Consider the following 72,089-nt stretch of genomic DNA (forward strand, 5'->3'; position numbering starts at 1 on the left):
CACGGTGTTTGATACTTTTAATGTGCTGTTGAACTCAATTTATAGTTTTTTGACAATATTTGGGTGTATATTCATCAGGGATATTGGCCTGTAATTTTCTTATAGTGTCCATCTCTGGCTTTGGTATAAGTCTGATGCTGGCCTCATAAATGAGTTTGGAAGTTTTCCTTCCTCTTCAAATTTTTGGAAGAGCTTGAGAAGGATTGGCATTTTCTCTTTGAATATTTGTCAGCACTCTTCAGTGAAACCATCTGGTCCTGGACTTTTATTGTTGACAAGTTTTGATTGCTGATTCAATCTCCTTATTTGTTATATGTCTGTTCCCATTTTTTTTTTAAATCTCTTCAGCAATTTCGTCTTGGTAGTATGATAGGGAAAGATAGTGCTAAATAGGGAAGGTAAGGACCTGAGGTCCCTGGGTGGGAAAAACACATATTTTAAAACAATGCTGGAAACACCTGACCAGGAGCAAACTCCCACAGGTTTAAGGTTCCTTTTAAGAATGTAACAAACACCATCTACTCCCTGTAAGATTCCCCTGAGAAATTTGACAAAATACCTGACTAAAATAAATAAACCATAAAACTTATGTTATATGAGAGATAAGGGAAGGTAAGACCATAGTCTGACTCCTAACATGATGAAATTGAGCCCATCAGGAATAAACAACCCAGCACATTGAGTTATCAAGCCAATAAGGTTAAAACCTGTGAAGAAAAAAGGGGGAATAGAAGTGTGCCAACAAAAACCCTGAATGTCCCCTCTCTGCAAAGAGAGCTTTTGTACTTTCTGACTCTATACAATAAAACTCTTCCTTGCTGCTCATTTCACTCTGTGTCCACCTCTTCATTCTTCAAAGGGGTGATAAAATGAACTCTGGGTATTGAGGTAAAGAATCCTGTAACAGTAGGTTCTATTGTTGGGTAAATGAATAAAGTCTTACACCATAAGATGGCCAATGGGACTAAAAGAAACTCTGGTCTCTAGCTTAGACAGGTTCTTCCTGATTCTTCTTGCCCTGTTAGCCAGGCATGCAAAAAACCTGCCACAGATATGGAAGCTGACAACTATAAATTACCCTTCCCCCCTTCATTCGGGGCTCAGATATTTGGAGAAATAGTCTCCTTTGAGCCCACAGATGTTAAATAAATCTCTGATACACCAAGATCTCCCAGTGCCACTTGGTTTTTCCACCAGCATTCCAGCCTGGTTCCATAACATATTTGGTTCCGTGACTGGGAAACCCAACCAGGCTGGTCCATTGTTGCCACCGGTTTGGAAGAACATCGAGACAGTGACTGAACAAGGAATAGCAAGGGAGAAGGTGCCCCCTGACTGAATTTCAGCAGTCTCCCACTTGGTTGCCTCAGGCAGTATCTGCTCCACCATTCCCGTCAGACTCCAGAAGACTTGGCAGGTGGGGAGCTGGGCCCGACCTTGGAACCGGTAAGGCTGGGACCCAATCTAATCAGGACCACTTGCTAGAGTGGAAGGGGGACCTGATCACTCACCAGAGACCTCAGAGGTCTCACAGGTAGGAATTCTTTGGGAGGGAATGTAATAACCTCTGGTATATATGTGAGTGTGAATGTGCGACTCATTCTAGCTTGCCTGCCAAGTTCGATTCTGTGGCTCCATGGGCGGGTACCCTTAAGGTCCCCAAAAGTCCATGGAGTCTGAGTGGGTCTGTCTGCCATTCCATGGTGAATGGCACACAGTCTGTGGTGGCATTGGAATAGTTTCCAATTGTAAGTCACAAAGTTGAGACCGCTATGGCTAAGCATCACCTAAGTTCCTTCAGGACATGGCCAGATGGGCATATGACTGGTCTCCTCATTAGACGAGGCACCCCTTTCATTCTGTCTGTCTTTGTGACTCCACCTCAGGGGAACATTATGGGGTTGGGACAGAGCAAAGAAGGTTTTTTTGGGAGACTATGGAATGAAGATAACTCCCGGCACATTAAGTACCCTATGTGAGTTAGAATGGCCCACTTTTGGTGTAGGAGGACCCTCTGAGGGAACTTTGGATGCCCCAATGGTCCACTACATCTGGCATGTTGTCTCCAGAGACCAGGTCACCCTGATAAATTTCCATGCATCAACTCCTGGCTTGAAATTGCCTGAGATCCTCCACTTGGGTATGATTAATCCATAGCAAACAGGGCCAGGCAAAGGTTTTAGCTGCCTTATCTGGAGACTCACCCAGGGAACCTAAGAAGAAACCTACCGCTCCCCTAATATTTGCAGGAGACCTGGAGGAAGATCCCATCTTTCTGCCACCTTATGACTCACCAGGATCCCTCTCCCCTGCCCCTGAGCTTGAAACTCCTCCCCCGTCTGTCTCTCCTCCAGCCCGGGATGTGCTGCCCATCTCTCCTCCCCTCAAGGACCAAGAGAACCCTCCCCCACAAGGACCAGTGGCCAGATTGTGCCCTTGTCCTGGCGCAGATGCTCTCCAAATGCCTGTCCACATCTGCTGGTACCAAGAGGCTCTCCTCCAGGGGATCAGAGCAGGGGCTGAAAAGCCCATGAATATGCCCAGCAGCAAGGGGATTCCCCCAGGGATTATTATGAGGAACTATGCAAGGCTTACACCCTGTTTGCTCCCGAGGCACAAGAGAGCCATGACAAAAGGATGGGGAAGGTCTAGCTGCCAAAAGGAGGGAGGTCCGGGAACTCCTTAGCAAAGGGTCAAAGAACCTACTGCAAGGAGAAAAAACATTAAAAGAATAAATGTCTCAACCAGGGAAAGTCCCAGAAACCCAGCCTATATCAGGAGGAACCTCGAGAAGGGGATCTTATTGGTCTGCCTGAGATAGAATCAGAATGAAGGGGACACTGACTCTCTCTCTCCCTGTTCCTCTGCCTAATAGATGTGAGGGATTTTCCCTCATTTCCCAGGTTAACAGCTATAATTGGAACCAACTTTGGTTAGTCTACCTCAGGATGGGGACTTTAACGAATGTTCCCAAGCAGTTGCTGAAAGTCCATTTGTTCCGGGGAAATTCCTGGTCTTCTCTGGCCTGATGTGGACTCCATATTTCCACTTTCATGGAAAAAAAAAAAAACATGGTGTCTGCTCCTCTGTCTGAGTTAAGGTTTTGATATAGGTTTTCCTTCTCTGCCTTCTATTGGCACCTTTCCTCTTCTGCCTTCCCCTCCCCCTGCTGTTTCTGCACCAACTTGAGAGTAGTCTGCATAACTGGTTCCTATACCCTCCTCAGTGCCTCAGGTACCATTGGCTCCTCCTTCCATCCTCAAGGTCAAGGAGTAAAGTGTACCCTCTTGGACATCTAAGTCTTTTCCAAATAGAATGAATTGCTAAAGTTTTGATTACTGAATATAGGTTTGTGTTTTTAACTTCTTATTGCAGAGAAATTAAGGCTATTTGGACCTATTGTAAAACATGCTTTGTACTTAATTGGTTCATAAATCTACTAAGAAAATTCTGGTGTAAACACCTCTCAGTTGGTTACTCAGTCCTCAATTGGAGACTAAGGTTTCCTAAGAGTTAAAATTCTGCTAAATGTACTTAAGACTGATGGAAATAAGAAAAGCAACCTTGTATGTAGGAAAGTAATAGGTATGTAAAAAAGATATAAAAAATGAAAATACATGGGGCGCCTGGATGGCTCAGTTGGTTAAGCATTCAACTTTGACTCAGGTCATGATCTCGTGGTTTGTGGGTTCGAGCCCCACATTGGGCTTTGTGGTGACAGCTCAGAGCCTAGAGCCTGCTCCGGATTCTGTGGCTCCTCCTCTCTCTGCCCCTCCCATGCTCATGCTCTGTCACTCTCTGTCTCCCAATAATAAGTAAATGTTATTTTTTTTAATGAAAATACATTTTTGTTGAGGATAGAAGAAAGCAATTTTGTCCTAAATGATACTGGTTATTTGGAGAGAAATGGCTTTGGGACAAAGTTCAAAGGCAAAGAAAAGTTGTCGAAAGTTCATGAAGGGAAATCTTTGGAAAGAAATTTTATGTGTGCTCAGGATGGACTAAGGTTGAGATGAATGGAATTTTAAAAGTACACTGGTATCTGTTTGAGATTCTGCTTTTCTCTCTGCTAAAATGACAAAGTTTTCTTGGACTGTTGATCTGCTCTTGATAAGACAATGCAAACAAAGGCTTGTCTTCCAGGAAAACCAAAGTTTTAGGTTTCATCTTTATCAGGACTTTGATTACTTAGTTAAAACTTCTCAATGTTAAAGGAGATAGGTTTTGGTAACAACTATATAATGCTATACATTCACCTTTAGGATCTTTTATTGCCACCTTGGTTGAATAAATAAAATTTTAAGATTTGTAATTGTTGGAGAAGTGAACAAAGTACGTCAAAGATGGCCAACAGGGCTAAAACAGACTGGTCTCTAGCTTAGAGACGCCTCCTCCGGGTTCTTCTTCCTTTGTTTGCTGCACACGTGAAAACCCCCACGAATATGGAAGCTGATGACTATAAATTACCCTCTCCACTTGCATTCAGTGATCAGAACTTTGGAGAAACAGTCTCCTCTGAGCCTGCTGGTGTTAAATAAATCTCTCATACACCAAGTGTCCCACCAAGTGTCACCAAGTGACTGATCTCCCAGTGTCCCTTGGTTTTTCCACCAGCATTCCAACCTGGTTCCCTAACATATTTGGTTCCCTGACCTGGAAAACCAACCACACTGGCTTATTGTTGCCACAGGTTTGGGAGAACGGCAAGGTGGTGAAGGAGTGAGGGATCACAAGGGAGAAGGCACACACCCTGCCTGAATTTCCATAGTCTCCTTCTCAGTTGCCTCAGGCAGGCCCCGCTCCGTTGTTCCTGCCAGACTCAAAGAGACCTGGTAGATGAGGACCTGGACCCAATGTCGGAACTGGTAAGGCTGGGGCCCCAAAGAAGGCCCACCCAAAAGCGTGGAAGGGGGACCTGATCAATCCCTGGAGGCCTTAATAGGTCTCACAGGTAGAAAATTTTGTGGGAGGGAATGTAATAGACTCTGGTGTGTGTGTGTGTGTGTGTGTGTGTGTGTGTGTGTGTGTGTGTGAATGTGCAGCTCGGTCAGGCTTGCCAGCCGAGTTTGAATTTGTGGCTTCACGGATGGGCACCCTTAAGGTCCCCAAAAGGCTATGAAGTCTGAATGGGCTCTCTTATGTTCTGGTGAGAGTATAAGGGCTAGGGCAGTATCAGATCAGATTCCAATCACAAGTCACAAAGCTGAGTCCACTACGGCCACACCTCACCTAAAGTTTCCCTCGGGAATGTGACCAGAGGAGTATCTGATTGGTCCTCTCATCTGAGAGGATACCCTCCCTTTGTCTGTCTTTGCGACACTGAACACAAGAAAGAAATTAATAATGGGATCAAAACAGAGTAAGCCTACGATTTTAGAAGTCATGCTCAAAAATTTAAAAAGGAATTTTCAGGCGATTATGGGGTGAAAATGACACCCAGGAAGTTAAGGACCTTTTGTGAACTAGAATGGCCCATATTCAATGTAGGATGGCCCCCAGAAGGGACATTAGATGCTCAAATAGTGCACTGGGTTTGGCTAATAGTCACTGGGAACCCGGGCCACCCTGATCAATTTCCATACATCGACTCCTGGCTTGAAATTGCCTGAAATCCCCCATCTTGGGTGTGATTCATCATTAGCAAACAGAGGCAGGCAAAGGTTTTAGCCACTTTATCCGGAGGCTCACCCAGGGAGTCAAAGAAGCAACGCACTGCTCCTCTAATATTTAAAGGAGACATGGAGAAAAATATTGTCTTTCCACCTCCTTATGACTCGTCATGCTCCCTCCTCCATCGCCCTGAGCTTGAAACTCCTCCCCCATCTCTCTTTCCGCCTCCATGGCTGCAATTGGAGCCACCACTGCCACCGCAGTCCCCTTGGCAGTCAGTGCCGCCCATCTCCCCTCCCCTCTTGGATGCAGAGAACCCTCCCCCACAGGGGCCAGCAACCAGACTGTGCCCCAGACCCAGACCTAACGCTCTCCAAATGTCTATAAGGGAGACGAGAGAGCCTGAAAGACAGAATGAGGATGGAACAGTCCAGCCAGCCTTTCCATGATGTATTATCAACCTTTCTTTACAACCAACCTCTTCAATTGGAAACACAACACTTCATCATACTCTGAAAAGCCACAAGCAATGGTTGACTTGATGGAGTCCCTCTTCCAGACCCACCGACCAACTTAGGAAGATTGTCAACAGTTACTCTGTTTAATACAGAAGAAAGAAGAAGAATGAGAGAAACACAACAATACCTAGAAGATCACACACCTCTGGGGATCAATGACCCTGCTGTATGGGCTCAAGCTGCCGGGCCTCAAGAATCCCCAACATGGGATTTCACCACAGAAGAAGGACAGACCCACATCTGAAGATACCAGAAAGCCCTCCTTTGGGGAGTTCAAGCTGGAGCCAAAAAGCCCATGAACATGACCAAAATATCATCAGTCACACAGCATCCTGGGGAGTCTCCCGGAGACTACTGTAAAAAATTATGTGAAGCATACTGTGTATACACCACATTTGACCCCGAGGCACCAGAAAGTCAACAGATGGTAAATACCTCTTTTGTGGCACAGGCTGCCCCCGATATCAGAAGAAAACTCCAGAAGCTGGAGGGCTTTCTGGGATGAATATCACTCAGCTGATAGAGGTCGCCCATAAAGTTTTCATGAACTGAGAAGTCGCAGCTGAAAGATAAGTGGAGAGAAGACTACAAAATAAGGCCACCCTTCTCTCACCAGCACTAAAAGAAACAGACACTGCAAAGATGGCAAGACCCCAACCACCAAAAGGGGGGAAGCCCAGAGCCCCCTTAGCAAGAGACCAATGTGCATACTGCAAAGAGAAGGGATACTGGAAGAATGAATGTCCAAATTGGAAGGGGCCCTCAAAACCCAGCTGATATCAGGAGGAACCTCGAGGCAAGAACCTCATTGGTCTGGCTGGGGTAGAATCAGACTGAGGAGGACCAGGCTCTTTCTCTCTTGGCCCCCATGAACCCACAGTCAAAACGAAGGCAGGGGGCCAAACAATAACTTTCATGGTTGACACTGGGGCTGAATACTCCCTTGTTACTTCCCCAGTGGTGCCATTAAGCCAAAAGATGGCAAACATATTTTGGGATACTGAGACACGGGTGATGCAGCAACCCTTCTGTCAAGCTCAACAATGTGAACTTGGGGGTCACAAGGTCCAGCATGAGTTCCTCTACTTACCTGACTGCCCGATTCCTCTCCTGGGCAAAGATCTCTTCAAACTTGGGGCACAGATAACTTTTGAACCCACTGGACACACTGGCCTCCAATTAAACCCAAGGCAGAAGGAAAACCTGATCTTGGCCATTACCCTACCAAGGGAAGAAGAATGGAGACTATTCTGTGCCCAGACCTTACCCTGTAGCCCTTCAGAATTTAGGCTTACATTCCCCTCCATATGGGCTGAAGATAACCCATCTGGACTAGCTTGGAATCGGGCCCCCCCGTCATTGTTGACCTGATCCTTGGAGCCCAACCTCAGAGACAAAGGCAGTACCCCCTTCCACTCGAGGCTAGAATGGGTATACAAGAGCACCTGACCAAGCTCAGAGAAGCAGGTATTCTAATTGAGTGCCAATTGGCTTGTAATACCCTGTTCTTGCCAGTCAAGAAGCCAGGAGGAGGATACTGACCAGTACAGGATTTGAGGGCCATTAACAAAGTGACTGTTTCCTTACATCTAGTGGTTCTAAACCCGTATACTCTCCTCAGCCAAATTCTGGGGTCAGCCAGATGGTTTACATGCCTCGACCTAAAGGATGCTTTCTTCTGCCAATGCCTGACTCCTCAAAATCAACCATTGTTTGCCTTTGACTGGATTGAGCCTGTTACACGGTGCCACATGCAGCTGACCTGGGCACAACTTCCCCAAGGTTTCAAAAACTCGCCCACTCTTTTTGGGGAAACACTAGCTGCAGACCTCACCGACTTTCTGAGGAAAACCACAGGGTGTATCCTCCTCCAATATGTAGACAACCTCTTCTTTGCCAGAGACACCCAAGAAGACTGTATGAAAGGTACCAAGGCCCTCCTGCAGCTCTTATCCTACTCTGGGTACCGGCCTTTTGGAAAAAGGCACAAATTTGTCAGCAGCAAGTCTGATACTTAGGCTTCCTGCTCACAAAAGGAAAAATAACTAGGACCAGAAAGGAAGAAAGTTATCACCACACTGCCACAGCTGCAAAGAAAACGAGGCTTGCATGAATTTTTAGGGGCCACAGGGTTCTGTCGCATTTGGATTCCCAGATTCTCAGCCATACCAAGGCCACTGTATGACCTGTAGGGAGGGCCAGACTGGGAGCCCTTAGCATGGACTGAGGAGGCAAGGGCTGCTTTCACAGAAATAAAGTTGGCTCTGGGACGAGCCCCAGCCCTGGGTTTGCCTGGAATAGAAAGGCCTTTAACTTCTTCATACATGAAAAGGACAAAATAGCCCTTGGAGTGCTCAATCAAAGCATGAGGCCTTGGCAATGGCCAGTGGCCTACCTGTCAAAAACAGTTGATCCTGTGGCTTCAGGATGACCACCGTGCCTCAGAGTGCTGGCAGCCACAGTCCTGTTCATCAAGGAGGCAGACAAACTCACACTGGGACAAACATTTAATGTTAAGGTCCCACACGCAGTTATGTCCCTCATGAGCACCCAAGGATATTGTTTTCTCTCCAATTCTCGGCTGACACAATACCAAGGCCTTCTCTATGAAAACCCAATGGTCACTCTCGAAACAGTAAGAACACTAAACCCGGCCACCTTCCTTCCCATAGAAGAGGCAGAACCCGACCATGACTGTTCCAAAGTAGTGGATGAAGTCCATGCCAGCCTCCCAGACCTCCAAGACCAGGCTATAACAAGTCCAGAGATCACCCTGTTCAGCGATGGGAGCATCTATTTATAAGAGGGCAGCTGAAGAGCAGGATATGCGGTAACCACAACCACTGAGGTTCTGTAAGCCAAGGCATTACCGGAAGGATGGTTGGCAGAACGAGGTGAACTGTACACCTTAACCTGAACCCTCATCCTTAGCAAAGGTAAACGAGTTAACATCTATACTGATTCTCTGTATGCTTTCACTACTGTGCATGTACACAGGGCCATCTATAAAGAAAGATGCCTCCTTACTGCTGCAGGGAAAACTATCAAAAACAAAGAAGAAATACTAAAGCTTCTTGAAGCCGTATGGCTGCCAGACAAGGTAGCTATCCTACACTGTAAGGAACATCAGAAAGGAGACGACCCCATAACTCAAGGAAATCACCTGGCCTACAAAACAGCCAGAGCGGCCACCCGTGGTGACCCAGGTGAAGCTCCTACCTACACTATGACTCTTGTGCCCCAGAAGGAAGCCTCCCCACCCCTGTACACAAACAGAGAAAGAAGATGGGTCCTCCACCGGAAGGGGCATACTAAGCAAAGAGGGAAGGTGGGTCATGCCAAATGGACACATCTGTGTCCCGTCGTCTATGGGGAACACTTAGTGAAGGAATATCACCAACTCACCCACCTAGGAAAAACTGCACTAGAGGCCCTCCTCAAAAAGAACTATTATATCAGCCAGCTGCCAACATTATGCCAAGCTGTCAGTGAACAATGTGTAACGTGTGCCAAAAACAATGCTTGGTCTGCTCCACGGCCCCTGCCTGGCACACAAAGGATGCAGGCTGCCCCTTTCGAAGACTTAGAGGTGGACTTTACCAATACAACCAAATAAAGGGTTCAGGTACCTTCTTGTAATAATCTGCACATATTTGGGATGGGTCGAAGCATTCCCGACCAGAATAGAACAAAGTCGCAAGGTGGTCAAAGCTCTTCTATGGGAGATTTTGCCTAAGTTTGGTCTACCCTTAACCATACACAGTGATAATGGACCTGCATTTGTGGCAGACTTATACAAACCCTAACAAAATCCTTCAACATTACCTAGAAACTGCACACTGCTTAACAACCCCAGAGCTTAGGGAAAGTAGAGCAAATGAATTGCGCCCTCAAGGAAACCCTGGCTAAGTTCCACCAAGAGACTAATCTCCCATGGCCAGATTTATTACTGCTGGTCCTCCTGCATGCCCGATGCATGCCTGGGGCACTGGGATTCTCCCCTTTTGAGTTATTATATGGGCGACCCCCCCCCCATGTTTAGGAAAACTCTCAGGAGACCTACACCAGATTGGAGAGAAGGGAATAAGAGAACAGCTCCAGACCTTGGAGGCAGTCCTAAACAAGTTACAGAGATACACCATAGAGAGAGCCCCAATTTCCTTAGAGACCCAAGTTCACCCCTTTTAGCCAGGAGACTCTGTGTGGGTCAAAGATTGGAAGAGGGAACTTCTTAGACCACGGTGGTCTGGGCCTCATACTGTTATTCTAACAACTCCTACAGCCCTTAAAGTTTCAGGTATTACCCCCATGGGTCTATCACTCCAGAGTTAAGAAGGCCATCACAGAAGAACCCACAACCTGGCGAAGTGATTCAGATCCAGTCAACCCACTTAAACTGACCCTCAAAAGGGAAACTGGCTCCTGAGACCTCCAGCCCTGCTCCAGCCACACCCGGGAAGCTGGCTGACCTGTGCATGGCAGAAGCTTGAGGAATCAATGCTTGAACCTAGCCCAAGGGTTTGGATGCAACTCTGCCAGCCCTTACCCCTTACTGGTGTCACAGCCCTGATCTTCCTTCTTACTGTTGGGCTATTAAAGACTGCACCAACAAGCTGGACATGAGACAAAAGATACGTGCCGGGTCTCACATACCTCCTCTTTATGGGAGGATTATTAAGTATTGCCTGTATACTATGATAACCTCTCTCACCCTCACAACTGCTGCTTACACACTTTGCCCCCAGAATTGTTATATGACAATAAGGGGGTCAAGGGCGTTCAGCGCCTTCACCTCCTTCCACAAAGATTGCCATAAGGGAGAAACACCCACTGTCAGTCACCCGGTGCTCCAAGGACTAAGTATTAGACCATAGAGATAACCCAAAATGTCAGGAACCCATGTCACAACAAAGGCCTTCAGAGAGGGAAACAAGCTTGCTACACATACCTTCCTCAATGGGGGATCTCCAACGAGGGAGGGGTGCAAGACAGGACCCTTCAAAAAGTTATAAAGGATACCCAGGATAGGGTAATACAAGCCATAAAGGTGACCACTCCCTTGGCAGCCTACCAAGGTTTGAAACTTTCAGCCCTCAATCAGATGCTTACCAATTCCTGACTCTAACGTTGGGCCAACACTACAAGTCCTCCATAAAATAGATAATCACAGCCAAACCTGCTGGATGTGTTTGCCCCTTAGCCGAAGGGCTTACTTAGCTACTCCCATCCCTTTGACCTGGGAATATCCTGAAAATCTCAAAACCAACACCTCTGTCTTAATTGGACTCCTGGCCACTGGGGTCCATCTCACAAATGCTGACAATCTAATCTGTACAGTCCCTGAAGGTATGAATGGTACCTCTCTATGTGGAAGAAATATAACCTTAAAGATAAATACAACTGTATGTTCAACCCCAGGGCTGTTCTATCTGTGTTTTAATTTGTCCTATGGATGCTTAGAGGCCAAGTGGACTCAGATATGTTATTCTGTCTTCCTAAACGCAGAGATATCTGTATACGCTGAAGATCAGCTCCTACCAGCCTTTAGCCCCAAGTCCTGGGCTAAACAGGCAGTCCTTCTACCCGTTCTGATAGGCACAGGAATTGGGACAGGAATAGGAACTGGAATGGGGGCATAGGTTCATCTATAGGACTATACCCTAGACTATCTCAAGAGATAAATGAAGACATGGAACAGGTGGCAGATTCTCTGGTAACCTTACAAAAGCAAATAAACTCTCTGGAGGCAGTGACCCTACAAAATAGGCAAGCATTTGACCTCCTCACTTCAAAAAAAAAAAAAAAAAAGGAGGGACTTGCATCTTTATGGGGGAGGAATGTTGCTATTTAATAAACCAGTCAGGAATAGTTACAACTAAGGTTAAGAAACTCAAGGAAAGAATTCAAGGTAGACAACAGGAAAGTATCAATCAATGGAAAGGATGGGATCTCATGGATTGGGCATCCTGGCTTCCTGCCCTGGTCGGGCCCCTCCTCTTTTCCATAATTTTACTTGTATCCATTGGCCACTGTATACTGAATGCTGTGGTACGCTTTATTGAAAACACTGGTGCTCACCAAACTACTGCAGGTATCAGCCTTCCAAGAGTACCAACTTGTAAAACCTAAAGGTGATGCCTACTAAAAGTTTTTTTTTTAAGGCATCAAAGAGGGGAATGTTGGAGAAGTGAGTAAAGTACGCCAAAGATGGCCAAAGGGGCTAAAACATACTCTGGTCTCTAACTTAGAGACCCCTCTTCTGGGTTCTTCTTCCTTTGTTTGCTGTGCACGCAAAAATCCCCAAAGATATGGAAGCTGATGAGTATAAATTACCTTCCCCACTTGAATTTAGCACTTAGACCTATGGAGAAACAGTCTTCTCTGAGCTCACAGGTGTTAAATAAATCTCTGATCCACCAAGATCTCTGAGTGTCCCTTTGTTTTTCCACCAGAGTTCCAGCCTGGTTCCATAACATACAGATCTGTAATCCTATTTAGGATGTACTTATAACTTCCTAAGATTTTAACAAACTCTCCAGGATTTAAGTGGTCAATGAAGTCTTCTTGAGCAATTAGGCCCTTTTATTTGGGATGCTGTTACTTGGAAAAGCACTGTAGTACAATGGTAAACCTTAGGTAGTATTGCACAGGTAAATGCTGTAACTGCCCAAATATATATGCAATTCCTAGAGTTTTAATGTTTTGGTATAAGGTCATCACTTAATATTCTGATTACTTGAAGTATTATGTGTCACAGAAATAACCAAATTTCTTTGTCAATTGCATCATAATGAACTCTCATCAGATCTTTAATAATGACTATTTCTGAGATTTTGTCATTTATAATTGTTCTTATTCTCTCATAAAACGTGTTTCTTCTTCAAGGAGATTTATAAAAAGGATTTTGGGGATAAATACAGGTATTCAACATCTTTACGATTAATACTAAAATGAGTAAGAATTTCCAGAACTAAAAAGCTGCATTCAAATTTAACAAGAATTAGAAACATGGGATTAAATGAACTGACGAAGATTATAGTTTTGTGATTCTTGTTGAAAATATTGCTGGTTTTCTAATGTTTGTCCTTCCAGATTAAGGAAATTTTCTCTTAAGATATCTATGATATACAGAAATGGCATAAAGTATTCATTTATACACTGAAGCATTTATCTTTTCTCTCTGCATAACTCCCCTGAAATGCAAAACCTCTCAGTGAGTATTCTTTCTTTGATGGCAATTACAATTGTTTGCATAAGTTCAATAAGAATCTGTTCATCTTGTAACAGGTCACCATTGGAAATACTGGTTATTTTACCAAGGCTTTGACTGGAATGTCATATTTGAGAGTGACATTCATAGGCTCAGGTATGACCAGACAGCTTTGAGGAACTAAGGTCGGCTTTATGAAACATGGAGTCATAAAGCCCCTTGGAAATATTAACCTGATACCTTGCTTACAGATTTCCCAGCAGCCTCACCAGGTGAGTAAAGAAGATCACTTCCTGGCAGGTGCAGGAACCTCAGGATATCTTGGGGACCTCATGAAGAGGAATTTGCCCAATTCTACAGGTATTGCAGGCCTGTCTGATGGCAAGTATTTGGCTTGGCTTCTGGCTTGGAGAGGCTACTAAAAAAAAGTTCAACCCAGAGATTCCTTATAAAAGTTTTCAGGAAAGCAAACTTTAAAAGATCCTCATGATCAACCGCTATTCTTGCTGAGCTTATGTAAATAATTAGGCCAGGTTTGTTAAGACTCGACTTGTTCTACAGCTGCATTGGTCTCAATTTGGCTACCTCTGGAAAGTGGGGTTTTTAGAAAGAAAAACTATGTTTCAACAATGTACTGTTATGGATGTTAAATTCTAGCTCTGATTGTCTTTAAATGTTTGTTGTTTGCCTAAACTAAACAACTTGAGGCAAACTTCAGAAAAATTGTCACAGTATTTCATGTATAGACAATCTTCTATGCTTGTTATTTTGTGGAGATAATTAAGACCCCGTGGGCATATGATTATTTCAACAACTGGAAAACAGGATGGATGTCAAAATATGCAAACCATATCTTCCCTAAACCTGATCTGACAGTTACCAGAAACCCGCCCCTTTTGAAAACTTGGAGGTGGACTTTACAGATATACAACCAAATAGAGGATTCAGTTTCAGGTATCACCCCATGGGTCCATCACTCCAGAGTTAAGAAGGCCAACTCAGAGGACCTCGCAACCTGGTGAAATGATCCAGATCCAGTCAACTTGCTTAAACTGACCTTCAAAAAGACACTGGCCCCTGAGATCTCCCACCCTGCTCCAGCCACACCCCAGAAGTTGGCTGGCTTGCTCATGGCAGAATCTTGAGGAATCAATATGTGGACTGAGCCCAGGGGTTTGGATGCAACTCTGCCAGCCCTTGCCCCTTACTGGTGTCATAACCTTGATCTTGCTTCTTGCTCTTGGGCTAATAGAGACTGCACCAACAAACTGGACATGGAATGGATGGCAGACTCCCTGTTAACCTTACAAAGCCAAATAAACTCCCTGGAAGCAGTGTCCCTCCAAAATAGGTGAGCCCTCGACCTCCCCACTTCAGAAAAAAGAGGGACTTGTATCTTTCTAGGGGAGGAATATTGCTATTTTGTAAACCAATTAGGAAGAGTCAGGACTAATTAAGGACTTCAAGAAAAATAATTCAACATAGATAACAGGAAAATATCAGTCAATAGAGAGGATGGAATCTCATAGATTGGGCATCCTGGCTCCCTGCCCTGGCAGGGCCCCTCCGTTCTATAATTATACTTGTGACCATTGACTCCTGTATACTAAATACCCTGGCATGTTTTATTGAAAAAACTGTTGCTCACCAAACTGCAGCACGTATCTTAGCCATCCAAGGGTACCAACCCCTAGAGCTAAAAAGTGATGCCTAATAAAATATTTTTAAAAAGGCATCAAGGGGGCAATGTTGGGAAAATGAACAAAGTTTTACACCATAAGATGGTCAATGGGACTAAAAGAAGCTATGGTCTCTAGCTTAGAGACCCCACTTCCAGGTTCTTTTTGCTTTGTTTGCCACACGCTTGAAAACCTGCCACAGATATGGAAGCTGACAACTATAAATTACCCTTCCCCCTTCGTTCAGGGCTCAGATCTTTGGAGAAATAGTCTCCTCTGAGCCTGCCAATGTTAAATAAATCTCCAATCCACCAAGATCTCCAAGTGCCGCTTGGTTTTTCTGCCAGTGTTCCAGCCTGGTTCCATAACACTATGTTTCTAGTAATTTATCCATTTATTCTAGGTTATCCAATTTATTGGCATATAATATTCAATAATAGTGCCTTTTAATCCTTTTTATATCTGTGACATAAGTTGTAATGTTTCCTCTTTCATTTCTGATTTTAATTATTTGAGTATTCTCTCTTTTTTTCTCGGTCTATCTAAGGGTTTGTCTATTTTATAAATGTTTTCAAAAATACAAGCTCTTCTTTTTTTATTGTTTTAATTAACATATTATTCTAGTTGCAGGTGTGCAACATAATTACTTTATATTTATTTGAACATATTGTGAAATAATGGCCACAATAAGCCTAGTTAACATCCATCAACTGTGTAACTGTACACAGTTACAATTTTTTTCTTCTGATAAGATTTTTTAAAGATCCATTGACTTAGCAACTCCTCAATGTGAAATACAGTATTGTTGACTATAGTCACTATGCTGGATATTATATTTCCATTACTTATTCACATTACAACTGGAAATTTGTACCTTTTGACACCTTTCACCCATTTTTCCTACTCCTCCCCACCAGCCCCTGAAAACCACCAACATGTTTTCTGGACCTATGAACTTATTTCTTTTTAAATTTCACATATAAGTGTTCTCACACACTATGTTTCCTTTTCTAGCTGAGTTATTTCACTTAGCATAAACAAACTTGAGGTTTATCCATGTTGTTGCAAATGGCAGAATTTTATATCTTAAGGCTGAATATATACAAAATCAGTTTCCTTATCAACTCATCTACCCAATAGATATTTATGTTGCTACTACATCTTATCTATTGTAAATAATGATGCAGGAATCATGAGGATGTATATATCTTTTCAAATTGTATTTTTGTTTACCTTAGATAAAAACTCTGAAGTAGAATCGCTGGATCATATAGTAGTTCTATTTTTAATTTTTCAAAGAACCTCCTTTCTTTGTATGAAGGAAATTGAAGAAGATACAAAGAAATGGAAAAATATTCCATGCTCATGGATTGGAACAATAAATATTGTTAAAATGTCAATACTACCCAAAGCTATCTACACATTCAATGTGATCCCAATCAAAACTGCACCAGCATTCTTCTCAAAGCTAGAACAAGCAATCCTAAAATTTGTATGGAACTACAAAAGACCTCAAATAGCCGAAATAATATTGAAGAAGAAGACAAAAGCTGGGGGCATCACAATCCCAGACTTTAACCTCTACTCCAAAGCTGAAATCATCAAGACAGCATGGTATTGGCACAAAAACAGACACATAGATCAATGGAATAGAATAGAAACCCCAGAACTATACCCACAAAAGTATGGACAACTAATCTTTGACAAAGCAGGAAAGAATATCCAATGGAAAAAAGACCATCTCTTTAACAAATGGTGCTGGGAGAACTGGACAGCAACATGCAGAAGAATGAAACTAGACCACTTTCTTACACCATTCACAAAAATAAACTCAAAATGGATACAGGACTTGAATGTGAGACAGGAAACCATCAAAACCCTAGAGGAGAAAGCAGGAAAAAAACCTGTCTGACCTCAGCCGCAGCAATTTCTTACTTGACACATCTCCAAAGGCAAGGGAATTAAAAGCAAAAATGAACTATGGGGACCTCATCAAGATGAAAACTTCTGCACTGCAAAGGAAACAATCAACAAAACTAAAAGGTAACCGACAGAATGGGAAAAGATATTTGCAAATGACATATCAGACAAAGGGCTAATATCCAAAATCTATAAAGAACTCACCAAACTCCACACCTGAAATGCAAATAATCCAGTGAAGAAATGGGCAGAAAACATGAAAAGACATTTTTCTAAAGAAGACATCCAGATGGCAACAGGCACATGAAAGGATGCTAAACATCACTCCTTATCAGGGAAATACAAATCAAAACCACACTGAGATACCACCTCACACCAGTCAGAGTGGCTAAAATGAACAAATCAGGAGACTATAGATGCTGGAGAGGATGTGGAGAAACGGGAACCCTCTTGCACTTTTTGTGGGTTTGCAAACTGGTGCAGCCACTCTGGAAAACAGTGTGGAGGTTCCTCAAAAAATTAAAAACAGATCTACCCTATTAACCAGCAAAAACACTGCTAGGAATTTACCCAAGGGATACAGGAGTGTTGATGCATAGGGGCACTTGTACCCCAATGTTTATAGCAGCACTTTGAACAATAGCCAAATTATGGAAAGAGACTAAATGTCCATCAACTGATGAATGGATAAAGAAATTGTGGTTTATATACACAGTGGAATACTACTTGGCAATGAGAAAGAATGAAATATGGCCTTTTGTAACAACGGGGACGGAACTGGAGAGTGTGATGCTAAGTGAAATGAGTCCTACAGAGAAAGACAGATACCATATGTTTTCATTCTTATGTGGATCCTGAGAAACTTAACAGAAGACCATGGGGGAGGGGAAGGAAAAAAAAAAGTTAGAGAGGGAGGGAGCCAAACCATAAGAGACTCTTAAAAACTGAGAATAAACTGAGGGTTGATGGGGGGTGGTAGGGAGGGGAAAGTGGGTGATGGGCATTGAGGAGGGCACCTTTTGGGATGAGCACTGGGTGTTTTATGGAAACCAATTTGACAATAAATTTCATATTTAAAAAAAAAAGAAGAACCTCCATACAGTCTTCTATAGTGGCTGCATCAGTTTACATTTTCTATTCCCATAAAATGGTGTACACATGTTCCCTCTTCTCCGCCTTCTCACCACCACTTGTTATTTCTTGTTCTTTGACAATAGCCCTTCTAATAAGTGTGAGGTGATGTCTCATTGTGGTTTTGTTTTGCATTTCCCTGACAAATACCTTAAAGGGAAAACGTCATTTAAATTGAGGCTGACTGGAAGCCAGACCCTCCGGCAGCAGCTTTTAAAAGTATGCAAATATAGGGTGCCTGGGTAGCTCAGTTCATTCTGCATCCCATTATTTATTTCAGCTCAGGTCACGATATCTTGGTTTCTGAGTTCCCCACTTTGGGCTCGGCACTGAAGGCTCAGAGTCTGCTTGGGATTCTCTCACTCCCTCTCTGCCCCTCCCCTGCTCTCTCTCTCAAAATAAACAAATAAACTCTTTTAAAAATATATGCATTATATACAGTCCTGAGGGGCCAGAAGCATAAACCCCATTGGCCACCAAATCCAGATAATCTGACAGTGTTCCCTGGGCAACGATCACAAAAATTGCGGCTCCAGATGAGTGTATGGCATCATACTGGGAAATACTGATGAACCAGAGTAAGGCGGAGGTAGAGCACCAAGACAATATCCACAGCCAGCATTCTTGACAGTGGCTCTATGGGGAACTAAATGTGCACAAAATGTGTAGCCTACCCCTCAGTCTGAAACTCCAGGACAAGTTAGGTGGCTTACTTCACAGAGAGACTAAGGGATATGCTTTAGTGTGTTGTCTATGCTGGACTCTGGGGGTTGGTAAGCTGCCAAGAATCATCCCTCTGGTTGCCACAGACCCTTAGGACCCAAAAATGCAAGCTCCTTTGTCCACTGAAACCAAGTGATTGAGGAGCATCCCCTGGGTGTCAGCCACAAAAGCCAGGCATGAGATGTGTAAAGCTCTCCTTCATGAGACAAAGATGCTCTGGAACACAGAAAAGGGGGAGTGGGAAGATAATACCTGCTTCCTGAAGTCTCTGGAAAGGATTACAGTTAGTCCCTAGATGTATGTTTAATTAAATCTTTCCCTGTGGCCACAGCAATGATAATTAACTACTAGCCTTCCTTCAAAGAAATACTGAGCTTTTAGGTCTGTTGATTTTTGCCGTGCCTGCGGACTGGTAGTTGTTTAAGAACTTTTTCTCCATTGGTTAACAGTCTTGTATGACCCATGTGCATAAGTTCTACAGGCTATCAGAGCCAGGCAATATAGAGGTGTCCGCTGGCAGCAGTCACCAAAATTGGAGTGCCAGAGAAGGGGGTGAGCTTTTCTCTGGGTGACACTGATAATTATAATCCTGTGTGACCAGGAATGCAAGCTCCTCCTGGCCTCCAAAGCCAAGTGATCAAGAAGCATTATCTATGCAGTAGCCACAAAAATCAGGGCACCAGATGCATGTAAAGACTCCCTTCTGGAATGTACTCATGCTCTGGAGCACACAGCCAAGGGAGAACACAAAAAAAAGCATTCATCAGTCCCTATACTCGGAGAGTGTTCCAACGGGCTCTTAGGTGTATGTGTTGAATTGGATGACTGCCATTCAGGCTGAGGTTCTAATATAAGCAGGTAAGCCTCTTTCATTTTAAGTCTGTGTGTAATTGTCTACCTTTGAGCTGGGCCCCGGAGCAGGTAAGTACAATGACATGAATGGATTATAGGCATTTCTGAGATCATTACAGTCTGTGATCTCAGGATGTGAGCCCCATTGGTTTTCAAAATTAAATTTGGGGGATCTCATCTCTCAAGTGCATGTCTTAAACGTTGGGGTAACCAATATGAAGTTTTAACCATTTGACCCTCAGAGAGAAGCTTCAGGTTTTGAGTTTCCTCCTGATTATGGGTTGCTAGACCAAGGATGTGGTTTATGGCAAGATTGTGTCCCTACTTCTCCTACTCACTTTGATGTGGTTTTCTTCCTGTTTGCTCTATGTATAGTCATCACTCAACTGGACTTAAGGTTTTCTTTTTTCAGAGGACATTATTCCATATGTAGCTGCAGACCCAGTGTGTTCATGGGAGGAAACAAATTGAGTTCAGTAACTTTCTCTATCACTATCGTGAACTATAACCAATTTAAAGTCATCCTTTTGTCAATATTTTCTATCGTTTTTCTATTGTCTACTTCACTTATTTCTTCTTTAATCCAGATTATTCCCTTCCTTATATTTACTGTGGGTGTAGTTTATTTTTCTTTTTCTAATACGTTGAGGTATAAAGTTACGTGGATTAATTGAGATCTTTCTTCTTTTCTAATATAGGTGTTTACCATTATAAGCTTCCCTTTGAGTGCTGTTTTTGCTATGTTCCATTAAGTTTTTCCATATGATGTTTTTTTTTAATTTTCATTTGTCTCAAGATATTTTCTATTTCTCTTTAGATTTATTCTTTAACCCATTGGTTTTTCAGAAGTGTGTTGTTTAATTTCTACATATTTGTGAATTTCTCAGCAGTTATTCTGCCATTAATTTCTGATTTCATCCCATTGTTAGAAAGTATATTCGGTAACTAACAATGAATCACAAGAAAAAAATCTAGAAAGAGAGAAATATATAAGGAGTATACATAACATGCTACTAAAGACAGAATGAGTCAAAGAGGAAATAAAAAATACATATTTATAAAAGAAAATAAGACAATGGTCCAAAATCTTTGGGATGCAGTAAAAGAAATTCTAAGATTGAAATTTATACCAATAGAGGTCTACCTCAAGAACCAAGAAAAATCTCAAATAAACAATAGGGAGAGTTCCGGAAGATGGCGGCGTAGGAGGACGCTGGGCTCACCGCGCGTCCTGCTAATCACTTAGATTCCACCTACACCTGCCTAAAGAACCCAGAAAATCGCCAGAGGATTAGCAGAACGGAGTCTCCGGAGCCAAGCGCAGACGAGAGGCCCACGGAAGAGGGTAGGAAGGGCGGCGAGGCGGTGCGCGCTCCACGGACTGGCGGGAGGGAGCCGGGGCGGAGGGGCGGCTCGCCGGCCAAGCAGAGCCCCCGAGTCGGGCTGGCAAAAGCGGAGGGGCCGGACGGACTGTGTTCCGACAGCAAGCGCGACTTAGCGTCTGGGAGGTCAGAAGTTAACAGCTCTGCTCAGAAAGCGGGAAGGCTGGAGGACAAAGGGAGGGAGAGCTGCTGAGCCCCCGGACGGACGGCAGAGCTCAGCTTGGCGGGGAACAAAGGCGCTCGCCAGCACCATCTCCCCCGCCCATCCCCCAGCCAAAATCCCAAAGAGAACCAGTTCCTGCCAGGGAACTTGCTCGCTCCGCGCAAACACCCAACTCTGTGCTTCTGCGGAGCCAAACCTCCGGCAGCGGATCTGACTCCCTCCCGCTGCCACAGGGCCCCTCCTGAAGTGGATCACCTAAGGAGAAGCGAGCTAAGCCTGCCCCTCCCGCCCCCGTGCACCTTGCCTACCCACCCCAGCTAATACGCCAGATCCCCAGCACCACAAGCCTGGCAGTGTGCAAGTAGCCCAGACGGGCCACGCCACCCCACAGTGAATCCCGCCCCTAGGAGAGGGGAAGAGAAGGCACTCACCAGTCTGACTGTGGCCCCAGCGGTGGGCTGGGGGCAGACATCAGGTCGGACTGCGGCCCCGCCCACCAACTCCAGTTATACACCACAGCACGGGGGAAGTGCCCTGCAGGTCCTCACCACTCCAGGGACTATCCAAAATGACCAAACGGAAGAATTCCCCTCAGAAGAATCTCCAGGAAATAACAACAGCTAATGAACTGATCAAAAAGGACTTAAATAATATAACAGAAAGTGAATTTAGAATAATAGTCATAAAATTAATCGCTGGGCTTGAAAACAGTATACAGGACAGCAGAGAATCTCTTGCTACAGAGATCAAGGGACTAAGGAACAGTCACGAGGAGCTGAAAAACGCTTTAAACGAAATGCAAAACAAAATGGAAACCACCACGGCTCGGATTGAAGAGGCAGAGGAGAGAATAGGTGAACTAGAAGATAAAGTTATGGAGAAGGAGGAAGCTGAAAGAAAGAGAGATAAAAAAATCCAGGAGTATGAGGGGAAAATTAGAGAACTAAGTGATACACTAAAAAGAAATAATATACGCATAATTGGTATCCCAGAGGAGGAAGAGAGAGGGAAAGGTGCTGAAGGGGTACTTGAAGAAATTATAGCTGAGAACTTCCCTGAACTGGAGAAGGAAAAAGGCATTGAAATCCAAGAGGCACAGAGAACTCCCTTCAGACGTAACTTGAATCGATCTTCTGCACGACATATCATAGTGAAACTGGCAAAATACAAGGATAAAGAGAAAATTCTGAAAGCAGCAAGGGATAAACGTGCCCTCACATATAAAGGGAGACCTATAAGACTCGTGACTGATCTCTCCTTTGAAACTTGGCAGGCCAGAAAGGCTTGGCACGATATCTTCAGTGTGCTAAACAGAAAAAATATGCAGCCGAGAATCCTTTATCCAGCAAGTCTGTCATTTAGAATAGAAGGAGAGATAAAGGTCTTCCCAAACAAACAAAAACTGAAGGAATTTGTCACCACGAAACCAGCCCTACAAGAGATCCTAAGGGGGATCCTGTGAGACAAAGTACCAGAGACATCACTACAAGCATAAAACATACAGACATCACAATGACTCTAAACCCATATCTTTCTATAATAACACTGAATGTAAATGGATTAAATGCGCCAACCAAAAGACATAGGGTATCAGAATGGATAAAAAAACAAGACCCATCTATTTGCTGTCTACAAGAGACTCATTTGAGATCTGAGGACACCTTTAGATTGAGAGTGAGGGGATGGAGAACTATTTATCATGCTACTGGAAGCCAAAAGAAAGCTGGAGTAGCCATACTTATATCAGACAAACTAGACTTTAAATTAAAGGCTGTAACAAGAGATGAAGAAGGGCATTATATAATAATTACAGGGTCTATCCATCAGGAAGAGCTAACAATTATAAATGTCTATGCGCCAAATACCGGAGCCCCCAGATATATAAAACAGTTACTCATAAACATAAGCAACCTTATTGATAAGAATGTGGTAATTGCAGGGACTTTAACACCCCACTTACAGAAATGGATAGATCATCTAGACACACAGTCAATAAAGAAACAAGGGCCCTGAATGATACATTGGATCAGATGGACTTGACAGATATATTTAGAACTCTGCATCCCAAAGCAACAGAATATACTTTCTTCTCGAGTGCACATGGAACATTCTCCAAGATAGATCATATACTGGGTCACAAAACAGCCCTTCATAAGTTTACAAGAATTGAAATTATACCATGCATACTTTCAGACCACAATGCTATGAAGCTTGAAATCAACCACAGGAAAAAGTCTGGAAAACCTCCAAAAGCATGGAGGTTAAAGAACACCCTACTAACGAATGAGTGGGTCAACCAGGCAATTAGAGAAGAAATTAAAAAATATATGGAAACAAACGAAAATGAAAATACAACAATCCAAACTCTTTGGGACGCAGCGAAGGCAGTCCTGAGAGGAAAATACATCGCAATCCAGGCCTATCTCAAGAAACAAGAAAAATCCCAAATACAAAATCTAACAGCACACCTAAATGAAATAGAAGCAGAACAGCAAAGGCAGCCTAAACCCAGCAGAAGAAGAGAAATAATAAAGATCAGAGCAGAAATAAACAATATAGAATCTAAAAAAACTGTAGAGCAGATCAACGAAACCAAGAGTTGGTTTTTTGAAAAAATAAACAAAATTGACAAACCTCTAGCCAGGCTTCTCAAAAAGAAAAGGGAGATGACCCAAATAGATAAAATCATGAATGAAAATGGAATTATTACAACCAATCCCTCAGAGATACAAACAATTATCAGGGAATACTATGAAAAATTATATGCCAACAAATTGGACAACCTTGAAGAAATGGACAAATTCCTAAACACCCACACTCTTCCAAAACTCAATCAGGAGGAAATAGAAAGCTTGAACAGACCCATAACCAGCGAAGAAATTGAATCGGTTATCAAAAATCTCCCAACAAATAAGAGTCCAGGACCAGATGGCTTCCCAGGGGAGTTCTACCAGACGTTTAAAGCAGAGATAATACCTATCCTTCTCAAGCTATTCCAAGAAATAGAAAGGGAAGGAAAACTTCCAGACTCATTCTATGAAGCCAGTATTACTTTGATTCCTAAACCAGACAGAGACCCAGTAAAAAAAGAGAACTACAGGCCAATATCCCTGATGAATATGGATGCAAAAATTCTCAATAAGATACTAGCAAATCGAATTCAACAGCATATAAAAAGAATTATTCACCATGATCAAGTGGGATTCATTCCTGGGATGCAGGGCTGGTTCAACATTCGCAAATCGATCAACGTGATACATCACATTAACAAAAAAAAAGAGAAGAACCATATGATCCTGTCAATCGATGCAGAAAAGGCCTTTGACAAAATCCAGCACCCTTTCTTAATAAAAACCCTTGAGAAAGTCGGGATAGAAGGAACATACTTAAAGATCATAAAAGCCATTTATGAACTAGCATCAGCAATCAGACAACAAAAGGAAATCAAAGGCATCAAAATTGGCAAAGATGAAGTCAAGCTTTCGCTTTTTGCAGATGACATGATATTATACATGGAAAATCCGATAGACTCCACCAAAAGTCTGCTAGAACTGATACATGAATTCAGCAAAGTTGCAGGATACAAAATCAATGTACAGAAATCAGTTGCATTCTTATACACTAACAATGAAGCAACAGAAAGACAAATAAAGAAACTGATCCCATTCACAATTGCACCAAGAAGCATAAAATACCTAGGAATAAATCTAACCAAAGATGTAAAAGATCTGTATGCTGAAAACTATAGAAAGCTTATGCAGGTAATTGAAGAAGATATAAAGAAATGGAAAGACATTCCCTGCTCATGGATTGGAAGAATAAATATTGTCAAAATGTCAATACTACCCAAAGCTATCTACACATTCAATGCAATCCCAATCAAAATTGCACCAGCATTCTTCTTGAAACTAGAACAAGCAATCCTAAAATTCATATGGAACCACAAAAGGCCCCGAATAGCCAAAGTAATTTTGAAGAAGAAGACTAAAGCAGGAGGCATCACAATCCCAGACTTTAGCCTCTACTACAAAGCTGTCATCATCAAGACAGCATGGTATTGGCATAAAAACAGACACATAGACCAATGGAATCAAATAGAAACCCCAGAACTAGACCCACAAACGTATGGCCAACTCATTTTTGACAAAGCAGGAAAGAACATCCAATGGAAAAAAGACAGTCTCTTTAACAAATGGTGCTGGGAGAACTGGACAGCAACATGCAGAAGGTTGAAACTAGACCACTTTCTCACACCATTCACAAAAATAAACTCAAAATGGATAAAGGACCTGAATGTGAGACAGGAAACCATCAAAACCTTAGAGGAGAAAGCAGGAAAAGACCTCTCTGACCTCAGCCGTAGCAATCTCTTACTCGGCACATCCCCAAAGGCAAGGGAATTAAAAGCAAAAGTGAATTACTGGGACCTTATGAAGATAAAAAGCTTCTGCACAGCAAAGGAAACAACCAACAAAACTAAAAGGCAACCAACGGAATGGAAAAGATATTTGCAAATGACACATCGGACAAAGGGCTAGTATCCAAAATCTATAAAGAGCTCATCAAACTCCACACCCGAAAAACAAATAACTCAGTGAAGAAATGGGCAGAAAACATGAATAGACACTTCTCTAAAGAAGACATCCGGATGGCCAACAGGCACATGAAAAGATGTTCAACGTCGCTCCTCATCAGGGAAATACAAATCAAAACCACACTCAGATACCACCTCACGCCAGTCAGAGTGGCCAAAATGAAGAAATCAGGAGACTATAGATGCTGGAGAGGATGTGGAGAGACGGGAACCCTCTTGCACTGTTGGTGGGAATGCAAATTGGTGCAGCCGCTCTGGAAAGCAGTGTGGAGGTTCCTCAGAAAATTAAAAATAGACCTACCCTATGACCCAGCAATAGCACTGCTAGGAATTTATCCAAGGGATACAGGAGTACTGATGCATAGGGGCACTTGTACCCCAATGTTTATAGCAGCACTCTCAACAATAGCCAAATTATGGAAAGAGCCTAAATGTCCATCAACTGATGAATGGATAAAGAAATTGTGGTTTATATACACAATGGAATACTACGTGGCAATGAGAAAAAATGAAATATGGCCTTTTGTAGCAACGTGGATGGAACTGGAGAGTGTGATGCTAAGTGAAATAAGCCATACAGAGAAAGACAGATACCATATGGTTTCACTCTTATGTGGATCCTGAGAAACGTAACAGAAACCCATGGGGGAGGGGAAGGGAAAAAAAAAAAAAAAAGAGGTTAGAGTGGAAGAGAGCCAAAGCATAAGAGACTGTTAAAAACTGAGAACAAACTGAGGGTTGATGGGGGGTGGGAGGGAGGGGAGGGTGGGTGATGGGTATTGAGGAGGGCACCTTTTGGGATGAGCACTGGGTGTTGTATGGAAACCAATTTGACAGTAAATTTCATATATTAAAAAATAAATAAATAAATAAATAAATAAATAAAAAAAACAATATAACCTTACATGCAAAGTACCTAGAAAAAGAACAACAACACCAAAAAACCCCCAAAACTAGTACAAGAAAGGAAATAATAAAGATTAGAGAGGAAATGAATGATATAAAAACTAAAAAGCAACACAACAGATCAATGAAGCCAGAAGCTAGTTCTTTGAAAATATAAACAAAACTGATAGAACATTAGTCAGACTAATCAAAAAAGAAAAAAAAAAAGAGGGGGGTGACTCAGAAAACTAAATCAGAAATGAAAGAGGAGAAATTAAAAGAGAATATTATGAAAAAAATATATGCCAACAAATTGGAAAACCTAGAAGAATGGATGAATTCCTAGAAATATGTAACATTCCACTAGTGAATCAGGAAGAAATAGAAAATTTGAACTGACATATTACCAGCAACGAAATTGATGCAGTAACCCCCAAACTCCTAACAAACCAAAGTCCAGGACCAGATGGATTCACAGGTGAATTCTACCAAACATTTGAAGAAGAATTTATACTGATTCTTCTTAGATTATTTCAAAATATATGAGAAGGAAAACTATCAAATTCATTCTATGAGGCCAATATCACCCTGTACCAAAATCAGATAAAGACACTACAAAATAAAGAGAACTATAGGCCAATATCTCTGATGAACATAGATGGAAAAATCATCATTAAAATATTAGCAAATCAAATCAAAAAATACATGAAAAATATCATTCACCATGATCAAGTGGGTTTTATTCCCTGGATACAAGAATGGTTCAATATTTGCAAATAAATCAGTGTGGTGCATCACATTAATAAGAGAAAGGATAAAAACAATAAAATCATTCCAATAGATGAATAAAAAAACATTTGACAAAGTACAACATCCATCATGATAAAAGCCCTCAACAAAGTAGTTCTAGAGGGAACATACATCAACATAATAAAGGCCTTATGAGAAAAAGCTACAGTGAACATTACACTCAATGGGGAAAAACTGAGAGCTTTTCTCATAAGGTCAGGAACAGGACAAAGATGTCCACTTTCACCACTTTTATTCAACATAGCACTGGAAGTTCTAGCCACTGCAGTCAAAACATAAAGAAAGAAAACACATCCAAATTTCTAGGGAAGAAGTAAAACTTTCACTATTTGCAGATGACATGATTTGCTGTATAAAAAACCTTAAAGACTCCACCAAAAAACTACTAGAACTGATAAGTGAATTCAGTAATGTCACAAGATACAAAATCAATATATAGACATCCATTTAATTTCTATACACTAATAATAAAGTAGCAGAAGGAGAAATTAAGAAAGCAATTTTTTTTCACATTTTTAATTTTTTTATTTTTTTTTCCAATATATGAAATTTATTGTCAAATTGGTTTCCATACAACACCCAGTGCTCATCCCAAAAGGTGCCCTCCTCAATACCCATCACCCACCCTGCCCTCCCTCCCACCCCCCATCAACCCTCAGTTTGTTCTCAGTTTTTAACAGTCTCTTATGAAGAAAGCAATTTCATTTACAATTGCACCAAAAATAATAAAACACCTAAGAATAAACTTAACCAAGAAACTGAAAAACTGTACTCTGAATAAAATAAAACAATGATGAAATGAATTGAATATGGCAAAAACAAATGGGAAGATATTCCATGATCATGAATTGGAAGAACAAATATTGTTAAAATGTTGATAGTACCCAAGGGAATGTACAGATTTAAAGCAATCAGTATAAAAATACTGGCAGCATATTTCTCAGAACTAGAACAAACAATTCTAAAATTTGTATGGAACCACAAAAGATCTCAAATAGCTAAAACAATCTTGAAAAAGAAAAACAAAGCTGGAAGCATTACAATTCCAGATTTCAAGTTATACCACAAAGCTGTAGTAATCAGAACAGTATGATACTGGCACATAACTAGACAGATAAATCAATACAACAGGATAGAAAGTACAGAGACAAACCCATGATTATATGGTCAATTAATCTTTGATAAAAGAGGCAAGAATATGCAATAGGCAAAAGTATCTTCAACAAATGGTGTTGGGAATACTGGACAGCAGCAAGCAAAAGAAAGAAACTGGATTACTTTATTACACCATACACAAAAAATAAATTCAAAATGGATTGAAGACCTAATGTGAGACCTGTAACCATAAAAATCATAGAAGAGAGGTGCCTGGGTGGCTCAGTCAGTTGAGTGTCTCACTCTTTTTTAGCTCAGGTCATGATCCCAGGGTCATGGGATTGAGCCCCGTGTCAGGCTCCATGCTGAGTGTGGAGCCTGCTTAAGATTTTTTTCTCTCTCTCTCCCTCTGTCTCTATCTCTGTCTCTCTCTGTCTCCGTCTCTCTCTCTGTGTCTCTAAAAAAATCCTAGAAAAGAACACAGGCAGTAACTTCTTTGACATTAGCTGTAGCAATTTCTTTCTAGATGTGTCTCCTGAGGCAAGGGAAACAAAAGGAAAAATAATCTATTGGGACCACACCAAAACAAAATGCTTCTGCACAGCAAGGGAAATAATCAATGAAACTAACAGGCAACCTACAGAATGGGAGAATAATTTTGCAAGTGACATAACTGATAAAGGCTTAGTAACCAAAATATAAAACGAACTGATACAACTCAGCACCCAAAAACAAATAATCCAATTAAAAATTATCAGAATACTTGAACAGAAATTTCTCCAAAGAAGACATCCAGATGGCCAACAGACACATAAAAAGATGCTCAATATCACTCATAATCAGAGAAATGCAAATCAAAACAAAATGAAATATCACCTCACACCTGTCAGAATTGCTAAAACCAACAACACAAGAAACAACAGGTATTGGTAAGGATGTGGAGACACTATTAGAAACAAAGGCATAGGATAAATCTTTCCTGAAAAATAAAATAAGTTGATTCACTTTATATGCCTGATAGTTAACTCAAATGAATAATCAAATATAGCCAGGGGTTAAACCACGTATTTTACTTATTTATTTATTTAGTTCTTTCTTGTTTTGTTTTAGTTTCTGAGATTCTTTTTTTCCTGAATATTAAATACTTATTTTGTATCCTTCCTTTTTAAAATTTTCTTGTTTATTTAAATTCTAGTTAGTTAACATACAGTGTAATATTAGTTTCAGGTGTACAATATAGTGATTCAACAATTCTATACATGACCCGGTACTCAACACAACAAATGCACTCCTTATCCTCATTACCTATTTAACCCATCCCCTCACCTACTTCCCTTTTGGTAAGCATCAGTTTGTTTTCTCTAATTAAGAGTGTGTTTCTTGGTTTGCCCCTCTCTCTTTTTCTACCCATGTTCATTTGTTTTGTTTCTTAAATTCCACATTGAGTGAAATCATATATTTGTCTTTCTCTGACTAACTTATTTTGCTTAGCATAATACTCTCCAGCTCTATCCATGTCATTGCAAATGGCTAGATTTCACCTTTTTATGGATGAGTAATATTTCATCGTGTATATATACATCTTCTTTATTTATTCATCAGTCAATGGACACTTGAGCTTTTCCCCTAATTTGGCTATTGTAGATAATGCTGCTATAAACATCAGAGTGTATGTATCACTTTGAGTTAGTAATTTTGTATCCTTTGGGTAAATACCTAGTAGTGTAATTGTTAGACCATATTGACTTTTTTAGGCACCTCCATACTGTTTTCCATAGTGGCTGGACCAGTTAGCATTCTTACCAGCAGAGCAAGAGGATTCCTCTCTCTCTCTCTCTCTGTCTCTCTCTCTGTATATAGATAGATAGATAGATAGATATAGATATAGATATATACATATCTATATATATATATATATGTTCTATATATGTATATACATATATATGTATATATACAGAACATATATAGAGAGAACATAAGTGTATATATATATATAGAACATATATGTGTGTGTATATATATATATAAAACAATGCTAGTTTAAACTATTTAATTTAAATCATTTAAGTTAAATGTAGATTTAAAATGAGAACCCATTATCAACACCCAGGTTAATCATGCAGTCCTTGCTTTTGTGGATCTATGTAGTGCACGGGCAAGCTGACCACAAGTGTGACTTCATGCTAGAAGATCAAACTTCACTATTAACTCCTTTGGTTGACAGCAGACAGACTGAAAGTCTCAGTAACAGTGGCAGTTTCTATGTTCATATGCATGAAACTCTGACATAAAGATGATATAATCATAAAGTGGCAACTCTAAGGATTACTCCATAATCCAATGTGTGTGGCTATAGAACAGATGCAAGCTGGGCTGATGAAAGGCAAAAAAGATAAGTGACCACTTAATCAAATTCCATGACAGTGTGAAGTATGAAAACAAGTTATTCCAAATAATGGAGACTTTCCCAAAGATAGACTATTTCCTTTCTATTTCATTTACATATTACCATGGAGCTTATTATCTTCCTTGGACTTCTATTAGGGATTTCAGACATGACAGCAATAATTTGCTAACAGCATAATTTTCATATTACTAACTCCAATTGTTTGCTTGTTTAATCTATAGGTTTACCCTTAGTATTAAAGAATGTTTGTAACCTTAAAATAATTTTAATTTGATGTCCATTTTTTCACCAAATAGTTTATTTCTAATGCCACATATATAAAGCTGAAGAGTAATTGAGAAGACTTACATTGCCTGATGTTGCTGGAGCAAGAATTGAAATTAAAGGGATGTTAGTCAACTTTCAGCCTGTAAGTAGCAAATCATCTTTTGTAAAGAATTAGGAAGATTTTTTTAATTTGATTTTTCTTCCAAATTTACTTCACAGTGGTATTAATCTATGTATAATTTTTATTCCTTAGAAAGAAATAAAATATTGACACAAGTTTTGTCATAAAACAGAGAACAGAGTATTAACATTAATCAGAATTTGTACAATTTATGGTGAAACGTAAGTGATTTTAGGATCTCCAGTGTTACATGAACAATATAGTTAAAACTATATGTGTGGTACAATGTCAAAATGCAGTGTTAATTTTTTAAATATTTATTTTTGAAGTATAATTGACATACAATGTTATATTAATTTTAGATGTATAATGCAGCGATTTTACCATTCTATACATTATGCAATGCTCACCATGATAAGTATAGTTACCATCTGTCACTATACAATGTAATTACAATATTATTGACTATATTCCCTGTGCTATACTTTTCCATTTCCATGATTTATTTATTTTATAACTAAACTTCTGTACCTCTTAATCTTCCTCACCTATTTTGCTCACATTTGCACCCCTCCTGTCTGGCAACCAGTATCGTTAGTTAAGTAAATAAAGAAGATGTAGTATATGAATGATGGACTATTACTCATCCATAAAAAAGAATGAAGTGTTAATTATGAAGTCAAAATGTAAGAAAGAGATCACAAAGTTTATTTTCTTGCCAACAAAAAAATGAATAAAGAAAGAAGGAACCCATATATAAATTTGAGTTTATGAAGCATAAGGCCCATGTAAAATTAAATAGGCTGCATTGGGAACATTTTCTCTTTTTTAAAGTATGATGGAAAATTGACTAACCTGTACATATCTATATTAAACCATCAAGAATCAAGTAGATGTCAAGAAAGACAAAATAGCAACCTCCAAGCTCTACAAGATATTCTACTATGTGAGTTACATATATTTATAAAAAACACAGTTTATTTTGTGATTAATTCATACTAGTAATTAGCAAGTTTTGGAGGGTTCTTCTAACATTAAAATTTTACCAGAGGATAGAATGGTGGGGTTTTGTACAGGTTTATTTTAATTTGATTAACAACTTTTCTTCTATAATGTAAAGCACATTCAAAAAAGTGAATCATGTTGAAAATACAGCAATAGTATATTTTTCAGTAACCCATCATGAAATCCCAACAAAGCAGATTTCTGATTTGTGACAAGAATGTAAGTGAAATGATTCTTTGAAACATCTGGGGGAAACTTTGTCTTTTCTTATTCCTTTGAATCTACATATGAACCTTTTTTTTCACCCAATTTGTTATGAGTATAGTAATTAAGTAATATTGATGGTGAAAACTCTTCTCTTAGAGACGATTACAGGTTTTCAATAGTTCATAGACCAATACTTTCTAATTTAATTTTGAAGGACTTTTTAACTACTTGGTTCTCCAAAATGGATGCTTATGAAACATTTGAAGGTTTTCACTCTATGGCCCAAGATACACAGAATTTTTATTAAATGCACATGATAAAAATGTAATTCATTCAATTTCATTTTTTGTATGAGCTTGGAATATATTTTTAATATAATTTATTGTGAAATTAGCTTACATACAACACCCAGTGTTCATCCCAACAAATGCCCTCCTCAATGACCATCACCCTGAATTTCTGAACATGATTCCTGGATCGTGGTATTATGTTTTAGTTAGATGAATTATTTTGAAAGGTTGCTAAAATAAGAAAATTGTTTTATGTAGGTTTAATCAAATATTGTGAATTTTAATAAGTCTATCCCAAAAAGCTTAATGAACTTCATCAAACTATTTTTGGGAGCTTTCTGAACTTTACCTTAGCACGAAAAACGGTTTAAAATTTCTGATTTTAAGTTAAAAAAAAGAAAGTTAAAAAGACAGTGTTAATTTAGCAAACCCTTAACAAATACCTACTAAAAGGCACACATATATATCTTCAATGTTTATTTTTGAGAGAGAGAGAGAGACAAATAGAGAGACAGAGCATAATTGAGGGAGGAGCAGAGAGAGAGGGAGACACACAGAATCCAAAGCAGACTCTAGGCTCTGAGTTGTCAGCACAGAGCCTGATGCGGGGCTCAAACCCACGAATCGTGAGATCATGACCTGAGCCGAGGTTGGACGCTTAGCTGACTCAGCCACCCAGGCGCCCCAAAAGGCACATAATTTTAAGTTACTTTTACTTAGGGGCTGCAAAGAATGATGGGAAAAAATCATCCTTACTAGAAATTTATTGTAAAGTACATATACATGGAAATGCTTACTGTAAGGAAGAAATAAAGTGAAGATATAAGTTCATAAGGAGTACATAAGTAGTTCAAAAACTAGCGCAGGATAGACTGTGGAAAGTGCTTAAAATAAGTATATTTATATTGTACCTAGGTAGGGCAGAGTACCTCTGGAAGGGGAATATGTTCACGGAATACTCTACAGTGGAGATTTCACTTCAAGTGGATCTTACAGGACAGGTAGAGTTTAGAAAAAGAGAATTATCATCAGTCTTTATCAGTGAATAACTTTTATTTAAAACAAATTTTAATGTTTGTTTTGTTTATTTTTGAGAGACAGAGCATAAACAGAGGGGGGTCAGAGAGAGAAAGAGACACAGAATCCGAAGCAGGTTCCAGGCTCTGAGCTACCAGCACAGAGCCTAACGCGGGGCTCAAACTCACAAGTCATGAGATCATGACCTGAGTTGAAATTGGATGCTTAACAGACTGAGCCACCCAGGTGCCCCAAGATTACTTTTCTTTTAAAGATAAATCTCAACAAAAGCTTATGAACAAAACATAATTCATTTGCTCTTATTATATGGTCAATGACTATAAACCTAGCTTTACTCATTGCTGGAACTCAGGGGATCAAATAATGACATTAAACCATCTCAATGTATTGTCCTTGCTTTCTTTTTCTTAGCATCATTTTCAGTCAGGTGGTCCCTAGCAGCTTCAGATTTAGATCACAACAGCTTTCTACTACTAGAGGAAAGGGAGAATGAAACTCTCAATATTCTCAATACAAGTGTCAGGATGAAATTTCATTGGTCTATATTAGATCTTGTCCTCAATTTGAACAAATCACTGTGGCCAGAGCAATTTAAATGATTAACCAACCTGAGTTATATCCTAAATTTTGGGGGCCAAAAATACAGGTAGAAACATTATCAGTCAAACATAGAACATCCATTACCGAAAGGATGTGAAACTGGATATCTAGTAGAGAAATAAAAGTCTTCACATAGTGTGACCTTGGGCAAGTTGCTTAACATATCTGAAACCAAATTTTCTCATCTAAAGAAGAAAATGACATAACTAACAAAGTTATTATAAGGATAAAATTTTGTGTTGTGTATAAAGCTTCAGGAAATTAGTATGCTGTGGTAACATATTTTCCCTTATATGTAGTACCTAGGAATTCCAGGATTCTGGTTTGGCCTAACACCAATGTTGACTCAGAGAAACACATGCAGACACACACACACACACACACACACACACACACAATCATACAAACAGAAAGCCTCCTGGATGATATGATAAATGGAGATAATGCTATAATATATGGCTCAGAAGTATTTCCTGAGGGAATTCTCTCAGTCATTACCTTTATACTTCATCAAACTGAGGCAAAATTGATGCTCCGAGTCTCAAAAATCTCAGCTTTAGAAACTATTAGTTTAATACCAAAAAAACTTTAAAGCACTGTTAGCAATTCTCAAGTTACTCTTAAAATTGAAATTGTTTCTATAAAAATAGTTTCATTTGCTATGATTACTATCTTAGTCTATAATGTGGAAGCTATGGAAAAGCATATTAAGCTTAAGAAATTCTGTATATTAGGTGCTAAGGGGAGGAGAATGAATACTGAATCTTCACTTAGGAGAGTATAATAAAATTGAGTGGATACTAAATAGAGTAGAAATATCTATTCTTGTTTTCTACTGGGATCTTTTGAGATTAGGTCAATGCATTGCTGCATTTAATGTAACAGGAATGTAGCTAAGAAATTTATAAATGGAAAATGACCTCACAAATTGCACTGAGACACCCACAACTCATTCATATTCTACTAGCATTTGAGTAGAAATTTTACACGAAATCAGGCACAGATGCCATCCAAAGTATGATCATGGATAACATTAAAAGCCATAATCTACAATTATCTACTGATAACACTCTTTAGGTAGGTTTTGATTATGCTTATGCTTAAAGTCCTTTCTTATTAGTGAATCCCCAGGATTTCCTGTGAAACAGCCAGCTAGGTAGAAATGAAAAATTATTGTAAAGGAAAACTTACCCAATCAAACATAAAAGATAAATGGGAACAAACAGGAAGTATTTTAATAACTAACAATAACAGGGGCACCTGGGTGTCTCAGTCGGTTGAGTGTCCGTCTTCAGCTCAAGTCATGATCTCCCTGGTCGCAGGTTTGAGCCCCACATCAGGCTCTGTGCTGACCATTTGCTCAGAGCCTGGAGGCTGCTTCAGATTCTGTGTCTCCTCTCTCTGCCCCTCCCCTGTTCGCACTCTGTCTCACTCTGTGTCTCAAAAATAAATAAATGTAAAAAAATAAAAAAATAAGTATCACTAACAAAAGATGGCAAGAATAAGTCATCAGTAAATATATCAGTAATTACAATAAATGTGAATGGATTAATCTCACATGTTAAAAGACAGATACTTTCTGATTCATACAAAACAAACAATAATCAGCAATATGTTGTTTACAAGTAACACACTTGGAATCAAATGGTTGAAAATTTTTTTTTTTAATTTTTAGGTAAATAAAAAGGAAAGTGAGTATACTATTATTAATAGAAAATAATAAAATAAATAAGAGTACCAATAATAACTATAATCAAATAAACAATCAAATAAGAAGAAGAAGGGCTCCTGCTTACAGTAGGATGGCAAATGCTGACTGACAAATGTGGAGGGAGTACTGGAGTGGGAAAATCAGCATTCTGCAAACATCATAGTAAATATTTGATCAGGCAATAATCATTAAAGGATGCTAAATTTAAGGAAAGATATTGATGAAAAGCAAGAATTCCTACTCATTGTAAGGAAAAATATTGTATGTACACAATGGACAAATTTAACAACATCATGACTGGGTGATCAAAATTACGACACCAATAGGGGGCAGCAGGAGGCAGGAGGCCGTGTGCATCCAGATGTGATCCTTGACAAGGATACCGTATCACCAATGTAGTGTTCTGGTTAAGAATGTATAACCTGGATCTAATCATGAGGAAACATCAGACAAATCCCAAGTGAGGAACACTGCATTAAAACAAAAAAACAAGAAAAAAAGGGGGGAGGGTGTGGTAGGGACTGAATTGCTAAAAAATATTAATGTCATAAAAGACAAAGAAAAGATGGTCCAGATTAAAAGAAACTAAAGTGGCATGACAACTATATACAATACCTGACCTTAGATTGGTGCCTTATTCGATCAATCAGAAAAAAAAATGATACAAAGACAAAGATTGGATTAGAATATCAATGTTAAATATGCTGAGCTGATCGCTGTAGTGTGGTTATGTAAAGGGCCAGGACATATATAACTTACTCTAAAATGGTTCAGAAAAGAAGCACACAGGCACACAAACGTGTGTGCCTGTTGCATGTGGAGAGAGACAGGCTGAATAATAAAGCAAATTGTAAAATGTAAGCCATGTTAACAATAGGTGAATTTGAGTAAAACATTTATGAATTTTTATGCAGTATTCATATTATTTTCAATATCTGTATCTTGACCTACTTCCTAGAAAAAGGAAAACAAAGTGGTAAAGAATGTGTTATATACATAAAAGAAATAATATAAGGAAAAGATACAAAACACATGAACTTAATGTAACTTAATAACTTTGAAATATGAAATTATTATTATTTTCATGTGTGAAAATAATTATTTAATTACAGGTGTGGCATGCAGTTGTTAAGCTGTTCCAGTGACTGGATGGCTAAGTCTGTGTTAAGCAGAGATGAAGTATTAAAAAGATTAGTTGGCCAAAGATCTAAAGCCACATTATCCTATTGGTTCTAGCAGGAATAATTATAACTGAGGCATTATGATTTTCATATAATGCCTTGTGTCTGTCTCTCAATTGATTCTCAACTCGGGAAGAGAGGAGGGGGTTTTATTTGTTTAATTATGCCATGATATGCCAAATGTGTAACACTCTATATGAAACAAAAACTGCACAAGAAATGTAGATACAGATATAGTTGGAAGTATCAATCTTTTTTTAAAGACAGCAACTGTCGAGTTGAAAAATAAAAGAAATAAATTTATAGAATTTGAATTAAATAACCAACAGACTTTGTACTTAATAAGAAGGTCCATGTTTAGTTCAAACAAAATTGAATATTGAAAAATTTGATCATATACTAAACTTTTCTCTGATATTATGAAAATTGAAGAGGTATATGCATTCCCCTTCCTTAATCCCTCATAACTAACATATGTTAGGCAAAGCCAGCTGATTATATGCTTCAGCCAACAACTTTAAAAATACGGAGAAAGTGAAAGAAGGTGCTGGTAGAATTACAGATTTACATTCAGTCACCTTATTGGAGTTGAAATTCCAGAAGTGGTGTGAGGAATATTCACCGGTGGCAGGCCCAACAGTATTATTACAAGTGCCCGAGTATTAGCTGCTTAGCTTCATTTTTTCTTGTCTGTTTTATAAACATTGCTCTCTAGTTTTCCCATTAATAAGCACAATGACATCTTCATGATAAATTAGTTTTCTACTTAAAAATAAACTGTAACTGAGTTTTGTTTTTACCAAGTAAGAAACTTGCTTGATATACCATTAAAAAGAAAATAAAAACATAGGAAAATAACCAGATCATTTCACAAGGATAATATAAGTAACAACACAATAAAAATCACTCGTGAGCATGGATGAAATGAGCTTAAATAAATATTAGCAACCGAAATCCAAAAGCAAGTTAAAACAATAATACAAAATGACCATTAGAATCCTAACAATGTTTTGATATGAGCAAATGAAGCTATCTAATTCACTATGTTAACAGATTACAAAACAAAAAATTGTATAACAGACTTAATATATGTTGCTGAAGAAAACATTTGAAAAAATTCAAAACCCATTCATGGCAAAATACTACCAATAAACAAGAAAAAACATAACTTGAAATAAGATGTCTACAAAAATACTAGAACAAACATCATTCAAACATACAAATCCCTCAAAATCCCAAACACCAGGAAAAATAAACCACTGTTCAATGATTTAAAAGAAAATAAAACATGAAATTCCAGAAAATCCACAGAATAACAATAATAATAAAACATATCAAATCCTAACAAAGTTTTAAGAAGAAACATTTATAGTATTAAACACTATTATTGATACATGATCAATATAAAAAAATATATTAAGTATTCAACAACCCAACAAATGAGAGAGAAAGCTGAAGGAGACACTATATTAAAGTAGATAAAAACCCAAAGATAGGGTTCCTGGGTGGCTTATTCAGTTAAGCATCTGACTCTTGACTTCAGCTCAAGTCATGATGTAACAGTTTGTGAGATCAAGCCCCATGCCCGGCTGCATGCTGACAGCATAGAGCCTGCTTGGGAATCTCTCTCCTCTCTCTTTTTGCCTCTCCCACTGCTTGTTGGCATGCATTTTCTCTCCCTCTCTCTCTTTCTCTCTCTCTCTCTCCTGTCTGTTTCAAAATAAATAAATAAACATGAAAAAAACCCAGAAAGGTAACTTAATATCTTGGCTTTATCACTCTAATAACCGCATGACTCAGGGAAAGTGACAAAATCTTAGTGCCTCAGTGCCCTAATCTGTTAAAGGGGACGAAAAGTAGAATCTATCTTCTAGAATTGAAAAGTATTACACTTTTTAACATAGCACCCTAGATTAATACATATAATCCTTATATATGTATGTATACCAGAGGAGCAGAAATAAGAAATTAATAATAATAAAAGCTAATATTAATGAAATAGAAAACAGAAAAAGTGGAACTAATGAATAAATTTAAATTTTTTTCCTTCAAAAAACCATGATAATAAAATAAAACCCCTAGCTAATCTAAGCACAAAGAAAGGGAGAAAGCACAAAAACAATTAGAAATGGAAAAAAGGGAAATTTCCACAGATAGAGAGAAATGCATAATACTTATATAAGTGACATTGCTTAACCTTCTGCATATAAATCTCAAAATCTGGATAAAATAGATATTTTTCTATGAAAATATAAATAGCTCCTGATGAGTTTTTTTTAACTAAATAAACCAATAGTCACTGAAAAATTCTAGTCTTAATAAAGAGCTATGCCTTTACCCCCAAAGAAGCAACAGTTTCAATGAGCTTTAGAGGGAAATTTCTCTCAAACATTCAAAATGCAATTCATTCTGAAAGCCTTTGAACTGTTTCTAAACATAGGAAAAGGAAGCTACTAACTCTTGTTACAAATCAACATAAGCTTGACACAAAATCTTAATAAAAACAACCTCTAAAAGAAAACTAAGATTGATCTTATGTATGTATATAGCTACAAGAATCTTAAAAACAGTGTCAGCAATTAGAATCCACATGTAAAGAATAATACTCTAAGATGCTTTGGGGTTCTTATTAAACCCCAAAGAACAATGTTTAATATTAGGGAGGAGTACTATAACTCACCACATTGATAGGTACAGGAGACAGTACATAGTTTGATCCTATTGTGTTGATCCCATTTGCATAGACATACAAATTTCCAGAATAATGCAAAAGAAACAGATTAAGAAATCAATTCAGGGTTTGGGAAGCAAGGTATGTATGATTGTATATTAAAAATAGTTATTTTTAAATGTACTTCTGCCATTTGTCCAGGTTTGCACTCTTCTCTACTCCTGAACTCTGTCTTACAAAATGCAAAATCTTTGAGGAAATATAATATGCTAAACTAAACTACAACATAATGTCAGTAATGATAAAGTGTTAAAAATAAGAATTGGGAGTTTAGCGGTTAAGAGTTGGGACTTCCTAGAAACAGACAGATTTAAATCTTATCTGTAAAATTTAGGAGTTGTTTGACTTCTTTAAACCAAATGAAATAAAAAATTATGAAGTCACTTACTTTGTGGGGTTGCTGATGTATTAACAAAATGATGCAAGTATATAGAATAATGCTTTATATGCATTAAACTTTGGGTAGATAGGCAATAAATAGGTATAAACTATCATTATTAGAAATGAAGTAATCAAAAGAAATTTGTTGAACACTTGCTATGTGAAATGGGCACCCTAAAGAACACAGATATATAAGATATGCTCTTCGTTCTCAAGGAGTTTATAGTAAACCTATGGAGATACCAGATCTGTTTTCCTCGTAACTGTTAACTCAGAATGTACAAAGACATGCTAAGTACTGGGAGAGAGTAGAGCTACTGAAAGTGGGACAGAGCATGCAGAGGAGGGTGAGAAGACCAAAAATAAATTTCAGGCTTGCCTCACACATGAAATAAAAGCTTAACTCATGAAAAGGGCCAGGTGTGAGAGAAGAATGAGAGCATATAGAGTTCTGATTTTTTTCTCTATTTTTTTAATGAAAGGCAGCAAAGAGGGTCAGAGGCTGTAAGGCACAATTCCAGTTTATCATTTCAACACTAGTACAATTGCAATACAAATTTATGATCTGTGTTTTGCCTGCTACATTTTTTTCAGAGTTCTTCTCTAAAGCTGTTAGCATTTAGAAATTGATTGTTTAGATTCTTCCTTCTCAGTATTCAAAATCTTCCTTATGGAAATTCCATCATCTCTCCTGTGAGAAAATGTGGTGTTTATAATAATTTTAAATTTACATAATACAATGATTTATAAAAGTCCAACTTACACTGTGTCCTTTGGTGTAGTCTTATCTTTTTACTGCTGGTGAAAGGCAAATCATCAGGTTTTTTTTTCACAATATAAGCAAGAACATATTTTTCTACTGCACTGCTCCTATTTAAGCCTTTTAGCATTTCTACATCAAGATATTTGTCACCATCAACACATCATTTCTTACAGAAAGATGGAAGAATTCTACGACCCATTACTTAAAGATGTGTCTACACACACTCAGATCCTGACAAATTGTGCACAAAAGAAATAATAACAGTGGGAGAAAGCATTAGCTCTAATTGGGATACTAGATCCCAAGGCTGAGTGGAATTATTTTCAGATGCTGAGATGGTGAGGATGAGATTACTGATATATTTCCTCTACCTGTTGCTATTGGTTCAGGACCAAGTACAGGTTTATGCTTGAAGATAGACCTCCTCAATGAGACCAGTTTCAGGGAGCAGAAGACAAAGGCACATGACACTAAAAAGATCCATATTAAATGTTACCTCCTTTTTAAAGATTTTCCTTATCTCTATAACGGGTGTCAGCTTTCTATCCTTTAAACTCAACATAAAGTTGTTTCTATATATCTTGATACCAATACTGAGTACAAATTATGTGCCCTTCACTAAATTATTCAATGATATGCTTTGTCTAATTTAAAGTCTTTTAACAATTATACAAGTTAAGACTTACTTTTATCTTTATTTTACAGATGGAGAAACTGAGACTTAGATGAGAAAAGTAGCTAGCCCACATTGTACACCTTGGAAATAGCAAAGTTGAAGTTATAAAACCAAACGCTCTGTAGAGCCAATGCTTTTTACCCTTATGCTATGCCACCTCCCAAAGTTAGTCTAGTAGATCTTGTACTACAGTTATACATTTATGTTTCCACCTTACAGGATTACAAAAAAAAATTAAACATGTTTTAATGTTTGAGAGAGAGACAGAGAGAGAGAGAACAAGGAGGGAAGGGAAGAGAGAGACGGAGAGAGAGTGAATCCCAAGCAGGCTCTGAGTTGTCAGTCCAGAGCCTGATGTGGTGCTCAAACTCAAGAACCACGAGATCATGACCTGAGCCAAAAACAAGAGCCGGACACTTAACTGCCTGAGCCCCTACAGGAGTACAACAAGGCTTAGGGTGGAAAGCCGCCTCCACAGGATGAAAACGACCAAGAACAGTTAGAAGCGGAAAGCTGCTACAGGGCAAAGACACCCAAGGTTAGTTAGTGAAAAGGGTGCCTTGTTAGCCTTGAGGCAGCATGCTCCAGCAACCTTAAACTTTGGAGATAACTGATACTCAGCTGTATCGCCAACAAAGACACACTTTCCATCTGGCATCTGGCGCCAGTATATCGTTGTGCTTTAATTTCAACTTCTAATGCCACTTACCCCACAAACCCTTTGCTTCTTACACACACAAGTTAACAACCACTAGCTTATTGTTTTCTTCTGTGTGTTCACCATGTATGTAAAACCTTGAGAGCTCAATAAATACAGAGACGAAACCCCTGTTCAGGGTTCTTGTCTCCTCCCAGACATTAGCCTCTCTCGTTTTCACTTCTGCATCCATTCTCTTGCAGGGCAAGAGAGAACTCCAGATTCATAGTCTGCAACAGATTATCAATGTGGGTGCAATATAATTGCAAGGACCCTTAAAAGTGAAAGAGGGAATCAAAGGAAGATATGATTACGGAAAAAAGGCACAGACAGCTGCACATTTGCTGGCTTTGAAGATGAAGAAAATAATTATGAGATAAGGAATACAGATGACCTCTAGAAGCTGGAGAAAGCAAGAAAATGAGTTATCCACTGAAGTCTCTAGAATGGAATGCAGACTTCCCAACACTCCGATTTCAGCCCAGTGAGATCCATATCAAACTTCTAACCTACAAAATTGTAAGATAAAAAATTTGTGTTGTTTTAAGTGACTAAATCTGTGGTAATTTGTTAGAGCAGCAAGAGGAACCCAATACACCTGAGCCTTGTGAGCTCCTGCTGCAGCATTGATTGTCTTAACCACGCATTCATTAGGTCTTTAGTGAGACAGACTTCTATTGATATCCAGCTTTTAGGGTGAATGAATTTTACCCTAAAATTAAAGTTTACATCTTAGAAAGCAAGGGATATGCAACATCTTTTGGCATCCATTGAATTAAGTATGTTGTTTTGCATAAAAAATGTTCAATAATACTGATGGTGGTCCTTACACAGGTAAAGGATGCTCTTTATTTCCTTATAAACAAACTTTCCCCCACCTCAATTGCTAGGTCGTTTGAAAAGTAATTATGTGAGAGATTATTCTCCTCACTTGCTAATATAGAAACGTGAAGACTATTTTTTGAGTGATGATTTCAGGTATAAGTGGGATATTTACAATTCCTTTTTCTCATAGCTGTATGGGAGGCACGCTATTTTAAAAATCAACATAAAGTTTAAAAATATCAGCTTAATTTCCAGTTATTAAATTTTTGTAATGTTTTATTTTATTTTTGAGAGACAGGGCATGAGTGGGGAAGGGGCAGAGAGAGATGGAGACACAGGATCCAAAGCAGACTCCAGGGTCTGCGCTGTCAGCACAGACCTTAAGCAGGACTTGAACTCATGAACTATGAGATCATGACCTGAGCCAAAGTCAGACGTTACTTTACAATTATTAAAGCACAAGCTATGCTTTCAGATGATTTGCCAAACTTCAACTAAAAATTGGCTCACTTAGAAAAACACGATTTTCCTGGTTGCCAGGTAGTTATTTTTTTTTAATGTGGAATACTGTCTTTGGGGGATATTTTGAATTAAGAGAGAATTGTTTAAACAAAATAGTCACTGAACATAACTGGTAATTACTTATCAGGACTTTAAGTTTCTTTTAAAATGCTGATTTTCTGTGCAATTTAATCTGCAATTGCCATGATGTTAACTATCTCATAATAACTTCAATGAAAGTCTGCAGGGACCCAGTTATTATCCCATTCATAATGAGGGATAAAATTAGAATTTTCATAAGGATGCAAGTCCCAAAAATAATCCATTATGATGCCAATTTGATAACACAGTGAATATGATGGCCAGACTATTACAGTGTAAGTCTTTAGAGAATCCACATTGAAAGGCATAATTATGAAAGGATGACAATACATAGTGTTGTCCATATATGATAGTTATACTGTTATGAAAAAAAGTCAAATAATGGCTCATGCATCAATCCATGAACCACAGAAATGCTAAGGCTATTCCTCACCCTAATGGTGTTGTGAGCATCAGTGAAAATTGGGATATTCAACAGATGGTGGCATGTGAGCCAATCAACAGTGCTACCAATCCCAATCATTAACATGGGAGCTAACAAATCGTTCATGGTGGCATATCTCTGTTCAACATGCCTATGTTCAAAAGTCCCATAAACTTCCGGAAATTGCATACACAATGTTACGTGGAAATGCATATAAACATTTGAAAGTGGTGGTATGGGGCCTGGTAATTTTCATGAGATTCTCAAAGGGCCACTGATCTAGAAAGGTTTAAAGCACTGGTGTGTGAGACTTGTCTTTTTCAAAAGGCAAGCAGTAAAACTACTGGAGATCTAGATCAGTAAGTAGTGCCATTAATTATGGACAGATATCTAAAAGGAAGGGGGGCTCTAGGAGAGGGGAAGAGAAAGCACACACCAGTCTGACTGTGGTCCCAGCGGTGGGCTGGGGGCAGACATCAGGTCGGACTGCGGCCCCGCCCACCAACTCCAGTTATATACCACAGCACAGGGGAAGTGCCCTGCAGGTCCTCACCACTCCAGGGACTATCCAAAATGACCAAACGGAAGAATTCCCCTCAGAAGAATCTCCAGGAAATAACAACAGCTAATGAACTGATCAAAAAGGATTTAAACAACATAACAGAAAGTGAATTTAGTATAATAGTCATAAAATTAATCGCTGGGCTTGAAAACAGTATAGAGGACAGCAGAGAATCTCTTGCTACAGAGATCAAGGGACTCAGGAACAGTCACGAGGAGCTGAAAAGCGCTTTAAACGAAATGCAAAACAAAATGGAAACCACGACGGCTAGGATTGAAGAGGCAGAGGAGAGAATAGGTGAACTAGAAGATAAAGTTATGGACAAAGAGGAAGCTGAGAGAAAGAGAGATAAAAAAAATCCCGGAGTATGAGGGGAAAATTAGAGAACTAAGTGATACACTAAAAAGAAATAATATATGCATAATTGGTATCCCAGAGGAAGAAGAGAGATGGAAAGGTGCTGAGGGGGTACTTGAAGAAATTATAGCTGAGAACTTCCCTGAACTGGGGAAGGAAAAAGGCATTGAAATCCAAGAGGCACAGAGAACTCCCTTCAGACGTAACTTGAATCGATCTTCTGCATGACATATCATAGTGAAACTGGCAAAATACAAGGATAAAGAGAAAATTCTGAAAGCAGCAAGGGATAAACGTGCCCTCACATATAAAGGGAGACCTATAAGACTCGTGACTGATCTCTCTTTTGAAACTTGGCAGGCCAGAAAGGCTTGGCACAATATCCTCAGTGTGCTAAACAGAAAAAAATATGCAGCTGAGAATCCTTTATCCAGCAAGTCTGTCATTTAGAAGGAGAGATAAAGGTCTTCCCAAACAAACAAAAACTGAAGGAATTTGTCACCACGAAACCAGCCCTACAAGAGATCCTAAGGGGGATCCTGTGAGACAAAGTACCAGAGACATCACTACAGGCATAAAACATACAGACATCACAATGACTCTAAACCCGTATCTTTCTATAATAACACTGAATGTAAATGGATTAAATGCGCCAACCAAAAGACATAGGATATCAGAATGGATAAAAAAACAAGACCCATCTATTTGCTGTCTACAAGAGACTCATTTTAGATCTGAGGACACCTTCAGATTGAGAGTGAGGGTATGGAGAACTATTTATCATGCTACTGGAAGCCAAAAGAAAGCTGGAGTAGCCATACTTATATCAGACAAACTAGACTTTAAATTAAAGGCTGTAACAAGAGATGAAGAAGGGCATTATGTAATAATTACAGGGTCTATCCATCAGGAAGAGCTAACAATTATAAATGTCTATGTGCCGAATACCAGAGCCCCCAAATATATAAAACAATTACTCACAAACATAAGCAACCTTATTGATAAGAATGTGGTCATTGCAGGGGACTTTATCACACCACTTACAGAAATGGATAGATGATCTAGACACACATTCAATAAAGAAACAAGGGCCCTGAATGATACATTGGATCAGATGGACTTGACAGATATATTTAGAACTCTGCATCCCAAAGCAACAGAATATACTTTCTTCTCCAGTGCACATGGAACATTCTCCAAGATAGATCATATACTGGGTCACAAAACAGCCCTTCATAAGTTTACAAGAATTGAAATTATACCATGCATACTTTCAGACCACAATGCTATGAAGCTTGAAATCAACCACAGGAAAAAGTCTGGAAAACCTCCAAAAACATGGAGGTTAAAGAACACCCTACTAACGAATGAGTGGGTCAACCAGGCAATTAGAGAAGAAATTAAAAAATATACGGAAACAAACGAAAATGAAAATACAACAATCCAAACGCTTTGGGACGCAGCGAAGGCAGTCCTGAGAGGAAAATACATTGCAATCCAGGCCTACTTCAAGAAACAAGAAAAATCCCAAATGCAAAATCTAACAGCACACCTAAAGGAAATAGAAGCAGAACAGCAAAGACAGCCTAAACCCAGCAGAAGAAGAAAAATGATAAAGATCAGAGCAGAAATAAACAATATAGAATCTAAAAAAACTGTAGAGCAGATCAACGAAACCAAGAGTTGTTTTTTTGAAAAAAATAAACAAAATTGACAAACCTCTAGCCAGGCTTCTCAAAAAGAAAAGGGAGATGACCCAAATAGATAAAATCATGAATGAAAATGGAAGTATGACAACCAATCCCTCAGAGATACAAACAATTATCAGGGAATACTATGAAAAATTATATGCCAACAAATTGGACAACCTGGAAGAAATGGACAAATTCCTAAACACCCACACTCTTCCAAAACTCAATCAGGAGGAAATAGAAAGCTTGAACAGACCCATAACCAGCGACGAAATTGAATCGGTTATCAAAAATCTCCCAACAAATAAGAGTCCAGGACCAGATGGCTTCCCAGAGGAGTTCTACCAGACGTTTAAAGCAGAGATAATGCCTATCCTTCTCAAGCTATTCCAAAAAATAGAAAGGGACGGAAAACTTCCAGACTCATTCTAGGAAACCAGTATTACTTTGACTCCTAAACCAGACGGAGACCCAGTAAAAAAAGAGAACTACAGACCAATATCCCTGATGAATATGGATGCAAAAATTCTCAATAAGATACTAGCAAATCGAATTCAACAGCATATACAAAGAATTATTCACCACGATCAAGTGGGATTCATTCCCGGGATGCAGGGCTGGTTCCACATTAGCAAATCAATCAATGTGATACATCACATTAATCAAAGAAAAGATAAGAACCATATTATCCTGTCAATCGATGCAGAAAAGGCTTTTGACAAAATTCAGCAATGTTTCTTAATAAAAACCCTCAAGAAAGTCGGGATAGAAGGAACATACTTAAAGATCATAAAAGCCATTTATGAAAAGCCCACAGCTGACATCATCCTCAATGGGGAAAGACTGAGAGCTTTCTTCCTGAGATGAGGAACATGACAGGGATGTCCACTCTCACCGCTGTTGTTTAACATAGTGTTGGAAGTGCTAGCATCAGCAATCAGACGACAAACGGAAATCACAGGCATCAAAATTGGCAAAGATGAAGTCAAGCTTTGCTTTTTGCAGATGACATGATATTATACATGGAAAATCCGATAGACTCCACCAAAAGTCTGCTAGAACTGATACATGAATTCAGCAAAGTTGCAGGATACAAAATCAATGTACAGAAATCAGTTGCATTCTTCTACACTAACAATGAAGCCACAGAAAGACAAATAAAGAAACTGATCCCTGGAAAGCAGTGTGGAGGTTCCTCAGAAAATTAAAAATAGACCTACCCTATGACCCAGCAATAGCACTGCTAGGAATTTATCCAAGGGATACAGGAGTACTGATGCATAGGGGCACTTGTACCCCAATGTTTATAGCAGCACTCTCAACAATAGCCAAATTATGGAAAGAGCCTAAATGTCCATCAACTGATGAATGGATAAAGAAATTGTGGTTTATATACACAATGGAATACTACGTGGCAATGAGAAAAAATGAAATATGGCCTTTTGTAGCAACGTGGATGGAACTGGAGAGTGTGATGCTAAGTGAAATAAGCCATACAGAGAAAGACAGATACCATATGGTTTCACTCTTATGTGGATCCTGAGAAACGTAACAGAAACCCATGGGGGAGGGGAAGGGGGAAAAAAAAAAAAAGGTTAGAGTGTGAGAGAGCCAAAGCATAAGAGACTGTTAAAAACTGAGAACAAACTGAGGGTTGATGGGGGGTGGGAGGGAGGGCAGGGTGGGTGATGGGTATTGAGGAGGGCACCTTTTGGGATGAGCACTGGGTGTTGTATGGAAACCAATTTGACAGTAAATTTCATATATTAAAAAATAAAAAAAATAAAAAAAATAAAAAAGAAACTGATCCCATTCACAATTGCAACAAGAAGCATAAGATACCTAGGAATAAATCTAACCAAAGATGTAAAAGATCTGTATGCTGAAAACTATAGAAAGCTTATGAAGGAAATTGAAGTAGTTATAAAGCAATGGAAAGACATTCCCTGCTCATGGATTGGAGGAATAAATATTGTCAAAATGTCAATACTACCCAAAGCTATCTACACATTCAATGCAATCCGAATCAAATTTGCACCAGCATTCTTCTCGAAACTAGAACAAGCAATCCTAAAATTCATATGGAACCACAAAAGGCCCCGAATAGCCAAATTTTGAAGAAGACCAAAGCAGGAGGCATCACAATCCCCGACTTTAGCCTCTACTACAAAGCTGTAATCATCAAGACAGCATGATATTGGCACAAAAACAGACACATAAACCAAAGGAATAGAGTAGAAACCCAGAACTAGACCCACAAACGTATGGCCAACTCATCTTTGACAAAGCAGGAAAGAATATCCAATGGAAAAAAGACAGTCTCTTTAACAAATGGTGCTGGGAGAACTGGACAGCAACATGCAGAAGGTTGAAACTAGACCACTTTCTCACACCGTTCACAAAAATAAACTCAAAATGGATAAAGGACCTGAATGTGAGACAGGAAACCATCAAAACCCTAGAGGAGAAAGCAGGAAAAGACCTCTCTGACCTCAGCCGTAGCAATCTCTTACTTGACACATCCCCGAAGGCAAGGGAATTAAAAGCAAAAGTGAATTACTGGGACCTTATGAAGATAAAAAGCTTCTGCACAGCAAAGGAAACAACCAACAAAACTAAAAGGCAACCAACGGAATGGAAAAGATATTTGCAAATGACATATCGGACAAAGGGCTAGTATCCAAAATCTATAAAGAGCTCACCAAACTCCACACCTGAAAAACAAATAACCCAGTGAAGAAATGGGCAGAAAACATGAATAGACACTTCTCTAAAGAAGACATCCGGATGGCCAACAGGCACATGAAAAGATGTTCAACGTTGCTCCTTATCAGGGAAATACAAATCAAAACCACACTCAGATATCACCTCACGCCAGTCAGAGTGGCCAAAATGAACAAATCAGGAGACTATAGATGCTGGAGAGGATGTGGAGAAACGGGAACCCTCTTGCACTGTTGGTGGGAATGCAAATTGGTGTAGCCGCTCTGGAAAGCAGTGTGGAGGTTCCTCAGAAATTAAAAATAGACCTACCCTATGACCCAGCAATAGCACTGCTAGGGATTTACCCAAGGGATACAGGAGTACTGATGCATAGGGGCACTTGTACCCCAATGTTGATAGCAGCACTCTCAACAATAGCCAAATTGTGGAAAGTGCCTAAATGTCCATCAACTGATGAATGGATAAAGAAATTGTGGTTTATATACACAGTGGAATACTACGTGACAATGAGAAAGAATGAAATATGGCCTTTTGTAGCAACATGGATGGAAGTGGAGAGTGTGAAGCTAAGTGAAATAAGCCATACAGAGAAAGACAGATACCATATGTTTTCACTCTTATGTGGATCCTGAGAAACTTAACAGAAACCCATGGGGGAGGGGAAGGAAAAAAAAAAGAGGTTAGAGTGGAAGAGAGCTAAAGCATAAGAGACTCTTAAAAACTGAGAACAAACTGAGGGTTGATGGGGGGTGGGAGGGAGGGGAGGGTGGGTGATGGGTATTGAGGAGGGCACCTTTTGGGATGAGCACTGGGTGTTGTATGGAAACCAATTTGACAATAAATTTCATATATTAAAAAAGAAAAGAAAAAAGAAAAATGGAGGGACAGAATAAGCACATTTCGCTTATGTACACAAAAAAAAAAAACAAAAATAAAAGGAAGGGGGGCTCATTTGTGATGAGCAATGGGTGATGTATGGAATTTTTGAATCACTATATTGTAAACCTGAAACTAATATAACACTCTATGTTAACTAATTGAAATTAAAATAAAAACTTAAAAACAATTAAAATGAAGGGGAATTATAATGATAAAAGTCCATGCTAAGGTAGGAGCAGATTGACATAACATGCCATGGTTTTTTATTGAACATTGTGTCAGGAATTTTATGAAAATATGGAGTATGAATTCCCTCCTTAAAAGTACTCCTTGATTTGCCATAAGGATTCAAGGTATAACACAAGTCATTATTGTCCAAAAAGACCAGTTCGAGCAGCAACGAAGTAGAGTCTGGTCAGTGGTGAGTCAGAAGCCAGGTAGGCAATAAAAATCAGGAGTTTACAAATAACACAAAGTAATACAAGTTATACAAACAGTCAGCAGTCAAGAAAACCATAGATGAAGTAACAGAGTAAGTTAAATGATCAAATGGTCATGTAAGAGCAAACAGAAGCTCTAAATGTATTGAAGGAGAAAAAATATGCAAGCCAGCACAATACTAGCTGCACAGCACTGACTGGAGAAAATGACTACTATTTTTGGACACTGGCCAGGCACTCTACATACATTATCTCTGCTCTTCTCACCAATTCGGTCGATAGCTTTTACATCCATTTTAGGCAGAAGGAAATAGAAGCTTTATTAGTGTGCTGGGGCTACAAAATACCATAAACTAGGTGGCTTAAATAACAAATTATTTCTCAAAGTTAAAGAGGTTGAGAAGTCCAAAATCAAAGTGCTAGCCTGTATTTTGTTCCTGGTGAGGGACTCTTGCTGGCTTGCAAAGACCTCCTTCTCACTATGCCCTCACATGACGTTTTACATGCATTCATGCATGCACACACATGTACACACACACACTCTTCCTTTGCTTATAAGGCCGTTAATTCCAACATGAGGAATCCACCCTGATGATCCAATCTAACCTTAATTGCCTCCCAAAGGCCTCATCTTTAAATATCATAACACTGATGGTCAGGGCTTTAACATGTGCATTTGGGAAGACACAAACATTCAGGCCAAAAGAGAGGCTCAAGTTCACACAGCTAGTAAGAGATTTTTACACCCTGAGATCTCTTTCCTTGTGTTTCACCTCTTCTTTTCTATCTTTAAATGGTCCTTGTTTCTAGTAAAGGTGTTATTTTTAATGTTTGCCCTCATGTTGCTTGACCCTTCTGTTATACTTGGCATTGTTGACTTTTCTATCACTTATTCAATCAGTATTCTTGGAACATGTGCTTAACCTTAGGCAATATTTGTTAAAATACCAAAAAAAAATAAGACACAGTTCTTGCTCACAAAGAGGTTGCAATCTAGCGGGGGTGGAGGATATGACGGGGTGGGGGAAAACAGTGAAAGAACAGAAAAAAATGTAAGAAACTGGGTACAGAGTACAATGGGAGCATTTCTTTCTGATCGAGGAAATCATTTTATGGTAAATGAAATATAGCAATGGGCTCATGTTCATGAGATACTGGTCTCACTGTGTGCCATTACCCTGAAGCAGTTGGGCTGATAGAACAGTGGAACAGCCCTTTGTGGAATCAATTATGATTCCATCTGTGTGGTGGTGGTGAGGGTAACATTCTCCAGGATGCAAATTATGTTCTATACTGGTGAACAATATATGGTTTTGTTGCCTCCATAGACAAAATTCATGACTCCATGAAACAAATTATTTCTAGTAATTTAAAAGCCAAAATTTTGTTAGTTTTGCATCATTTGGGTCTCTGCTAGACTAGAAGTCTTAGTTCCCCAGGGAGAAGTGCTTCCAACAGGGGGCACAACAATGTTTCCATTAAACTGCAAGTTGAGACTGCCACCTGCCCTTTTGTGTTTCTAGTGTTCAAAGGGTAAGGAGGCATAGGTCTGACATGCAGGACATCCTCGAATACAAAATTACTTTTATAGGTAACCAAAAACTAAAACAACACAATGCAGGTAGTACTGCTAATAGACTATACCCTTCATAAATGAAGGCTTTGATTATTCATCCTACCAGGCAAAGAACAGTCAAGGTGCTTGTTGAGGACAAAAAGAATACACAATGTGTAATGGATGTAAGAAGTTATAAATACTTGCAGAAGGAGGACTATTATAAGTATTTTTTTTCTAATTTGGACATTAGTGTATTTTAAATATGTTAACCGTTTCTGAAATCACTTTCCATCTAACAGTAGGTATGATGATAGTTGTTAATCTTAGATCTTACTATTTAAGTTATAAGACATAAAAGGCATAGAGGGTGTTATGGGCTGAATTATGTCTCCATCCCAAAATTTTTAAGTTGAAGTTCTAACCCCCAGTATCTCAGAATATCACTATATTTTGAGATAAGGCCTTTCAAGAAGTGAATAAGTTAAAGGAAGCTGTTAGGATTTGCCCTAATTTGATGTCCTTATACAAAGAGGACAATTAGGCACAAAAACAGACATGAAAGGTGTATGTGCACAGAAGAACATATGAGGTAACAATGAGAAAGTGGACATATCCAGGTCAAGGAGAGAGGTCTCAGAAGAAACAAGACCTGTTGACACCTTGATATTACACCTGTAGCTTACAAAATTGTGGGGAAAATTCTGTTGTTTAAGCCATCCTGTGATACCACAGCAAGTCTGTGGTACTTTGTTATGGCAGCTGGAGCTGACTAATGCAGGGAATATGATTTAGTTAGAAGATGAATGAATAAAAAAAAAAAAAAAGAGAAGATGAATGAATATTACCCAAAGATGGGTAAGTATCATCTTTTGGTTGATGTTTTTTTAAGTGGTTTGAAGGATAGTTAAATCATGTTGTATTCTATTTATATGGAAGACAAAAATGATTAAAAGGAGAGATGTATGTGAATGCCAATTTGATAAGGGTCAGCCTTTGGTGGCTTTGTTCTGTATCATGGAGGAGCCATCCTTCCTACACTTCCCTTCTATGTTTGGTTGTATGTTAGTATTGATCTCTAGAAAAATTCTGTGAGATGTGGAAGGTGGAAGTAAAACAGCAGCCATAATGCTCTCAAGGTTGGTGTAGGTGTAGGGGTACAGGAACCATAGAAGAGCAGCTGGGAATGCAGGTACTCCAGAATCTACCAGATCTCCTTCTGCTTGCTGAGTTCTGGGCTAGGAATCTGTGCAGTCTCATGGCTGCTTTGCTTATCAGCCTTTTTATTAACGCCTTTTATGAATCAGCAAGTTCCTTGAAGAAAGACAAGGTAAAATGTTTGGTATACGCAGGATAATTTTTTTCTCTTCTCTTGAATTTTGAGTCCTCAATTCTGTCTTTCTTGGTAGCTCTCTGATACCTCTAAACAGGAAGGTTGTGGGGTTTTTTCCCCTCATGTTTTTTTTTTATTCTTATTTTCGCCTTTTCTTTCAAGATTTTACACAAACAACGTTTCTGCTATTTAACTTTCTCTAACAACTGCCCTTCTCCCACCCAGGGCAGACAGTGGTTCCATTATTGATATTTCTTTTTTTTTTTTTTTGTAATTTTTTTTCAACGTTTGTTATGTATTTTTGGGACAGAGAGAGACAGAGCATGAACGGGGGAGGGGCAGAGAGAGAGGGAGACACAGAATCGGAAACAGGCTCCAGGCTCCGAGCCATCAGCCCAGAGCCTGACGCGGGGCTCGAACTCACAGACCGCGAGATCATGACCTGGCTGAAGTCGGACGCTTAACCGACTGCGCCACCCAGGAGCCCCACCATTATTGATATTTCAATAACACTTTGCACATGGCTCCTTTGGAATTTATCTCACTCTACTATTTTTTGTTTATTTATCTATTTTAAGAGAGAGAAAGCACGAGTCAGGGATGGACGGAGAGAAAGGGAGAGAAAGAATCCCAAACAGGCTCTGTGCTATCAGCAAGAGCTGGATGCAAGCCTAGAACCACAAACTGAAATCATTACATGAGCTGAAGTCAGAAGCTCAACCAACGGAGCCCTCCAGGAGCCCAAGAATTTATGTCATTCTATTGTTATTATCTGTTAACATTTATATAGCCCTTACTAAAATGTGAATCGCTTCAAGGCAAAAGATATCTGATTAATCTTGCATTCCTTATCCAATGCACAGTGTCTAGCACATAAAATGGTTCAATATTTAGTGAAGGAATAGGTGAATTATATATAAATGTTTAATAAATGGTTATTCAATGACTCTAGAAGCTGAAATTTCTCTTTCCTTTTCTATATTTATAATTATAATTAACATATGCTGTTTTTAAATATATTGGTACTTGAGGGAGGCAATATCTAAAACACTTCACTTTTTATTTATCTATTTAATACCTATTGATTCCATAATAGGTTATAAAGTTTTGCAATAAATCAACACTTTTACTCAAAAATGATAACAGGATTTCAAGAAGAAAATAATAATTTTAATGCTGAATTGTTGTTTTAATGACAAAAAAAAGAGAATGGCAATTAACTATAAGAAAATCATAAGAAAAAATAATCATAGGTATCATCTAATCTCTCCTCCCTCTAAGATCTCATGAACCACCTTTTCACTTTTTATGACTGTCTGCCTCCCCAGAGTGTCAGATGGAGTAATCTATTAATGTTAACTGTGAGGGTGAACAATTCACTCAATCATCTGGAATTTTTGTCTAACCAACAACAAAGCATCTGTATATTTAGAAATATCTAGATGATTGACTACATTTTTCACTTTGCAGCCAGATGTTTTGGTATCATGTAGACACACTCTATAGCTCACAATAATGGAATCTTGGTATACACATTAACAAAAGAGGTATGATTTACATTACTATCCTTTTCTTATGGCAGAAATACAATTTATGTGTGTTTCCAGTATTGGCCAGATATCAGTAAACTGAAAACATACTATACACAAACACTAAGAACTTTCTGAATATACCAGGAAAAAATTTTCTTCCTAAGAAACTTAATAAATCAGATAATTTTATCTGTTCATGTCCTTGCCACATATATATTGCCACAGTTTGAGCTTGCCCAAAATATAGAAAATAACACGGTAGGGACACAGCATTTGTGACAAAGAAGAGATCATCCTGTAGGTACAACATGGCTACAACTTCAAACAAAAAGAATCTACAGGACTCTCAAGCCCATGGCAAAGTGAATTAGCACAATCTGGGAAAATTGTACACCTATTATTTAGCTTATCAAGTGAAAAGAATGAAATATCAATGAAGGAAAACCTTTGAGGTATTAATGAGACTGTTGACTTGCACAAATTGCTAAACTAGCATGCTATTTGCAGTTAATACATGTAAATTTATAAGTGCAACAACCTTTCCAATTTACTTTTTAGTTCTTGGAACCAATCACAAACCTGTGATAAATCTAATTTCCAACTTTGTAACCTTTCCTGGGATGGACTTACTGTTAAAGTACTTACAGTAAGGCTGACCAAATCTGTCATACAAGCAGTAGTAATAGCTGTGTATAATAAAGTCTACTCATTCACATGTCTAGGTATATAAATTCATCATTAATCACATAAAAAATGATCTCATAATTTATTGTGAGGGCAGTATACCATTTTAGATTAATTTCATAATTTTACATTGTTTAAAGGTCCTTTGTTCCTTGTGATTATGTATCTACCTAGTAAAAGTCTATAACACATGACTTTGTGCCACAAACCATTAATTTATAATCATTTTACATATGTCAATTTTGATAATTTTGGTGCTGTACAATCTGTATCAGTTGACAGTACTTTGGCAGAAACAGCCACCTTTTATTATTATTATTTACATGTCAATTCCAGCTTTGTTTTTATTTTCATTACATCACAATTATCCTTTTGGGTTATTTTCATACCACTGAATAAAAATGGCTACTATTCTTTGATCTGTGTCATTACCAGTGAATGTAATATTCTATAGTGATTTACTTTTTTTAAGTTAAAAAAGGATTTTTTTTTCTCATTGAGTGAGAAGTGGTTAAGTTTTATTTAAATTTAAGTCACATTAAGCAGTTACTATTGCTTCATATTATTTAATCACCTTTGGTCATCCTTCCTTAAATTACATTTTGATAGTCTTCCCATTAGAAATTTCACTGGAAATCTTCAATGAAGTTGGGTTTTGAGATATAAATGAGGGTAAGAAAAGGACAAGCACAACAAGATGTTTGCCTTTATTACTTTCCAAAAAGTTCATATTCTGCTGTTGAAATACTTCATACATTTTAATGCTCATCATTACCTAAAGCATATTTTTATCTGTCAGACTATTATTCATTATTATTTATGTAACACAGTTTACTTGATTCAGGCAGAAGTAGAGGACACTACATATGGAATACATAATTATATTTTGGTTAGAATATTGATGAATTATTTTACAGGTGTAGTTGTCATACACAACAGTGAGAGTTAAATGTCAGACCTCCAGGGTTGAGAGCTCCCTGTAAGCTCTCGAAACTTAGATTATAAATTAGAAGTGCAAGTAGATTGGGTGTGGTTACCTTCTTTGTAGGAAAATATATAATTCTGACAACCCAATTCACAAGAACTAATAGCATTTCCAAATTGATTCTCAGAAAAAGTAAATCAAGGGAAAAATAATTATAGTCCAACTATTTGGTATCAAGCAAACAAAATTAAAAATGCCTTCAATATTATTTCCTTTTCAACTGGTTCTTGGAAACTGTAGAGAGACTGGCAGGATCACATGACCCGAAGGATTCTACTGTCATGAATTATGTCTCACACACACACACACACACACACACAATTCATCTGATCATTACTAATAGTCACTCTGGAACAGTGTGGTGAAGACTAAGCATGTCAAATAATGGCTGTCTCTCTCCTGTACCTATTTTTTTTACTGCAAGATCTAAAGCTGATGTATTGTGCTGTCACAGTAGAATGTTTTTCATGATCAAGCCCATAGACATCTTGGTTACACTAGTGGTTAGCAAAGTACTTCATGAGCTTTATGCATAAATGATGCTCAATAGCTCAGGTTTCATTATCATCCCAGGAAACAACTTCTTCCTACTCTTTCCATGACCTTGAATGATAAAAGGATATAAAGGGGAGCCTAACAACCTTCTGTATCTAAAAGGAAATGACATCTTTAAAAAATGATCTCATCTCTTTCTGTAAAAAATAGAATCATTATCCTCCCTTCTCCTCCCTTTAGCTGCAGCCATTTTCTGCCCTCCAATATGTAAGGCCACCCATGACAATTAAAATTTAGTGAAGGTAAATTGAAAATTCAGCTCACTTGATGAATGGTCATAAGAAAGAAAAGAAGCTGAACAAGCCCATTGATTGCTGGTGCATCAAAATTAAAACAGCCAGGAGAAAGAACATCAACCAGAGTGCATTTCCACACAAGTGACAGGGAGGAGAGAGACCTACCAGTGGACAGAAGGTAGAGGAAGAACTGAGGTGATTTGGACTTCCAATCAACAATCTACCCAGGAACATGTGACTATTAAAGCTAACTGTTGGATAAACAAAGGAGATGGAAATTTACTTTTAAATTAATCCTTAATTAATTTAATTTAAGAACAAGCATAAGTCACAAGGATAGGTCATTGCCTAGTTGTCAGGCACCTTGGATTTGTAACTCTGCTACAAACTCTAGTAAATTGCTTTGGCACTCAGTCCTTCACAGAGATAATAGCACTGTCCTTTGCTTTGTTTCTAAGATGTTTTCAAAATGTGAAATAATGCCCATAAAGTGTTTGAAGCCCTGCAGAGCTAAATTTAAATATTCAATCCATTTGAAATTAAGCATAAATTTTACAACTATTTTGGAGCTATCACTAAGCAAATAGTACTGTTAGAAGTTATGGAAGGATAGGAACAAATAAGCCTAAACTCTTGTATTCAAGGAGCTAATGATTGAGTAGCAATGCCACTCACAATATAAACAGCTGTTGTTTAGGTAATATAGGGCCCTTGCAATAAGAATATTGATAGCATTCTAGAGAGCCAAGAAAAGTAGCAATTACTTCTTAATGTTTTGTTTATTTTTGAGACAGAGAGAGACAGAGCATGAGCAGGGGAGGGACAGAGAGAGAACGAGACACAGAACCCGAAGCAGGCTCCAGGCTCTGAGCTGTCAACACAGAGCCTGAAACGGGGCTCGAACTCAAGAACCACAAGATCATGACCTGAGCCGAAGTCAGATGCTCAACCAACTGAGCCACCCAGGCGCTCCAAGTAGCATTACTTCTTGCACAGGAAAAACAGGGAAGACTATACAGAGAAAGGAAATTTTATGTGAACCTTGAAGGGTATTTTGGATTTCAAAAAACAAGAATGTAGAAAGGGACTTTCCAGAGGAGGGGAAAACATAGGCAGAACAGTAGTGTCTGATTTGTAGAATGACAAGTAATCTAGTTTGGCTAGAAGGGAAGCAGTTGGGGGTAAAGTTGAAAACATGTAGGTTAGGTTCAAACTATAAGAACTTCCATAGTAAGCTATGGACTTTGAACTTTATTCACTTGGTAAGGAGAAGCCACATAAGATACCTCGTGGTATTGAGCAAAATGGCTGAAACTTTACTTTTGTACCTCTGAACAGATTGGAATGGAGATACACTGGGGGTCAGGTTACAAAAGTATTGGAATAATTTCAGATGTATGGTATTAGAAAGAAAACTGAATAAAAATAGTTGTAGTTAGAATGAAAGTGAGAAGAAGAAGAAAGAGAAAGACTAAATGCTTTAGAGATAGAATTAATAAGAAATTCTGATAAACTAGTGTGATTTGATGGAGAGTGACAATTTTAAAGATAACTCATGAATTTGTGAACCTGTGAGATACAGAAAATGTAAATAAGTAAAGCAGCAAGTCTGAAGGTAAGTATAGTAAGCCAGCCACCTTTTGGCTATTTTGAGTTTTTGTTTTAAAATTTATCTTGGTGAAAACATTTAAGTGTTCATTCAGCATTTGAAATTATAATCCTGAGATCTAAAGAGGTTACTGTTACTGAAATTTATAAATTTGAAAAATTATTTTAAAAGAGATCGTATTTGAAATCATACATTTGGATTAAATTATTATAGTGGAGATTAAAGAGAAGTGAAGAGGACAAAAGACAGAATCTTAGGTCATACCTATAATACAGAAAATAGGGGGAAAAATGGGTCAACAACAGAAGAGAGATAAATGGCCACAACAATAAGAGAATTCAGAAGGCTGAGGAATTATGTGAACCAAGAGAGCAGATAATTTCAATTAAAAAGAGTTACTGTAATGTATTGTATTAAAAGTTACAGACAATTCAAGCAGAGTAAGGACTGAAATTTAGCGGTTAGGAGGTTATTAGTGACCTAAAAAATCCTTTCAGTAAAGGGTGGATGAGAAGCAGCTTGACCATAAGTGGGTTGGAAAGTAGATGGTGACAATAGAAGTAACTACAGATTATATTTCTGAGATGGTTGATGGTGGAAGGAAGGCCGGATTTATTCCATAAGCTTCAGTAAATAGCAGTACATAGAAAAACTCTGTGAGTTTTATTATTTTTGTTTGTCTTCCTTTTGGATTTTCCTAGACCAGAGTATATTCATGGGCATAGGGAAATACTAAAATAATGGTACCAAAATAGAACAGAAGCAATGGACATATGGATTGATCTTGGAAAGGAAAAGGGACACATTTTTCTTACATATGAGACAAAAGGAAAAGATAATGAAAAAGAATCCAGAGAAGCTTTGATATGGAGGTAGGAACAAGAAGCGAATTCATGCAAGGTGGTCTTTTTCTCAATGAAGTAAGAAATGTAGTTATTTTCTGAGTGAGGAAATAAAGCTGTGCCTGAAGGGTTAAGGAGAGTGGAAATGATTTAGAAAAATTGTTGCAGAGATTACATAATGGCAACAAAAAAGATAAATGAAAGAATTGTTGAGCAGCTGACAAGGACCAATGAAGGTACACTTAATCAGTTCAATTTCTTGACTTTCTTTACCAATGGTCAGCAGCCTATACAAAAATGTGGAAAAAGCAGACATTGGAAAATTTTCAGGTTAGGATTGTCTGCAAATATGCAGAAAGCCAAAGGGACGAAGAATTCTAATATGCTATGAAAAATATTATTCAAATGTTTGACCATGGCTTCCAGAATAAGTAACAAAGCTAACGAAACTAGAAGTGGAATGTTATCTGAGAAAATAGGAAGGATCTAAATCACATTTAGTCGTGATGATGGTGAAGTATTAGTTTAGTATATATAAGTATGTCAAATATATGGAGGTCAAAACATAGATAGCACAATTTCAGAGATTAGTACTTACAAGTCACAAAATTCTAAACCATGACTGGTTTGATTGGTTGTTACTGGATTTTTATTTTTATTTTTGTTTTTGTTTTGTTACTGGATTGATGAATGGCTGACATGGCATAAATTATATGTGTATTAATATTGTTACTACCACTTAAAATATAGAATTATTGAAACATAAATTCAAAGTTATCGAGTTATACCCAGTTCCATTATATATCTAAAGATAGAATTCTAATTCAGAAAAAATGATTTTTGAAGCAACAACTTGAGGACATCAAGGTTATCTCACTGTTGATAAAACGAAGGTTTTAGGACATTCATATAGTAAGTTGCCTCAACATTTAATATTCAAGTACATCATTGGGGGAATATTTACTTTACAGATTAAGAGAAAACTCTAAAACCTGGGGAGGAGTAACACTGCTATAAGAGTTCTCTGACAAGTCTGTTTTAAGTAGTGCTTTGCTAGCCCAGAAATCCAAAAGCATGTATTTCATGTGTAAATGTCATATATATGTGTGTGTGTGTGTGTGTGTTTTTGAAAACTGATGTATCTCCTTTTTTCTTTAATAAATGAAGTTAAATAAATTGACTAAATTCTTTTTTTAATATATGAAATTTATTGTCAAACTGGTTTCCGTACAACACCCAGTGCTCATCCCAAAAGGTGCCCTCCTCAATACCCATCACCTACCCTCCCCTCCCTCCCACCACCCATCAACCCACAGTTGGTTCTCACTTTTGTTTTTTTTTTTTTAACGTTTATATATTTTTGAGACAGAGAGACAGACCATGAACGGGGGAGGGTCAGAGAAAGGGAGACAAAGAACCTGAAACAGGCTCCAGGCTCTGAGCTGTCAGCACAGAGCCCGACGCAGGGCTCGAACTCATGGACTGCGAGATCATGACCTGAGCTGAAGTCGGCCGCTTAACCGACTGAGCCACCCAGGCGCCCCGGTTCTCAGTTTTTAAGAGTCTCTTATGCTTTGGCTCTCTCCCACTCTAACCTCTTTTTTTTCCTTCCCCTCCCCCCATGGGTTTCTCTTAAGTTTCTCAGGATCCACATAAGAGTGAAACCATATGGTACCAGTCTGTCTCTGTATGGCTTATTTCACTTAGCATCACACTCTCCAATTCCATCCATGTTGCTATAAAAGACCATATTTCATTCTTTCTCATTGCCACGTAGTATTCCATTGTGTATATAAACCACAATTTCTTTATCCATTCATCAGTTGATGGACATTTAGGCTCTTTCCACAATTTGGCTATTGTTGAGAGTGCTGCTATAAACATTGGGGTACAAGTGCCCCTATGCATCAGTACTCCTGTATCCCTTGGGAAAATTCCTAGCAGTGCTACTGCTGGGTCATAGGGTAGGTCTATTTTTAATTTTTGAGGAACCTCCACACTGCTTTCCAGAGTGTCTGTACCAGTTTGCATTCCCACCAACAGTGCAAGAGGGTTCCCATTTCTCCACATCCTCTCCAGCATCTATAGTCTCCTGATTTCTTCATTTTGGCCACTCTGACTGGCATGAGGTGATATCTGAGTGTGGTTTTGATTTGTATTTCCCTGATGAGGAGCGATGTTGAGAATCTTTTCATGTGCCTGTTGGCCATCTGGATGTCTTCTTTAGAGAAGTGTCTATTCATGTTTTCTGCACATTTCTTCGCTGGATTATTTGTTTTTTGGGTGTAGAGTTTGGTGAGCTCTTTATAGATTTTGGATACTAGCCCTTTGTCCGATATGTCATTTGCAAATATCTTTTCCCATTCTGTTGGTTTCTTTTTAGTTTTGCTGATTGTTTCCTTTGCTGTGCAGAAGCTTTTTATCTTTGTGAGGTCCCAATAGTTCATTTTTGCTTTTAATTCCCTTGCCTTTGGTAACGTGTCAAGTAAGAAATTGCTGCGGCTGAGGTCAGAGAGGTCTTTTCCTGCTTTCTCCTCTAGGGTTTTGATGGTTTCCTGTCTCACATTCAGGTCTTTTATCCATTTTGAGTTTATTTTTGTGAATGCTGTGAGAAAATGGTCTAGTTTCAATCTTCTGCTTGTTGCTCTCCAGTTCTCCCAGCACCATTTGTTAAAGAGACTGTCTTTTTTCCATTGGATGTTCTTTCCTGCTTTGTCAAAAATGAGTTGGCCATACGTTTGTGGGTCTAGTTCTGGGGTTTCTATTCTATTCCATTTATCTATGTGTCTGTTTTTCTGCCAATACCATGCTGTCTTGATGATTGCCACTTTGTAGTAGAAGCTAAAGTCTGGGATTGTGATGCCAACTGCTTTGGTATTCTTTTTCAAAATTACTTTGGCTATCCGGGGCCTTTTGTGGTTCCATATGAATTTTAGGATTGCTTGTCCTAGCTTTGAGAAGAATGCTGGTGCAATTTTGATTGGGATTGCATTGAATGTGTAGATAGCTTTGGGGAGTATTGACATTTTAACAATATTTATTCTTCCAATCCATGATCATGGAATGTTTTTCCATTTCTTTATATCTTCTTCAATTTCCTTCATAAGCTTTCTATAGTTTTCAGCATACAGATCTTTTACATCTTTGGGTACATTTATTCCTAGGTAGTTTATGCTTCTTGGTGCAATTGTGAATGGGATCAATTTCTTTATTTGTCTTTCTGTTGCTTCATTATTAGTGTATAAGAATGCAACTGATTTCTGTACACTGATTTTGTATCCAGCAACTTTGCTGAATTCATGTATCAGTTGTAGCAGACTTTTGGTGGAGTCTATCGGATTTTCCATGTATAATATCATGTCATCTGCAAAAAGTGAAAGCTTGATTTCATCTTTGCCAATTTTTATGCTTTTGATTTCCTTTTGTTGTCTGATTGCTGATGCTAGCACTTCCAACACTATGTTAAACAACAGCGGTGAGAGTGGACATCCCTGTCGTCTTCCTGATCTCAAGGGGAAAGCTCTCAGTTTTTCCCCATTGAGGGTGATATTAGCTGTGTGCTTTTCATAAATGTCTTCTATGATGTTTAAGTATGTTCCTCCTATCCTGACTTTCTCGTGTGTTTTTATTAAGAAAGGATGCTGAATTTTGTCAGATGCTTTTTCTGCACTGATTGACAGGATCATATGGTTCTTATCTTTTCTTTGATTAATGTGATGTATCATGTTAATTGATTTGCGAATGTTGAACCAGCCCTGCATCCCAGGAATGATTCCCACTTGATCATGGTGAATAATTATTTTTATAAGCTGTTGAATTCGATTTGATAGTATCTTATTGAGAATTTTTGCATCCTTCCCTTTCTATTTTTTGTAATAGCTTGAGAAGGATAGGTATTATTTCTGCTTTAAATGTCTTGTAGAATTCCCCTGGGAAGCCATCTGGTCCTGGACTCTTATTTCTTGGTAGATGTTTGATAACTGATTCAATTCCTTAGCTGGTTATGGGTCTGTTCAAGCTTTTTATTTCTTCCTGTTTGAGTTTTGGAAGTGTGTGAATGTTTAGGAATTTGTCCATTTCTTCCAAGTTGTCCAGTTTGTTGGACTATAATTTTTTATAGTATTCCTTGATAATTGCTTGTATTTCTGAGGGATTGATTGTAATATTTCCATTTTCATTCATGATTTTATCTATTTGGGTCATCTCCCTTTTCTTTTTGAGAAGCCTGGCTAGAGGTTTGTCAATTTTGTTTATTTTTTCAAAAAACCAACTCTTGGTTTCATTGATCTGCTCTACAGTTTTTGTAGATTCTATATTGTTTATTTCTGCTCTGATCTTTATCATTTCTCTTCTTCTGCTGGGTTTGGGGTGTCTTTGCTGTTCTGCTTCTATTTCCTTTAGGTGTGCTCTTAGATTTTGTATTTGGGATTTTTCTTGTTTCTTGAGATAGGGCTGGATTGCAATGTATTTTCCTCCCAGGGCTACCTTCGCTGCATCCCAAAGTGTTTGGATTGTTGTACTTTCATTTTTGTTTTTTTCCATATATTTTTTTAATTTCTTCTCTAATTGCCTGGTTGACCCATTCATTCTTCAGTAGGGTGTTCCTTAACCTCCATGCGTTTGGAGGTTTTCCAGACATTTCCTGTGGTTGATTTCAAGCTTCATAGCATTGTGGTCTGAAAGTATGCATGGTATGATTTCAATTCTTATATACTTATGAAGGGCTGTTTTGTGACCCAGTATGTGATCTATCTTGGAGAATGTTCCATGTGCACTGGAGAAGAAAGTATATTCTGTTGCTTTGGGATGCAGAGTTCTAAAAATATCTGTCAAGTCCATCTTCTCCAATCTATCATTCAGAGCCCTTGTTTCTTTATTAACCATGTGTCTAGATGATCTATCCATTGTTGAAGTGGGGTATTAAAGTCCCCTGCAATTACCACATTATTGTCAATAAGGTTGCTTATGTTTGTGACTAATTGTTTTATATATTTGGGGGCTCTGGTATTCGGCGCATAGACATTTATAATTCTTAGTTCTTCTTGATGGATAGTCCCTGTAATTATTATATAATGCCCTTCTTCATCTCTTGTTACAGCCTTTAATTTAAGTCTAGTTTGTCTGATATAAGTGTGGCTACTCCAGCTTTCTTTTGACTTCCAGTAGCATGATAAATAGTTCTCCATCCTCTCACTTTCAATCTGAAAGTGTCCTCAGGTCTAAAATGAGTCTCTTGTAGACAGCAAATAGATGGGTCTTGTTTTTTTATCCATTCTGATACCCTATGTCTTTTGGTTGGCACATTTAGTCCATTTACATTCAGTGTTATTCTAGAAAGATATGGGTTTAAAGTTATTGTGATGTCCGTAGGTTCCATGCTTGTAGCGATGTCTCTGGTACTTTGTCTCACAGGACCCCCCACCTTAGGATCTCTTGTAGGGCTGGTTTAGTGGTGATGAATTTCTTCAGTTTTTGTTTGTCTGGGAAGACCTTCATGTCTCCTTCTATTCTAAATGACAGATTTGCTGGATAGAGTATTCTCAGCTGCATATTTTTTCTGTTCATCACATTGCAGATTTCCTGCCATCCTTTCTGGCCTGCCAAGTTTCAGTAGAGAGATCCGTCACTATTCTTATCATCTCCCTTTATATGTTAGAGCACGTTTATCCCTTACTGCTTTCAGAATTTTCTCTTTATCCTTGTATTTTGCCAGTTTCACTATGATATGTCATGCAGAAGATCAATTCAAGTTACATCTGAAGGGAGTTCTCTGTGCCTCTTGGATTTCAATGCCTTTTTCCTTCCCCAGTTCAGGGACGTTTTCAGCTATTATTTCTTCAAGTACCCCTTCAGCACCTTTCCCTCTCTCTTCCTCCTCTGGGATACCAATTATGCGTATATTATTTGTCTTTAGTGCATCACTTAGTTTTCTAATTTTCCCCCTCATACTCCTGGATTTTTCTATCTCTCTTTTTCTCAGCTTCTTCTTTTTCCATAATTTTATCTTCTAATTCACCTATTCTCTCCTCTGCCTCTTCTATCCGAGGTGTGGTCATCTCCATTTTATTTTGCAGCTCATTAATAGCATTTTTTAGCACCTCCTGGCTTTCCTTAGTCCTTTGATCTCTGTAGCAACAGATTCTCTGCTGTCCTTTATACTGTTTTCAAGCCCAGCGATGAATTTTATGACTATTATTCTAAATTCACTTTCTGTTATATTGTTTAAATCATTTTTGATCAGTTTGTTAGCTGTCGTTATTTCCTGGAGGGTTTTTTTTTTTTAAGGGGAATTCTTCTGTTTCATATTTTGGATAGTCCCTGGAGTGGTGCAGACCTGCAGGGCACTTCCCCTGCAGTGCTGTAGTGTATAACTGGAGTTGGTGGGTGGGGCCACAGTCAGACCTGATGTCTGCCCCCAGCCCACCGCTGGGGCCACAGTCAGACTGGTGTGTGCCTTCTCTTCCCCTCTCCTAGGGGCGGGATTCACTGTGGGGTGGCGTGGCCTGTCTGGGCTACTTGCACACTGCCAGGCTTGTGGTGCTGGGGATCTGGCTTATTAGCTGGGGTGGATTGGCAAGGTGCACATGGGCGGGAGGGGCAGGCTCAGCTCGCTTTTCCTTTGGAGATCTGCTTGAGGAGGGGCCCTGCAGCACCAGGAGGGATTCAGACCCACCGGAGGGATGGATCAGAAGAAGCACAGCGTTGGGTGTTTGTGCAGTGCAAGCAAGTTCCCTGGGAGGAACTGGTTCCCTTTGGGTTTTTGGCTGGGGGATGGGCGAGGGAGATGGCGCTGGCGAGTGCCTTTGTTCCCCACCAAGTTGTGCTCTGTTGTCTGGGGCTCAGCAACTCTCCTTCCCATTGTCCTCCAGCCCTACGGCTCTCCGAGCAGAGCTGTTAACTTACAACCTTCAAGATATTAAGTCCTGCTTGCTGTCAGAACACACTCCGTCTGGCCCCTGTGCTTTTGCAAGCCAGACTCGGGGGCCTTGCTTTGTCGATGGGCTGCCCCTCTGCCCCAGCTCCCTCCCGCCAGGCCTTGTAGCGAGCACAGCCTCTCTGCCCTTCCTACTCTCCTCCGTGGGCCTCTTGTCTATGCTTGGCTCTGGCGAATCGGTTCTGCTAGTCTTCTGGTGGTTTTCTGTGTTATTTAGGCAGATGTGGGTGGAATCTAATTGATCAGCAGGACGCGGTGAGCCCAGCATCTTCCTACGCAGTGATCTTCCTAAACTGACCAAATTCTTGTAGCAATTGAGTGGACGACGTGACTTGAGGCCAGATTGAAATTTATGTCATTCCCTATCAACTAGGCTATGTTTTCTCAAATAATTTACCTTAGCATAAACTGAGTATAAATAGGCTGCTGAACCCACAGTTGGTTCTGTCCCATTGTAGCAGGTTTATAAAGTAGCTGCAGAATCAATGGTCAGTGTATCATTCCCTTGCCTTACCAGGAGATATTTGATAACCTAGTATAGCCTGTAAAAATGAATTTACTATGTTTATAGGGTCATGCAGATGGATAATGGTGAATATATATATATATATATATATATATATATTCAAAAACAAAAATGTCTCCATTTCAACTTTGTTATTTTTATCAAAAGGAATGATGCTCAATCTCAGGCTTGTGGAGGAACACCTCTGACTCAATTAACTGGTCAATTCAGTCACTCAGTCTTCAGAGTCAGATTATTGGTTTAATGATTTTTTTTCTCAGTTAATTGACTGGTTATTTGACTGAAGTCAATAAATCAATTGGTATTTAAGCTTTGGGCAGGAAATCTGTAATGATTATCTAGGAGAGCAAGCAAATTATCCTGATATTTATGTAAAAAGATTATATATCAGAAGCAACCAGATAAATAATAAAACTAGTCTTTAAAATTTATCAGTGTAGAATGGCCTTTGTTTCAGTTTACTCTATTTGAATTCATTACCACCTTTAACTTTTATAAGTTTACACTTCTCAACCACAAATTTGGTAGCCAGCAAAGTTGAAATATTTATGAACATTTGCACGGTCATAAATTATGGACATTAAGCACATGTAATGATGCCATATTACAAACAGTAAAAGAACATAACAATCTGCATATTTATCTGAAGTTTCTGCACCACTAGTAAAAAGTAAAGTTATTTGGTAAGTTGTTTGCACAAATAAAAGATTTATCTTAAACTTAGGAATGAACCAGTGCCTTTATTGATTACAGTGACTGTTCCATTCATTAAACGCCTCCTAAATGGTCTGTGTTTCTGGTTGTATAGTTATCTTGTGTCATTAAGCATTATTGAAAATGTCAGCATGCCATGATTCAACAACATTAAAAATGCTAAAAATAAGAACAAGCAGAAAAATGAATTAAATTCAAAAGGAAAAAAAGTGCTCGAATAAATTTGAGATCCTAATTTTAATTAACTTAAATCAAATGACATAAAATAAATTTAAGTTAGGTGCTAGCATTGGGATTTAAGTCTTAGAAAATGTAGTAATTCTTTCTGGATTTTGCCAATCTAATGGCTTCATGGATATGGGGATCCTAAAATAATAATACTCTTCATTTACAATGCCAGCTACATGTGTTGTGGCTAATCTAACTCGTAAATTGTTGGTTCCTTTCTGGCTTTGTTAATGTCATGTATTATGCAACTCACACTGTACCTGAGCCAGAAACTTGACTTCTTAGCCTTAAAAAGTGGTCATTGAAGTGCTCCATAATGCTTTTCATGCCCTCTTTTCCTCTTTTTGGTGCTTTATGCCTTCTAGAATTTCACTGTGAAACACAGTGGTCACTGCATTTAATTTAATAAATTAAAGTTTTATTAAATTTAAATCAATTAAATTTAAATTAAATTCAAAATTTTGTTTCTCAGTTGCACTAGCAACATTGCTATGGTTACAAAAATATTCTACAAGACAATGCTGCCCTAGAATCTTATTTTGTATGTGCCATTGCTCATGACTCATATTTCTAATAAGTGGAAAGTGTGTTAACATATTACTCTTACCCATATATATTTGCATACTCATAATAGAGCTATTAGAGTAGCTCTTGATCTTCATTATCCAAATTGTAAATAATGGAAGGCAAGATCCCCACTCTCAAAATTGGTGAGGTAATTATTTTAGAGAAAAGATTTGTGGAACTGTTTGTTTATTCACTCTTTTACCCTTTCTTTCATTCTATTCATTCCATTCACTGTGTTGTTATCCATTTCTGTGTGCTGGGGACACAGTGATAATGAAAACAAATGTTTTATCCACAATGAGCTTATCATCTAGTAAAGGGATAACAACAATTAACAGGAAATTATAATATTATATGGTATGTGGTATGAGACAATAAAAGAGAGCACATAAGAAATACAGAAACCATGGCCTTGGAGCTATAGAGGGGATGAGACAGCCAAAGAAAGACTTGTTGCTGCTGCTGCTACTGTCATTGTCATTGTTTGAAAGTGTAATCTAACCTAGGACTTGAGGGATGTGCAAGAGTTGATAATAGTAGTGAGAGGGGAAATAATGATTCAAATATACAAAGGCTTAGAGGCAAGGAAACGCTCAACATAGTAGTTTGTGGCTGAGTTTGTACTGGGAAAGAACTCTGAACAGAGGGGAGAAGGCACCAGATTTTAACTTATCCTATTAGCTTTGATGGGAAGGTAAAATGTTCCTTACTCGTTATTTTGACATTTTAGAGTATAGTGTCTGGAAGACTTCGGAGGCATATATTATTTATATTTAATGCACCTATTATACCTACAACAGGTGTTATATTATCTATTTAGATATTGCTTCCAAGAGTTAATTTACCAAAATTGGTACTTTTTAAACGTTTGAAAACCCCTTAGGATAACCTGCCACCATCCTTTCCTCCCTAAGTATCAAGATGTTGCCATTTCCCTTTGTCTCTTGACCTGATCAAATCTAAGAATGCTTCTCTAATACCATTTCATTGTTTACATGCCATTTGATAATTTTTTTGTTTTGTGACATGAGTGAAACACATGGTTTAAACATACACCACTTTAGAGTTATCCCTTGATATGAAACACAGAAAAAATAAATTTCTTTTTATCACGAAGTTGTCAGAAGAAAAGGCATGTGGTGGCAAATTATTTTTAGGGGCTCAAACATGCTTCCCTCTCCCATTTTTTATTTCTTTCTTGCCTAGAACATCCATTCAAATTCTAGCTACCTAGGTTCCTTATATTGGAGCCTGCCAAACCTGTCCTCTTAGACATTACTGATTTTTTTTTCAAATTTGCTTGATAGCATTTCTCTTTCTAATGAAAATTTTCTAGTCTTCTCTCTTGTATTTCATTAGTTTTTGCTAGGAGGCCAGTTAGATAATGCATTTATGGATACGGGAGTGGAAAATAGCATAGTGTATTTCACTTCTAATATAATGCATGCATTTGGAGGAGCTACCAGTGTTTTAGAATAAAAAAATAACAGGGGTTCTTTGCAAACTATATTTATAACAGACTAAATCAGTGGTTTTCAAACTTTGTTTCATAAAATTTAGGATTAGTAGAGACGCCTATAGGCACGTTGGGATGGGTGAAAGAGAGGGAAACACTAAGTGTATATAGCTTCATGTCCTTTTACTTGTTATTTAATGAGAGAAATTCATGTTTTGAAATTTTTTTCTACCTTTTATTTATTTTTGAGAGACAGAGAGAGAGAGAGAGCACAAGCAGGGGAGGAGCAGAGAGAGAGGGAGACACAGAATCCGAAGGAGGCTCCAGGCTCTGAGCTGTCAGCACATAGCGTGATGCGGGGTTGAACTCACAAACCTACTGAGCCTCCCAGGTGTCCTGAGAAATTCTTCTTTTTTTTATTTTGTTTTCAACCAGGATTCTATGTAAGATTTCATAAAATTCACAAATCTAAGGACTAAAATACTCTTAAGTGTACAAACTTTTTCATATATTATGTTCTTTTCCCCATGCTAATACAGTCTCTTGAACATTGCAGGTACTTGAAAAATATGTTGAAAGGATGAATGACAGAGAAAATTAATAAAGCAAATGTTATATAAATTTCAGTCTACTTCCTGTTTATCTCAATCACTGAATTTGCACTATATGTCTTATGAACTTTAGGTGGCATGTATCTTCTTAGAATTCATTTCTTGAGTTATTTTTTCTTCTAACACTTTAATGACTTTAATTTATTTTTTTCTAGAATTTCAGATCTTAGTAAGCTTGAGGATTATCATCAATTTCAATATCATCCATGTTACCATCATTATTGCTGTTTCTACTAATATTAACAAAACTATTTTTGAATGCTAATTTTACATATATTATATCTTTTAATATTTACCTGAAATATATTGGTTAAATGATATGTCCAGTTTACAGAGAGAAATAAAGATAAAATAATATACTCAAGTTATACATAGTTAGTAAGAGAAGGAGCTGGGATTCAAATCCAGATACATCTGATTCCAAATTGCATGTTTAAACCAGTATGGTAAACTAACCAGGCTTCCTCTACACTATACTGTTTTTTACATTTCATTTCTTCATTCTCTTTTTAAATACGTTAGCATAGCCAACAACTATAATCACTAAGTTCTTTGTGTGAGAAGAAATCT

The sequence above is a fragment of the Neofelis nebulosa genome, chromosome X (genome assembly GCF_028018385.1).
Source record: "Neofelis nebulosa isolate mNeoNeb1 chromosome X, mNeoNeb1.pri, whole genome shotgun sequence".
Classification (NCBI taxonomy): Eukaryota; Metazoa; Chordata; class Mammalia; order Carnivora; family Felidae; genus Neofelis; species Neofelis nebulosa.